Source organism: Lycium ferocissimum, chromosome 4 (assembly GCF_029784015.1).
Source record: "Lycium ferocissimum isolate CSIRO_LF1 chromosome 4, AGI_CSIRO_Lferr_CH_V1, whole genome shotgun sequence".
NCBI lineage: Eukaryota > Viridiplantae > Streptophyta > Magnoliopsida > Solanales > Solanaceae > Lycium > Lycium ferocissimum.
In genome coordinates, this window is record NC_081345.1 from 59824717 (window position 1) to 59896805 (window position 72089).

At 37.5% G+C, this 72089-nt stretch overlaps 1 protein-coding gene across 1 annotated transcript; it reads left to right on the forward strand.

Annotated features, from left to right (window-relative positions):
* The first annotated feature begins 25964 nt into the window (after positions 1–25964).
* LOC132053579 (probable protein S-acyltransferase 14) lies at positions 25965–38933 on the forward strand. Its single transcript, XM_059445665.1, has 7 exons — positions 25965–26368; positions 29780–29999; positions 30084–30175; positions 36027–36150; positions 36249–36334; positions 37350–37415; positions 38267–38933. The coding sequence occupies exons 1-7, from the start codon at positions 26153–26155 to the stop codon at positions 38387–38389; spliced, it is 927 nt and encodes a 308-aa protein (XP_059301648.1). The 5' UTR covers positions 25965–26152; the 3' UTR covers positions 38390–38933.
* Positions 38934–72089: the final 33156 nt, after the last annotated feature.

Here is a 72089-nt window from a genome sequence, read left to right on the forward strand (position 1 = left end):
GCTTCCACCAAAAAGTCTTCTTTTTTCTTTCTGAAATGTGATTCCACTAAAGTCTTTGTTCCCTATATCATCTCCTTTTTAATTTTGTCTTCTTGCTACTATAATTGTTTCAACTAATGTCTTCAACCGCCTCTTTTGACTTTGTTCTATCATTATTTTTCTCCATTAATTGATCTAAGTGGTCTCATTATTGGTTGTATATTTGATAATCTTATTTCTTCATTTTCACTATCTACTTCTTTTTGTTTTCCTTTTTCTAGTTTACATAATCTAGTTTCTAATTCATTTATTCTTGTTTCTAATGTTATCATTCTTAGATTAATAGTAGGGTCTTCAATTTTCTTATGAGTTTCCTCTTTATTTATTTTTGTTTTAAATTCTTTTTCTATGCACATTGTACATCCTTCTATATAACAATTTTTACATTTAGACTATATTTTATGAGAAGACCATTCTCTGTGCGACAGAGAAGACAAACTGCTATACTTGTTCATAGACAATATTATATGAGACAACATAGTTTTACTAAATATATAAGTTATAATTATCGTATGATATATTTTACTCGAAAAAGACTTATAAATCTTAGAAAAACAAGAAAATCTTTAATTGAATATAGTAAATACATAGACAGAGTCCATCGCCGAGACTTACATAATAATATAACAATATTAAATTTAAGAAATAATCTTAACTGGGAAATATATTTTACTAACGACGAGATAGTTAGAGCTGAAGATCGTATTAGACATCTAGAACAGAAAGTAAAATTTATCCCATACAAACGGTATTTAGACTATTTGTAGAAAATGGAATAATAATTAGTAAGAAAAAGATGGAATTATGTAAAAATTATATAAACTTTTTAGGAGTAGTACTAGGAGAAGGTAAAATAAAGTTACAACCTCATATAGCCAAGAAAGCTTTGGAAATGCCAGATAAGTTAGACAATGTTAAAGAATTACAATTTTTTTTTAGAAATAGTCAATTATGCTAGAAATTTTATAAAAGATTTAGGAAAAATAGCAGGACCATTGTATTCAAAGACTGGATCTAATGGTCAAAATATAACCCCCCCCCCCTATACTTTAATAGACATAGAAACAGAGTTATATAATTTTAAAACAGGAATAGAAAGAATAGGAGTAATAAAAAATCAAAAAGACCTAGATAATATAATAAAAATACTAGATGAAATAGAGATTATAGGAGAAAAACCTTTAAAACATTGGAAAAATAATAGGATTGTATGTAAATTAGATATAATAAACCCAGACTATGTAATTAAGACAGCTTCTATTGAAGCAACAAATCAAGATGTAGAAGATTTCAAAATACAAATAAAAGAACTATTAGATTTAGGAGTAATAAGAAGATCTACTTCTAAACATAGATCTGCAACTTATGGTAAGAAACCATAGTGAAATAGTAAGAGGAAAAGCGAGAATGGTAATAAACTATAAAAGACTTAATGATAATACTAGGACAGATGGATATAAGTTACCAGACAAAACAGAATTAATAAATAGAATCCAAGGAAAGAAGATATTTAGTAAATTTGATTGTAAATCAGGATACTGGCAGGTACGAATGCATGAAGAAAGCATAGAATGGACTGCATTCACCTGTCCTGAAGGACATTTCGAATGGTTAGTAATGCCATTTGGATTAAAGACAGCTCCGCCGATTTTTCAAAGCAAAATGGATAGTATATTTGAAGAATACAAAAGGTTTGTATTAGTATATGTAGATGATATACTAGTATTTAGTAGAGATATTAAAGAACACTTAGGACACCTACAAACGGTATTTAGACTATTTGTAGAAAATGGAATAATAATTAGTAAGAAAAAGATAGAATTATGTAAAAATTATATAAACTTTTTAGGAGTAGTACTAGGAGAAGGTAAAATAAAGTTACAACCTCATATAGCCAAGAAAGCTTTGAAAATGCCAGATAAGTTAGACAATGTTAAAGAATTACAAAAAAATTTAGGAATAGTCAATTATGCTAGAAATTTTATAAAAGATTTAGGAAAAATAGCAGGACCATTGTATTCAAAGACTTCCTTTGATTAGTTTTAGAAACTTCTATGACTTCTAATATTCTAGTAATATCTTTATTATTTTCTTGAGTTTTTCACTAAAATTTATGACTAAATCAACTAGTGTATTAAATTGTTTGTCTTCACTATGTAATATATGTTCTCCGTTACTAAAATTACACTTTATAATACTATGATCTTTTAATGCTCTATATTTCTTTTCTGGGTATATTCTTAAGTCTAAATATTCTAGATTCTTTAATGTATCTATTTTATCAAAATTTGTTTATTATCCTAAAGGAATTCTTATTTTACAAATTTTCTTTTGATTCTCTATATTATCTGTAAGTCCTTTTATAAATATATTATAGTATTTATTAGTATATTGTAGGTATATTTATATATGTTATATAAGTTTATAAGTAAAGTTTATATATTAACTAACTAACAAGATATATGTATATATATATATATATATATATTAAGTTATATGCTTAAGTTATACTACATATACCTAAAATATACTAAGAATATACTTATAATATCAATATACTTAGGTTATATAACTTAAACATATATATTTAAGTTATATGTATACTATATATAGTTATAAACTTATATATATATATATGTTTACTATTATATGTATATATTATAATAATTATAATAATAATAATAATAACTATATATATATATATATTATTATTATATATATATATTATTATCATATATATATATATATTATTATCTTATATATATATAATATTATTATTAATAATAATAACACGAGATTATATATTTTAAATTAAACCTATATATATATATATATTAGAAAATATATATATATATAAAAGTTTAACTATATATATATATATATAATAGTTATCTTATATATATATATAGAGGATGATAAATATATATATATATATATATAAGGCTTATATATATATATATATTAATAAAATCTATATATATATATATATGCAGTTATAACTTATATATATATAGATGTATTATTATCCTCGTCATATATTCATAAGATGTTTTATAATAGGAATTATTGAACATGTTATTTTATTATTATTATAGTGGTAAGGAAATATATGAATGGAATATTGACGGTTATAGTGAACGTCGTATTTACGTACCATCCATAGGATGTTAATGTACAACACTATCCGCAAAGTTCATAAAAATTAAGAGTTATTGCGTATATGATTATAGCTGGTTTCATTGGCCAATTAAAGGGTTGGTGGGATAATTATTTAACCCAAACACAACGTCATTCAATTTTAACGTTAAACGAATAGCGGAACAATGAAGCACCCGTAATGCTAATGATAACTTTATACACTAGTTCTTAATATTGTTGAACATTTTGAGGGAAGATGGACGGATAATAGTGAATCTATCCATACCATAATAATCAAAATAATTAGATGTAAGACCCTAACCTCATTTAGGTGGTATAAAGACTTTTTTCTTTGCGGGGTATGAGTTACCAGAAGTAATGACTAAAATTGGAAGTCCAAATTTATAAATGGACTCCGGGGTTTTTTGCAAAGAGTTAGAAAGGCTCTTAGGAAAGGGGAAAGAAGTATTGATTATAATTCTTATACTTATGGAAAACTAATTGGTACTTGTATGCAGGAGGGATTAGCCTTGCGTAATGAAATTAGGCTAAATCAGCAAATCAAGCGTCATGGTCTTAATGAAAGACAACAATTAGAAGAATTTTGTGGACAGTTTGGAATGGACGTTCCACAATCTTCTAAGAAGCCTCATAGGCATAAGAAGAAGCATAGAGACTTCCAACAATGGAAGGAGAAGCGCTCGCAGAAAAAAGCCAGGCGCAAAAAGACTTTCAAAGAAAGAAAGGATTTTATTAAATTCAAAAACCCAAAAGCCTGTTATAAGTGTGGTAGAGTAGGTCATTATTACAAGAATTGTAAGGTTAAGGAGAAGATTAAAGCCTTTAACATAGATAAATGACCTTAGAGAATCTTTATATAAGATTTTGTTAAATTCGGCCTGTGACTGTAAGATGATTGAGAAGAAAGTGATAGTTCTTCCAACCCCTCTTCAAATGAAGATATTAAGGTATTAGACGAAGAGAGTTATATCTCAACCAGCTCGTATGATGAGTGTCAACCATACAATAAGCAACTTCAGTGTCAAACCAAGGAAGATGATGAATTTTATAAACTTGTTTCTCAATTTAGAAGCCAGAAATCTTCATGTTCTGATGGTAATAACCTTGTTGAACCCTTAAATATATTAAGGATCCAAATCTTAGGTCCCAAATCATAGATCAAATAGTTCCAAACAAGCCAAGAAGAACCAACTGTTGTAGAAATTAGAGAACCTACAGGACCTTATACTGTGGCTGAAGTTAGGAAACTTCTCCAAGAACGCCGGAATATCATATGGGAATATCAAATGGGATGAAATAGATTTTCCCAAAGAGTGGGTCATTGAAGGAGCAACACCTCCTCAAAATATTTTTACTGAAATTTCTGAAATTGAACAGATCCAAGATGGGACAGTAAAATTAAGATTTCATGAACCAGCGCCTTTTTTAGAAGATACTGAACATAATAGTGTTCGATCTAGTTTACCTAGATCTGTGTCTTCTTGGAGATCTTATATATCTCCTGTTGATTATATTGTGCAGTCTCTATCAAGAGCATCTACTTCTCAAATTAGAGATATTGATTCTAATAGGATCAGCAATTTAAAAATTAACCAGGTAGTTGCCGGTGTAGTTATGATATTCCGGCGTTTTTGGAGAAGTTTCCTAACTTCAGCCATAGTATAAGGTCCTGTAGGTTCTCTAATTTCTACAGCAGTTGGTTCTTCTTGGGGCTGCTGTTTGGAACCTATTTGATCTATGATTTGGGACCTAAGATTTGGATCCTTAATATATTTAAGGAGTTCAACAAGGTTATTACCATCTAGAACATGAAGACTGGCTTCACTAAATTGAGAAACAAGTTTATAAAATTCATCATCTTCCTTGGTTTTGACACAAGGTTGCCCTATTTGGCATGGTTGACACTCATCATCTGAACTGGTTGAGATATAACTCTCTTCGTCTAATACCCTAATATCTTCATTTGAAGAGGGGTTGGAAGAACTATCACTTTCTTCTCCAGAATCATCTTCTGGTCCTGGGTCTGAATTTAACAAAATCTTATATAAAGATTCTCTAAGGTCATTATCTATGTTAAGGGCTTTAATCTTCTCCTTAACCTTACAATTCTTGTAATAATGACCTACTCTACCACACTTATAACAGGCTTTTGGGTTTTTGGATTTAATAAAATCCTTTCTTTCTTTGAAAGTCTTTTTGCGCCTGGCTTTTTTCTGCGAGCGCTTCTCCTTCCATTGTTGGAAGTCTCTATGCTTCTTCATGCTCTGCGAGGCTTCTTAGAAGATTGTGGAACGTCCATTCCAAACTGTCCACAAAATTCTCCTAATTGTTGTCTTTCATTAAGACCATGACGCTTGATTTGCTGATTTAGCCTAATTTCATTACGCAAGGCTAATCCCTCCTGCATACAAGTACCAATTAATTTTCCATAAGTATAAGAATTATAATCAATACTTCTTTCCCCTTTCCTAAGAGCCTTTCTAACTCTTTCTGCAAAAAGAGGAGGGAGTCCATTTATAAATTTGGACTTCCAATGGGAGTCATTACTTTCTGGTAACTCCATGACCCTGCAAAGAAAAAAGTCTTTATACCACCTAAATGAGGTTAGGGTCTTACATCTAAGGTTTTGAAGCATGGTATGGATAGATTCACTATTATCCGTCCATCTTCCTGAAAAATGTTCAACAATATTAAGAACTAGTGTATAAACTGCATTAGCAACGGGTGCTTCATTGTTCCCTTCTCGTTTAACAGCGGTTAAAATTGAATGACGTTGTGTTTGGGTTAAATAATTATCCCACCAACCTTTTAATTGGCCAATGAAACCAGCTATAATCATATCTGCAATAACTCTTTCAGAATTTTTATGAACTTTGCAGATAGTGTTGTACATTAACATCCTATGGATGGTGCAGTAAATCTGACGTTCACTATAACCGTCAATATTCCATTCATATATTTCCTTACCACTATAACTGTTGGAAATAACATGTTCATGCTCCTCTAATAAAACATCTTGAGGAGTTGGACGAGGATAATAATACATCCTTCCGGGTAGGCTTTACAAAGATAATATTCATCGATTTTATTAATATCTGATGCTATACGAGCCTTATAATCAATATCAGACAAATATTTATCATCCTCTACTATTAAAGGACTGATTTTTAAACCTTTAAACTTTTCATCTAAAAGTTTTTCTAATTTTGATAAAGATTTTAATTTAAAATCATGAATCTCAGGAGGAGGCTGTATGCTTGGAGTAGCAACAACTTCCTTCTGTTTTTCACTATCAGAAGTAGAAGTCTTATTAAGACAAGTTAAAAGTTTATCAACTTTTTCATGAAGTGAAAATATTTGTTCACCCAAAATATTCATATAAATATTAGAATAGTTTTGCTGTCTAACTATATTATTAATATATTTAGTTATGACAGGCAAACTATCACTTTCAATTAATTTTGAAAAAGCTGCAGAATGCAAAGTTTTATCATCTTTGCCTATTTGAAAAGATTGTTGTGGAGGAAATACAGTATGAACGACTTCTCCATTAGACAATTTATAATCTCTTTCGAGAACATAAATATAATTAGCAATATATTTTGCCATAAACCAAGGCACAAAAGATATAATCTTATTTTCTTTGGAAAGATCTTTATAAAATTCATCTTGGAAAATTATTGTTTCCTCAGATTTAAAACTTTCAAAAAACCATTTTCTAAGTGGTTCCCATTTGGGAGTATAAAATTTTTATCGATTTGTAATCTTCATGGGTGATCCGACTAAAATTAATTTTTTGGACTTGATCCATTAAATACTTGGAAAATCCATGTCCGACTCAGTTAATTCGGGTCTTTAATACCGCCATTAATATTATCCACGGTTAATTTTTAAATTACTGATCCTATTAGAATCAATATCTCTAATTTGAGAAGTAGGTGCTCTTGATGGAGACTGCACAATATAATCAACAGGAGATATATAAGATCTCTAAGAAGACACAGATCTAGGTAAACTAGATCGAACACTATTATGTTCAGTATTTTCTAAAAAAGGTGCTGGTTCATGAAATCTTAATTTTACTGTCCCATCTGGGATCTGTTCAATTTCAGAAATTTCAGTAAAAATATTTTGAGGAGGTGTTGCTCCTTCAATGACCCACTCTTTGGGAAAATCTATTTCATCCCATTTGATAGGTCTTCGAGTCATAATTTTGAATTTACCAAAATTAGTTTCGATTAAAATAGTTTCATTTTTGAAATCCATGATTTTACACATAGGATTCATAGTATATAATGGTTTATAATATATTCTATAACAGATGCATATGACTTCTGTACCTGGCATGTAATCATAACCATGCAATTTGATACTCAATATTAAAGCATCTAAAGAATTGTCATCTTGCAAAGATACCTGCAAGTTAGGATAAGCATTAAAATAGACTGGACCATAAGCCAAACTTGTTTGAACTGTCCCTATGAGGGATTTCTTCCAGTTTCTATTTCTATCATCTCTTAAAGCTGCTATAAAGCTTTCCGGTAAACTTCTTAAGTTAAAGGTTTGAATGCAACCTGTACAAACCCAATATGCATAAATCTATGGGTTACCCTATAAGGGGCAAGATCACTGTCAGATAATAATTTAAAGGTAGCATGATCACTATCTACAGTTATCGTTTCTTCAGTGGTTTTTACCACTTGTTTGAGACCTAATTTCTCAAAAGTACCCATTTGATATATTACTCTGGGTTCTATTTTAGGAATTGTCCACTTATTAAGCAGATCAAGTTCTTGAGGAGTATCATATTCCTCTTTCTTACTATTGTTAATAGTCTTTTTTCGATTTATCTACCATGGCTCTGATACCACAAGACTGCAGGATCGCGCCGCCGCATGATGCCATCTAGGTAACAACAGTTTTACTAGGTTACCGACCCTGGCGTTGGGGTTGTTCCTACCAGAACAAGTCCAATAAACGCCCTAAAACCCCATCTTCGGCTAAGCGGGCTAACAACAGGACCACCGCTTGATTATGAACAGTCTGCCTGGGTCAGTCTCCACCTAACCTTGAACATCATGTTTTGGCCTTGATCATGATGCCTTAAAGCATTATTACCATGATCTCAGTAGTCTAGTGTGACGTAATTCAACGGAGTATTTAGCCTATAAGGCTAAACATGAATAATATAATAATTAAATTTTAAATAAAGAAAATAAAATAAAATTTATACCTTAAGGATGATAAATATTTGTCTGATATTGATTATAAGGCTCGTATCATATATGTATTATAACTTAAGTATATTTATATTATAAGTATATTCTTAGTATATTTTAGTTATTTTTCAAGTATATAACTTTCTAGTTTTTAATTTAAGTAGATGTATATTATAAGTATATTCTTAGTATATTTTAGGTATATTCCTAACTTAATATAAGTAAAAATATGAACACAAGTAAATAGAAGAAAGCTCAATGAGCCATATATTTTATTCATTCATGGATAACATTTATTTGCAAGTTGTAATTTTTTTTAACCTGCAAATAATACATGAGTTGCAAAGAAATAGTAGAATAATAAAATCAAAAAGTGCCAATCATTTGGCTAATATCCACCATATCATATTCGGTCATGGAGATATCTTCAAAGTCTTCCATTTGGTCCACTCCGCTTGCTATCGAATCTTCAATCTCTTCCTCTTCGCCTTCCACCGCTTCTAAGTTTTGGTTGCATCACTCCGATCTAATCCAATCGCGAATGCACACTAGTACTTGCACGCTAAATCCGGATAATGAGTGTCTATGGTCTCCAATTTGTTGTCTTCCTTGGCTAAATGCTTTCTCCAAAGCCACGGTTGATATTTGAATCGTAAGGATATCTCGAGCCACCAGATGACTTGCCTTGTATCTCTTCCACCATACTAAGACGTCCAAATCATCTAGTTCCTTGATATCCATATTTGGCTGCATCAAATAAAGGTGATATTCATCAAAGTTTGCATTATGAGAAGGAGTTGGATGTGAATGTAAAACTAATAAATTCGACAAACCCGACAAGTCCTTTTTGCTACTTTGAGAAGTAGTAGGGCGTGGAGCAACGGGTGTAGCACTTTCTTCCAAATTAGAATAATGCATAAAAACTTTTTTAAACTCGTCATCAATCGCGAGCTTGGCTTGTTCTAAAGATGGTTCAACTTCCGCGTCAATTTCTAAATAGCGATAAATTTGACCAACCAATGCTCTAGTATAAGACACTTTTAAACAAGGATTTAAAAGAGAACCTAATATAAATAAAGTTGGGATGGGAAAAAAATACTTCTTAAATTTTGTTGTCATATTAAAGATAGCCGCTTGATAACCGGATTTATCTTTATACTCATGTAAAACTCTAGCTATTTCCGTTAAGTAGGCTAAAATTCCGGTTATCGTGGGATAGAATTGTCTAGAAAAAGCAAGAGTTGCATTATAAAATTTTTGTAACAGTTCAATACATTCTTTAACATCTTCCCAATCGGTAATATTTAACCAATCATCACTATCCGTATTAAAATGGTTGTGAACCTGTTGTATGAGAGTCCTATAATCATATGCTTATTGTAACATAATGTAAGTGTAGTTCCACCTAGTGTCAACTTCTACTTGAATTTTCCTAGGTCTAAGGCCATTTTGCACACAAGAATTCTTAAAATCTCTCATTTTTGCCTTATTAGCATTACAAAAAAGAAAAGCAACCGCATTTCTAACTTTTTGAATAGAATCTTCAAAATACTCAAGACTATCTCTAACAATCAAGTTTAAAATGTGACAACTACATCTCACATGAAAAATATTTTTTAGCGGAGGGTTTAATTCCCTTTTTAAAAGACCAACCGCCTTTGTATTATTAGAAGCATTATCTAAAGCAATACATAGTGTTTTTCTATAAATGTTAAAAAATCTCATAATAGTAGACATTGAATCCGTTAAAATTTTTCCATCATGACGACCTTTCCCTTCATCATATAAAAAAGCTATAATTCCTTTTTGCATCACCCAATTATCATCAACCCAATGACATGTAATAGCAAAAAAATCTAACTTGTTAAGACTAAGACCCAAATCGGTGGTAAGAGAAACACTGCAATTTAAAGAATTAAATACATGGCGCAAATAAAATCTATATTTTTTATACAAATCTGTAACATCCGCTCTACAATTACTTCTAGGAATACCCTCAAATAACGGATTATAATAACGTTGAATATAAGTAACAAGCCCCAAACCCGAAGGAAAGGAAAATGGTAGAGCATCAAAAGCAATCATTTTAGCTATTTTTACACGCTCTTTTTTCTTGTCATACTTAAAATTTTTACCGGTTCGTGGGTCTATTGTCATTTGAATACCCCCCAGATTTGAACCCGTTTGCTCTCCCCAAACATCCTTATGTTTACCTTTCATATGATTCGTTAATGTACCCGTTCCACCATCCTTACTAGTTTGTTGCTTAAAAACAAATTCTTGTCTACATATATTGCATGTAGCTTGTTACGCCCTATTTTGAATGGGTCCAATATAGTTTGCAACTTCACGGTTCTTTTAACTGGTTTTAAAAGGGTTAGAGTCGCCACCTTATTTTTTTGGAAAAATCAGGAAACCTATATATATTTGTGTGTCTGCTCCATTTTAGTCCACGAAACTTATGAGATTCTAGATAAGGGTTTTATTTACCACGAGGGGAAGGTATTAAGCATCCCTCAGAGCCTACAACAAAGACAGTCCGTAGACTTAGTTTAACTGAACACTAGCGGAGGATTATCTATCTGTTTATCATTATTATTACCTGTTTTCAAAATGTTATGATTTCATGAAAAGCTACACTAGGTGATAATATCCTAAGTATATACAGTGTATAAAAATGTATTTATATCAAGTATTCATAAATAATGTATAGTAAAAAAGAATATATAAAAGAGTATAAAGAGAATGTACCTCGTAAGTATAAAAGTATATCTGTTAGTACAAAGTGTGTATATATATATATATGTTAGTGTAAAGAATGTGTAACTATATTAAGAATATATAAAAAAAATGTAAGACTATGTAAAAAGAAATATATCAAGGATATAAAGAATGTGCGTCTATGTATATTAAAAGAATGTATGTATATTAAACATATAAAGAACATATTTCAAGTGTAAAAGAGTGTACGTCAAACCTAAAATGTATAAAGAATTGTATAACTAGGTATATTAGTGCATAAAGAATGTAAAAATAATTTACGAATATTCATTGGTGTAAAGATTTTATATAACGAAATTATTCAGAAAAATGAAGTTTATTTGACTTGTTTCTACCGTTTAGTTAAAAAGAGTTTTTGTTTAATGAATATCCAATCAAAAGAATAAGAAACAAAATAATTGTAAAAAGTATTGGTAAAAAATAAGTATAAGGAATTGTGGATAAAAAATGAGTGAAAATATGTAATACCTCTAAAGAATAAAAGATTTGTAAATGAACGACTTAATATTTGCCTAGCGTCAAAAGGTGGATTTAACTTAATTAAAATATGTATTAGTGTACACGAAATAATATAAAATGTAGGTTGTATTAAGTGTGTATAAAGAATATAAAATAAATGATGGACTAGTATGTTTGCCTAATCGTCAAAAGTGTGAATTTATTTAACAAAGAATTTATACCAAATCAATTTAATCTAGTTATGAAAGTATTGACGGCCTAAGTCTTGCCTAAAGCGAATGACAATTTAAAGTTTAACAAACAAGGCGACAAGTAAATAAATATATCAACCCGTCATTCCAAAAATAAAGTTTCCGCTATACTATGAGTTTATGTTTTATACAGTTATAAAAAATGCGGAAAATAAATACAAACAGTGATTCGACGAAGTGTTCGGGTTCCTTCCGAGTGTTGTCTTCGGGATGTATCTCCGGGTACCTGTATAAAAACTTAGTAAAAGTGTTAGTGTTATATCCCGTATTTTCTACATTGGGACAATCCGATTTAACTATGATAAGTTAGGGACAAAACCATTCCGGGATACAAGTCGGGACTTTTTACCTTCGATTTTATTTTAAGACATAAGTTGTACATGAATTTGTTGGCATGGAACATTTAGGAAAATTTGAGACCAAAAAGTGATATAATTGAAAGTTGGCAAATCATGCGATTTTGGCCCTTTGGCCGTGTAGCCTTGGATTGGTCCCCAAAATGTGGGGTGGCAAATTTAGTTGGTCCAACCCATGTGTGTGGCAAGGACACTTGTGCAACTCATATAATAGCACAAAAGATGACTAATAAGTCATCTTGTCATTTTACACTTAGAAAAAAATCGAAGTTGAAGAACAACAATAGCAACCATTCGGCCAAACCCTCAAATTTCAAGACCAAGATTGAGCCATCACAAAAATATTTCCTTCAAGCAAATCCACTAATTGGAGGTCCCTAGTTAACGTGGAGTTGTTGTTTGGGCCAATAGATCACTCGTTTTCATCATTCACCACCCTAGCCAAGTTGTAAAGTTGAAGGGAAAAGGTAAGATTTAATCTTGTTTTATGTGTTATGAATGGTGTATGCATGTTGTAGTATGCTAAAGTGGGTGAAATTCATGAAATATGGTATGTTGGAGTTGAGCCGTGCATGGTGTGTATGGCCGTGTAGGTGTATGTGTTATGTTGAGATGATGAATTGATTCTATGTAGCATGTTTAGTTGTGTAGTGTGAAGAAAAGAATGAGAATCATCAACATATGTATATGTATAGTGTTGGCCGAATATAGGTCATATTATATGACAAGAATGGATTAATTCTATTTAGTATGTCGATTGTTGTTGTTATGAATTCTATGTTGGAAATGAGAGTTTAATGACTCAAGATTGATGTCGTAATTGTATGGGCTGATTTGGAGGATTGTGTGCATTTAATGTAATTTTTATAATTATGGGAATGACATTGTTAGAGTGTGGATTGTGGGTGCAAATCATGATTTGGAAGTTAGGAATGTGTCATGGAAGTGTTCTCGGGTTTGGGGCAGAATTCGGGTAAAGTGGGGTGTTGTTTGGGATGTTTGAAACATTGTATGAATTGTTTAAAATGTTCTTGAATATTATTGGTATGGGTTCGGGTTAGTATTGGAATGTATAAGCGTTGATGTTGGCTTGAAGGTAAGCCGTTGAATTGAATATTATGAATGTTGTCGAATAATGTAAAAGAGGGTTACTAATGTTATATTGCTTTTCGGATTGATTATTGATGTTGCTAGTTTGGTTGTTGGTGTTGTTGTTGTTGATTTGGCCGAGTTAAATTCTCGGGGTTGGTCTATTTACAGGGGAAGTGCTGCCCAAATTTCTGTAGAATTAAGTGTTAGTTTGGAATTAAATGCCTAAATGCCTATAGCTAATATTTGATATCCGTTGGCGTTGTGTAGACCTTGGGGAGCCCGAGACGTAGGTTGGCATTAGCTTGAGTTGGATTAGCTTTGAGAGCGGACGAGGTATGTAAAGCTCAACCCTTCCTTCTTTTGGCATGCCTTAGTCATAAATAGGCTATGACACGAGCCTCGAGAAAATTCTATTCTCGCAATCCGAGCATGTCTATGATTCTTATTTGTTTCTTGGCATTCGTATGTTTGATGTGATGAAATATTGGCCCTTATGTCTTTGGAATATTTGATTTTCAAATGTTGCATAAAAAGTTACGTTTTTTAAAGAGTTCAGTAACTACGAAGCAGTAACTTTCACGAAAGGCTCGGATTGCCTCGATATGTTCATAGGAGATCTTATGGCGTGTGATGAGTATGTTTTCCATAGGCGGGCCGGCTCGGGTCAACACCGTCCGTGGGTCTGCGACTCTCCTTTTTGTAATCCGACGACTTTTGAAAGAATTTGGTTTGGCTATTATTCCGATTTCAAGTACGGTCATTTTACTTACCTTTTTTGAGTCTATAATAATGATTTTATACATATGGTTACTCACGACTCTGCTCGTGCATTCGTTGCATCTTTCGCCGAGTCCGGGTAGGTTATGTTGTCATGCGCACTATGTTATACTCGGTGTTATCTTTGTGTTATGGTTCGCCGAGCCCTCGCTAGAGGGCCGGGGTTCCGCTTATATTTGGTGTTATCTTGTGTATGGCGTTATCCGTGTATGATGTGTGACGGGGATATGGAGATTTGAACCTTTTACGGTGTTATCTTGTGTTATGGCGCCGACGACGGGCGGGCGACCATATTTTCTGAGCCCTATGCATGATTTATATTTTGAAAATAAACTTTTTGGTATTTTTGGATATGCACTTACTTTCTGTACCTTTGTTTCGATTATGACTGCATTTGGTTACTATATCTTTCTCTTCCGCACATACTCGGTACATATTAAATCGTACCCCCTTCGGGGAAATTTGCGTTTCATGCCGCAGTCTGGATGCACGGTTCGGTGATCGCCGCCTAGGACACCCTTTTCCAACATTTGGAGTGCTCCCTTATTCGGGGCCACGTTTTGGTATATATTCGTTCGCTGCATATGTATATGTTTGTTTAGGGGTACGGCGGGGCCGTCCCGTCATATGATTGTTGGTACGTTTAGAGGTCCGTAGACGTATATGTGGGTCGGAGCCTATTTTGTACAGTGTGTTGGTATATTATATGTTCGGGCGATCCCATTCGCCGTGGCGCCTTGTCGGCTTGCATTTGTATATATTTTAGTAGTTGCGCCATTTGATAGCCTTCTTGGACTTCGATATATGTATATGTTTGTGTTTGAAATGTGTTTGAGATAGTTTGAGATAATTTGAGACAGCGTCTGATATTTGTATACGCATAAGCTATCTGTTTGTGATTCGGATTTATGAATGTGTTTGGGTGCCCGGCCGGGCACTAGTCACGGCCTACGGGGTTGGGTCGTGACGAAGTGTCTGCGAGCTTGATTCGTCCTTGGAATGTCTACGGACCATGTCTAGTAGAGTCTTGTTTATCGGTGTGTTGTGCACCATCTATAAACGGAGAGGCTGGGACATTTAGGATGTTATCTTTCTTCGATCTTAGATCGTGCGATAGATTTGTGTTATCGGGATGACTCTTCTCGACGAAATGTTATGTTTTCGGTGATGCCTCCAGGGAAGGCAACGCTGCCCGAAGGCAAGTCTACAAGCGGTTGCAGAGATCGGCCCGGAGAGTTACGAGGGCCGTCCGAGGCTGTAGCCCAGATTGTGCCCCCCGACGGCTAGTTCGGCTACACCACCGTATCGAGGGGCTTGGAGAGCGGCGACATCCGCAGTCGGGGGGTGGCTTCCCCCAGCTCTCGAGGTTCGGTGCCGGGAGCCTCGGCCCCCGCCCCCCGGGGGCGGAGGATGGGGCCATGCGAGAGGCGGTCTAGTTATTGACCCGATTGTAGGCAGTGCAGGCCCAATCGGCACGGAGTAGGGGGATCGGCGGACCGACGTACGATTCGAGGGCCCGTGATTTTCGACGTGTAATCCACCGAGTTTTTCGGTCAAAGCCCGCGGAGGACCCTCAGGGAGTTTATCGAACGGATCTTTGCGTACGTTACGGTTGATTAAGGTGGCCGATATCGAGTCGGTGAGTTGGCATCCGTACCGATTGCGGGATGTGGCCGCAGTTGGTATGAGTCTGGGTATTGTCGAGTGAGGGTGCCACTCCCGGCCGTATGGGGGCGGCGAGTTTGCGAGGCTTTTCTTGCCCATTTCCGCCTCGAGCTACGACGAGCCGGGGTAGGACGATTTCTGTTGTTGAAGCGACGGGGCGAGCGTCCGGGATGCAGGTTTGGGTTTGACTCGCCCGGCCGGATATGCGTCGCTTATGTGGGTTGATATGAGCCAGGATGCTGCCGTGTGTGATGAAGTGCCGGACCGGTACATGGTTGACGGTTATTTGGTGATGGCGGCCCGGCCTGGTGTCTATTGCCGTGTACGGCACACGCCCGGTGTGGACGGCCGACGCGAGGCGCCGGCCGAACGGGGCTTATGGCCGGGGCGGCCGGATCCGGCCCCGGGTATTCGGAGAGTTTCGAGCGGCGGCCTCGGCGGCCAGCCCGAGCGAATATCCTCCCCGGCCCGATGCAGGCACACACCCCGCGGTTCGCGGCGGGGGAGATCGGAGGGTGCGGGATATTCGGGGGCGAGACGAGCTCCGGGGTTTCGAGGCTCACGGGGGACGGAGGTTCCGGCCGAGTTCGGACTACCCGGACCTCTGTGTTCCCGCTGTGGGAGACAGCACCCGGAGTGTTTCGTGCCCGCGGTGCTTGTTTACTTGTGGCCGTCGGGCCGTCGATGAGAGGTGCCGGTTAGGGGTGGTGCGAGGTAGCGCGGCTCGGCCTCTCGGGTCGGTCGGTGGTTCGTCTTCATCCTCGGTGGCTATGCGCCGGGGGCGAGGTATGCCGGCACCAGCGGTGCGGCGGAGAGGTCGTGGCGGAGTTCCGGTTCTAGCGGTCCTTCGGAGCATATATGCCGCGCGGCCAGAAGCGGGACCGGAGCGTCGCACAATGTTGTTACGGGTATATTCGGTCTTCTCTCGAGATGTATATGCAACCGATTGATCCCGCTCTACTTTATCATATATTTCTCCCCGTATGTTGCTAATAAAATTGGGATAGAATGCGAACCGATAGAGCCTTTTGAGGTAGCTACACCGGTAGAGGATGCACGGTATAGCGAGCGAGGTTTATAGAGAGCGTTCGGTAATTGTTTGTGACATTGCACTAAAGGCGGATCGGTAGAGTTAGATATGGAGAGTTCGATGTTATTATGGGTATGGATTGGCTAGCTTTTTGTCATGCTAATGTTGTTTGTCAAAAGAAGATAGTCCGTTTCAATTTCCGGGGAACCGGTTATAGAGTGGGCGAGTGTAATGACACGGCATCGAGGGTAAGTTTATTTCATACCTCAAGGCAAGAAAATGATCGAAAGGGCTATATTTATCATCGGTTCGTGTACATGATTTAGAAGCGAGAGCACCGACTCTCGATCGGTCCGGTCGTTAATGAGTTTCTAGATGTATTCCCAGATGAGCTTCCAGGTCTTCCCCTCAAGCGGGAGATAGAGTTCGCCATTGATGCGCCGGATACTCGGCCCTATATCCGTTTCCTCCGTACGAGAATGGCACTGGAGGGTGAAGGAATTGAAGGAGCGGTGAGGATTTATTAGAGAAGGGCTTTATTAGGCCCGGCACATCACCACGGGGAGCGCGGTATTGTTTGTGAGAAAAGAAGGATGGGTCGGCTGCGGATGTGCATTGATTATAGGCGGTGAATAAGGTAACCATCAAGAATAAATACCCCCCAGGATTGATGATTTGTTTGATCGGTTGCGGGGTGCAGTGTTTCTTGAAGATGAACTGCGGTCGAGCTATCATCGAGTGGGTCGAGAATTTGATATTCCTAAGACGACATTCGGGACCTAGATATGGGCATTATGAATTTAGAGTGATGTCTTTTGGGGTGACTAATGCTCGGTAGTATTTATGGACGATGAATCGGGTATTCGGACCGTTCTTGGATATGTTCGTGATTGTATTTATCGATGACATCACGGTTTATTCACGATCAAGCGAACATGCGGATCGTTTGAGGACGGTACTTGGCGTACTTCGGCACCGAAATTGTATGCAAAATTTTCTAAATGTGGTCCCAGTGACTTCGGTGGCATTCTGGGCATATTATTGGAGTGATGGCATCGGGTGGATACCGGAAAGATTGAGGCGTAAGAATTGGCCTAGACTACGACACCCTGCGAGGTGCGTAGCTTTGCAGGATTGGCCGGTTATTACGGGAGATTTGTAGAAAAGTTTGCTTCGATTTCGGCGCCTTTGACAAGGGCGACTCGAAGGAGCCAAGTTCCGATGGACGATGCTTGCGAGCGTAGCTTCCGATTCTTTGAAAAGAAGTTGACTACGGCTCGATCGACACTTCCCGAGGGTCCGTATGGGTATGTTATTTATTGTGATGCTTCTTGGTATTGGTTTGGGGTGTGTGCGTGCGGCATGGCAGAAAGTCATAGCTTATCTTCCGGCGGCTCGGAAAGCACGAGAGAAATTATCCCTACTCGCGATGCGAAGGAGGCGGAACTTGCGGCCAGAGGAGGTGGTTAGAGTTCTTTGAAAGATTATGATGTTGATGTTCTATACCATCGGGAAAGCGAATGTTGTGGCGGATGCACTCGGTAGTAAGTCTATGGGCGATCTAGCGGACGTGCCATCGAGAGAGGAAGGAAATGGTTCACGAGATCCATCGGTTGGCTAGTCTTGGAGTCCGACTTGGCGATTACCGGGAGATATTGGGGTTTACGTTCGAGGAATTGCGAATCTCTCTATTACGGAAGAGATAAAGCGGCGTCGGTATGAAGATCCGTTCGGCACGGTACGGAGACACGACCATGAGAAGGAAAAGACCCCGTTCGAGATTACGCCGATGGGTGCTATTACACGGGGGCGATTAGGTGTACACGATGTTGCGGCGCGGCGACGGGTTATGGGCGAGGCACATTATGCCGTTATTACGTTCACCCGGGGGTCGACGAAGATGTATCATGATCTCGGATGTTTATACTTGGTGGGATGGTATGAAAAGAGATATAGCGAGTTCGTCGCTCGGTGCAAATTGCCGGCGAGGTTAAGATCGAGCATCGAAGCTTGGGTGGGTTATTACGGGAGATGGAGATACCGTCGTGGAAGCGGGAAATCATTAATATGGACTTTATTACGGGCTTACCTCGCACTCCACGGAGGTATGATTCCATATGGGTCATTGTTGATAAGTCGACAAAATCGGCCCGTTTCCTCCCACGATCAGGACTACGTACTCGGCGAGAGGATTATGCCGGGTTATATATTAAGGAGATTGTGAGGCTTCACGGAATTCCCATATCTATCATCTCCGATAGAGGTGCCCGGTTACGAACATTTCTGGAGATCATTTCGGGAAGGATTGGGGACACGGGCGAGTCTCGGACAACATTCCATCCTCGGTCGACGGACGGGCCGAGCGCACTATTCGGTACGGCGGAAGATATGTTGCGGGCTGTGTTATTGATTTCGGGGGTAGCTAGGATGATCATTTGCCGCTTGTTGAATTTGCTTACAATAATGCTACCACTCCGGTATTCGGATGGCACCATATGAGGCTTTGTATGGCAGAAATGCAAGTCACCGATCGTCGGTTTGATATTGGCGAGACTAAGTTGATTGGCCCGGATGTGATCAAAGCGAGTTGATAAGGTGAAACTCGTTCGGGAAAGGTTATTAGCGGCGAGTCGAAAAGAAATCATATGTAGATAATCGCGTCGACATTTAGAGTTTCGTTTGGTGATTAGGTGTTCTGAAAGTGTCACCTATAAAGGGTGTTATGAGATTCGGCAAGAAAGGGAAACTCGGTCGAGATATATTGGGCCCCATCGTATTATTCGTAAAATAGGCAAGGTTGCACTATGAATTAGATCTGCCAGTGATTTGGGAGCAAAGTGCACCGGTATTCCATGTTTCTATGCTTCGTAAATGCATTGGTGACCCTTCGAGAATATTTCTGTAGATGATATCCGGGTCACGGAAGAGGAGCTATCTTATGAAGAGCGACTATAGCCATATTGGATCGTCGGGTAAGAAAGTTGCGGAATAAAGATGTGGCTTCTGTTAGAGTCTTTGTGGCGGAACAACAATCGGGAAGAGATGACCTGGGAGGCTGAGGAGAAGATGAAGAAGAAATATCCTCACTTATTTCCAGTGCCTACAGGTAATTTAAATTCCTTACTTGACTGTGTGGTAAATGGCTGAATTGTGTGTGTGATAGCTATAAAAGCACTCCCCCAAAATTGCTTATAAGATCCCGTAAGGTTAATCTAACATTCGAGGACGAATGTTCTAAAGGGGAGGAGGATGTTATATCCCGTATTTTCTACATTGGGACAATCCGATTTAACTATGATAAGTTAGGGACAAAACCATTCCGGGATACAAGTCGGGACTTTTGACCTTCGATTTTATTTTAAGACATAAGTTGTACATGAATTTGTTGGCATGGAACATTTAGGAAAATTTGAGACCAAAAGTGGTATAATTGAAAGTTGGCAAATCATGCAATTTTGGCCCTTTGGCCGTGTAGCCTTGGATTGGTCCCCACACATGGGGTGGCCAAATTTAGTTGGTCCGACCGTGTGTGGGCCAAGGACATTCTTGTGCAACTTCATATAATAGCACAAAGGATGACTAATAAGTCATCTTCTTGTCATTTTACACTTAGAAAAAAAATCAAGAAGTTGAAGAACAACAATAAGCAACCATTCGGCCAAACCCTCAAATTTCAAGACCAAGATTGAGCCATCACAAAATATTTCCTTCAAGCAAATCCACTAATTGGAGGTCCCTAGTTAACGTGGAGTTGTTGTTTGGGCCAATAGATCACTCGTTTTCATCATTCACCACCCTAGCCAAGTTGTAAAGTTGAAGGGAAAAGGTAAGGTTTAATCTTGTTTTATGTGTTATGAATGGTGTATGCATGTTGTAGTATGCTAAAGTGGGTGAAATTCATGAAATATGGTATGTTGGAGTTGCAGTAGCGTGCATGGTGTGTATGGCCGTGTAGGTGTATGTGTTGTGTTGAGATGATGAATTGATTCTATGTAGCATGTTTAGTTGTGTAGTGTGAAGAAAAGAATGAGAATCATCAACATATGTATATGTGTAGTGTTGGCCGAATATAGGTCATATTATATGACAAGAATGGATTAATTCTATTTAGTATGTCGATTGTTGTCGTTATGAATTCTATGTTGGAAATGAGAGTTTAATGACTCAAGATTGATGTCGTAATTGTATGGGTGATTTGGAGGATTGTGTGCATTTAATGTAATTTTTATAATTATGGGAATGACATTGTTAGAGTGTGGATTGTGGGTGCAAATCATGATTTGGAAGTTAGGAATGTGTCATGGAAGTGTTCTCGGGTTTGGGGCAGAATTCGGGTAAAGTGGGGTGTTGTTTGGGATGTTTGAAACATTATATGAATTGTTTAAAATGTTCTTGAATATTGTTGGTATGGGTTCGGGTTAGTATTGGAATGTATAAGTGTTGATGTTGGCTTGAAGGTAAGCAGTTGAATTGAATATTAAGAATGTTGTCGAATAATGTAAAAGAGGGTTACTAATGTTATATTGCTTTTCGGATTGATTATTGATGTTGCTAGTTTGGTTGTTGGTGTTGTTGTTGTTGATTTGGCCGAGTTAAATTCTCGGGGTTGGTCTATTTACAGGGGAAGTCTTTCCCAATTTACGTAGAATTAAGTGTTAGTTTGGAATTAAATGCCTAAATGCCTATAGCTAATATTTGATATCGTTGGCGTTGTGTAGACCTTGGGGAGCCCGAGACGTAGGTTGGCATTAGCTTGAGTTGGATTAGCTTTGAGAGCGGACGAGGTATGTAAAGCTCAACCCTTCTTTCTTTTGGCATGCCTTAGTCATAAATAGGCTATGACACGAGCCTCGAGGAAATTCTATTCTCGCAATCCGAGCATGTCTATGATTTTTATTTGTTTCTTGGCATTCGTATGTTTGATGTGATGAAATATTGGCCCTTATGTCTTTGGAATATTTGATTTTCAAATGTTGCATAAAAAGTTCTGTTTTTAAAGAGTTCCGTAACTACGAACGACTGTAACTTTCACAGAAAGGCTCGGATTGCCTCGATATGTTCATAGGAGATCTTATGGCGTGTGATGAGTATGTTTTCCATAGGCGGGCCCGGCTCGGGTCAACACCCGTCCGTGGGTCCTGCGACTCTCCTTTTTGTAATCCTGACGACTTTTGAAAGAATTTGGTTTGGCTATTATTCCGATTTCCAAGTACGGTCATTTTACTTACCTTTTGAGTCTATAATAATGATTTTATACATATGGTTACTCACGACTCTGCTCGTGCATTCTGTTGCATCTTTCGCCGAGTCCCGGGCCGGTTATGTTGTCATGCGCACTATGTTATACTCCGGTGTTATGCTGTGTTATGGTTCGCGAACCCTCGCTGAAGTAGGTCGGTTCACTTATATTTGGTGTTATGCTGTGTATGGCGTTATGCTGTGTATGATGTGTGACGGGGATATGGAGATTTGAACCTTTCTGGTGTTATGCTGTGTTATGGCGCCGACGACGGGCGGGCGACCATATTTTCTGAGCCCTATGCATGATTTATATTTTGAAAATAAACTTTTTGGTATTTTTGGATATGCACTTACTTTCTGTACCTTTGTTTCGATTATGACTCAGATTTGGTTACTATATCTTCTGCTTTGCATACTCAGTACATATTTCGCACGACCCCCGGGGGAAATTCAAGCGTTTCATGCCGCAGTACGGATGCACGGTTCGGTGATCACTTGATCTAGGACACCCTTTTCTGCCGTTTGGAGTGCTCACTATTCTGTGAGCCCACATTTTGGTATATATTCGTTCGCTGCATATGTATATGTTTGTTTAGGGGTACGGCGGGGCCCTGTCCCGTCATATGATTCTGTTGGTCTGTTTAGAGGTCTGTAGACGTATATGTGGGTCAGGCCTATTTTGTACAGGTGTGTTGGTATATTATATGTTCTGGGCGATCCCATTCGCCGTGGCAGCCTTGTCGGCTTGCATTTGTATATATTTTGGGCCGTTGCGCCATTTGATAGCCTTGCCGGCTTCTGATATATGTATATGTTTGTGTTTGAAATGTGTTTGAGATAGTTTGAGATAATTTGAGACAGCGTCTGATATTTGTATATGCATAAGCTATCTGTTTGTGATTCGGATTTATGAATGTGTTTGGGTGCCCAGCCCGGGCACTAGTCACGGCCTACGGGGTTGGGTCGTGACAGTTAGTCAGAGAATAAATAACTATCGAATGAATTAAAGAAATAATGAATAAACTTAGAATAAAAAACTCGTCTTTTGTACATAGGAGGCCTTGGAAATCGACGGAAATTTCTTCATCGGCCAAAAGTGTAGTATTTGTAATAAATTGCAAGATGAAAGAAAAAGTATTAGTTAAAATAATTTGAAAAAAGTCAAAAAGTAAGATATGCGACATAAAGTCTTTAAAAAGTGATTTGATAAAGATTCTTTGAAAAAGTAATGTGACCAAAGTCGTTGAAAAAATAGTTTGACAAAAAGTTATTGAAAAGATGATTTGACATAAAGTTTTTGAAAAAAGTGATTTGACAAAAGAATGATGAAACTTGATTTACCCCTAGGATTAGTATAGTGTATGTAATGTAACAAATGTATAGGTGAATGATGTATGTAAAATGAACATAGGAATACAAATGAAAATATAGGTAAATATAAATATGATGTATAGCCAATGTAGAGTAAATGTAAATAGCAAAATATATAGAAAAAAATAGGCATGTAGTGTGATGGTATTGACAAAAGTGTAAAGAAAATACTTGACAATGTATACATGTATTGAAAATAAGTAAAGTTGTAGAGACAATATAGCAAAATATAAAGATAATGCAAAAAAAATGTAAGAGACAATAAGTGCATTCCTTTTAATGAAAAGTTTCTCTTTTTTTTTTCTTAGTAGTTAAGTAATGTAAATATGTACATGTATATATATATATATAACGTATTTGTATAAAAAATATATAAAAGAATAGATAAGCTAATATAAAGGAAAAGTGTGGAGAGTGTAAAGAAAATGTATGTAAAATGTAAAGAAAAATGTATAGAGAATACAAAAATATAGAAACAATATATGAAGAAATTTAAAGACACAATCTATATAAATAAATGTAAAAATAATATAGATAAATAAATATAAAGGCAATGTATATATAAAAAAAAATATAAAGACAATGCAAGTAAATAAATGTAAAGACAATATATATGAATAAGTAAATAAGCAATGTATGAATGAAATATAAAGACAATTTAAAAAAAATATAAAAAGAGGAAGAAAGTGCTAGCCTTGCTAGTCTTCTTATAGAAAGAAAATCTAGAGAGTGTAGAGAGAAGAAAAATGTGTGTGAGATAGTGTGCAAGTGATGAGAAAAATGAGAGGGGAAGTCCTCCTTTATATAGGCAAAGGTAAACCACTTTTTATCCAAACCCATGTGCCAAAACTATGGGCTTCACAAAACCATGGGCTTCACAAAATCATGGCTTCTTAAAATCATGTGCTAAATCTTATCTGTGTTTAAAAAATTAATTGCTCCAATTTTTCTCTGCACCGACGGACTGTACTAAAATATAGTTAAATAATAATGTAAGTATAAAATATAAATATTAATGTATAAGATATAAAAATGTCTTGCGTTATAAAATTAAGAAACAATTATTAATTGCACAAAAAATGGTAGTATTCGTTGTACATGTGCAAAAATAATGATTCTTGAAAAATGACAATAAATTGATAAAACTCCTAAAATGAGGACAATTATCAATAAATCATTGAAAAATGTAAAAATGTGTAAAAAATGTATTTCGCGCTCTTTAACGAATCAGGGCCCCCCAAAACGTTAATTTTAAGCACGTCGAGCCAAAATTAGGTGTCAACATAGCTGTTTGTCTTTCCTTATTCTTAGTCATAAATTTTCAAATTTTAGTGGTTGGCTTACGAGTTCTTGGCAGTTTGTCTTGTGTATGTGATTGTGCAGGACCTGTATCTCCTATGGGATTTTCGGGGGCTTGTGTTTCATCATCATCATCAATTTCATTAAAAGTGTCGGTATAATGTTGTTGCATTACCTCATGATCTAAAAGTGGATCATTTCCACCAACATCAATACCTAAATTAGGTGTTTCGTTCACAAATGTTTCCTCATTAAACCCACCCCTAACAATACCACTACTACCGGCATCACGTCTAAATCTCTTCGCCATTATTAAAGAGAATTAATTTAAATCACACTCAAATAAATCACAAGAAAATAAATTGCAACAAACTAATTGCTAGATTTAAATTGCGTAAATTAAATAGCGGAAAAATAAAGATAGAGTTGGAACGAAGGTACCAAATTGCCGGACTAATTTCCAACAAAGTGAAGGCGGTTAGAATTGCAAATCCACCAAAGCTTTGGAGCTACTTCGGATTGTTGCAAAATCACTAATTCCACTAACAATTTTTTTTTATAATTACAAAATTAATAATTGAAACTAGAATAAAACTTTATAATTTTTAGTTGAGAGAAATTTAAAGTGGCTAATTGTTGCAAAGTAACTATAATTGAGAGAAATTGAGAGAAAGAGAAGAGTGAATTAGTGTGGATTAAAATGGAAATGGAGAGGGGTTTATATAGGGGTGGGGGATGGGTTAAAGTGTTAAAAAAAAGTTTGGGGGGGTTGGGGGGCCAAAAGGGGAGTTTGGAACCGTTGCCAACGATCATTTTTGCAAATGGACCGTTGGCCAACGGTCCAGCCCATTTCTGCAACAGCTACTTTTTTTTTAATTTTTTTTTCGTTTTTGACCGGTTTAACCGGTTAACCGGTCCCTAAAATACAAATCCGGATCAGTAAAAAATAAACGGTTGACAGAAACGCAAAACCGGTTTCGCGGATTCGATTTAACGGTGCAGTTACGGTTTGAACCGGTAAAACCGGACCGGTTGCCAGGCTTATCATCCATGGCCAATGAAAAATTGGAAAGGTGTACTTCCTTCTATACAATAAAAATTGCCTTAATAGACCTATATCTTCAAAAAACGAGAAAAGAAAATTCCCAGCTTGACCGCTACAGCCTACAAGTCATCTTAAAAAAGGAAAAGAAAATGGTACTACCAATATAACAAGACCTTCTAAACTCGTTTTCTATAATCTCAATTTTATCCCTCTAATTAGGAGCACCAAATTTCCTTCTTCCTCAGTATTTCACTCCATCACCCACCCATGGATTCCACTTTACATACCTCCAATCCATAAACCCTATTAGTTATTAAAAAAAAATCCCATTTTTATCTGTTTATTTTTGTTAAGAGATATTTATTATTATGTATAGATCGGGAGCTATAATGGCATGGAACGTGTTCAGATTTTGTACTGCCTTACGAGGTCTTGGTTCGATAATGATCCTTTTAGTACTTGGTGTTGTTGGAGTTACTTATTACGCTGTCGTTTTAACCAATTATGGTCCTTCCCTTGCTAGTAGTGCTGGTTTCCTTGATGCCCTCATCGCTCTTTCAGTACTTGTTATATTCCATTGTCTGGTAAATTGCAATTCTCTCCCTAATTCTGGTATTTTAAGAATGTTTTTTGAGGGTTTTGTAATTAAATTTGATGATTTATGGGTGTTAGACGTATTTCCATTTTTTATTTTCTTGTCGGGGTTTATGGGAAGACAGTGGTCAACAACACACCTTAAGTATCATTTTTTTGTGAGTTTTACACCCCAACTATTAGTTGTTCCCTCTTTCTACCTGAAATATCACCATTTATGTATTAAAACACATCTAGTAGGTAGATGGTGAAAGCTTAGGTAGGAAATATGGAGAGATGTGTTTTAATATATATCTAAACTCGAGGTGTGTTTTAATATATAGATAATGATAGTTCAGGTAGGAAAAAGGAATATCTGATAGTGGGGGTGTGAAACTTGCGGAAAAGTGATAGTTCAGGTGTGTTTTTGACTATTAACTCTTTTATGGGCGGGAAAAACATACATTCATAGGAAATCTAACTCAACTTTTTCTTAGTCATCTCTAACTCGAATCCTGTGGATAATGTGCTTGTATAAGATGTATTTAAGTTTTGGTGTTGTTGGAGTTACCTATTACGCTGTCGTTTTAACCAATTATGGTCCTTCCCTTGCTAGTAGTGCTGGTCTTCTTGATGCCGTCATTGCTCTTTCGGTACTTGCTATATTCCATTGTCTCTTAAATTACAAATTTCTCCCTAATTCTGGATTTGTTAAAGTTTGATGATTTATGGGTGTTTTGACGTAAGAATTGTGAAATTTGGAAAAAAGTAGTATCTGTTTTCAAGTTGAAAATGGTATTTGAAAATTGGAGTTGTGTTTGGACATGCATATAAGTAGGAGTTGTTATTGAATTTTTGTGAGTGATTTGGATTGAAAATTATGAAAACGGCTTTTTGGAGTTTTTTCCGGAATTCAGTTTCAAGTTTGAATTCTGGAAAATTGTAACAATTGTATGTCCAAACAGTTTTCGGGAATAATATTCTGGAAAAACTGAATACTACCCATGGCCAAACGGGCACTAATCATTTTATTCTCGGGTTTTTATGGGCAGTGCAAACATACAGTTATAGGGGAATTTGTTATTCCATTGTCTTGTAAATTTCTCCCTAATTCTGGTATATCAAGAATGTTTGAGGACTTTGTTAGTAAAATTTGATGATTTATGGGTCTTTGAGGGCCTTGTTAATAAAATTTGATGCTAGCAGTAGCTTATGCTTCGATTCTATTACTCCCTTCATCCCAATTTATGTGAGGGTGTTTGTGGGCACGGTGTTTAAGAAAGAAAGGAAGACCTATTACGTTGTCGTTTTAACCAACTATGGTCCTTCCCTTGCCACTAGTGGTGTTTTTCTTGATGCCCTTATTGCTCTTTCAGTACTTGTCATATTTCATTGTGTGGTGAATTTCTCCTTAATTCTGGTATATCAAGAATGTTTTGAGGGCTTTGTTAATGAACTTTGATGATTTATGGGTGTTTAAAGCATTGTTAATAAAATTTGAGGGCCTTGTTAGTAAAATTTGATGCTAGCATTATCTTATGCTTTGATTCTATTATTATTGTTGTTTCTTTTTTACTTTGGTTATCTTTAATATTGTACTGTTAAGGCTTTGTTAATTAAATTTGATGATTTATGGGTGTTTGATGTATTTCCATTGTACTATTACTTGTTGCTTCATATGCTTTGTTTATCTTGCTATTCTGATGTCGTTATGTTCCTTTCTATCCTGCTTTGATTACACTTCTGTTGTGCTGAGGGTGTATTGGAAATAACCTCTCTACCCCACAAAGAGGTAGGGATATCCTACCCTCCCAGACCCAGCTTGTAAGATTACACTGGGTATGTTAGTAAACTTGGATGATTTATGAGTGTTTGATGTATGCCCATTTTACTATTACTTGTTGCTTCATTTGCTTTGTTTATCTTGTTATTTTTGCTGTGCTATTTTCCTTTCAATCTTTTTTTTTTTCTTTTTTTTTTTTTCATTCTTTTGAGCCGAAGGGCTATCATCTCTACCCCACAAAGGTAGGGTAAGGTCTGCAGACATCCTACCGTCCTAAGATGGGATTACCTTTGGGTGTGGTGTTGTTGTTGTTAACGACGTATTTCCATTTTTTTATTTTGTTTCTTGGGTTTTTATGGGCGGTACAAACATCCAGTACTTGTCTTATTCCATTGTCTGGTAAATTTCTCCGTAATTATTGTATATCAAGAATGTTTGAGGGCTTTGTTAATAAAATTTGATGATTTATGTGTGTGTGATGTATTCCCATTTTTTTTTTTTTTTAATTTCTTCTTGGGTTTATATGGTATTTGAACGTTGTCTAGTTTCCCTTACCAATATTTTTATTATTATTACTCTCCTACTATCTTATTCTTCGATTTTATTACTACCTATTGTTTCCTTTATTTCGGTTATCGTTTTATTATTATTGTTAGTACTTTTTTTTTTCTCCAGTATTTTCTACACGGGTTCTTCACTATGTATTTCCTTTTTATACTGTTTTGATATGCGTTACTTGAGCTGAGAGTCTGTCGGAAACAACCTTTCTACCCTCACAAGGTAGGGGTAAGGCTGCGTATACACCACCCTCCCATGGCTCCCTTTGGGTATGTTGTTCTTGGGTTTTTATGGGCGGTACAAAGATACAATCATAGGGTATTTATTAGAGTTGGAACATGGGAAATCTAAAGTCAACTATATCTTAGTCATCTCTAATTCGAATCCTGTGGATAATGTGCTTGTATAGGATGTAATTAAATTGTGGTGGTTATTGTATAACATGGCACATCTTCAGCTCACCGAGGAGATGAACCTAGATAGGAGAGCATGGAGGTCGAAGATTCAGGTAGATGGGTACTAGTAGTCGAGCGATTTCTCTCTTTCCAATGGTAGAGCATGGTTCTAGCCTGGAGCACGTATCCGCTTCCTTACCAGTAGTATCACTATTATGCTAGCACTAGCATTATCTTATTCTTCATTTATTACTACTGTTGTTTTTTATACTTTGGTTATCTTTACTTTTTTGATGTTAGTACTTTTCTGTCTTCAGTATTTTCATCATAGCATTTTTGTTACTCTTGCACTCTTCTGAAAATCGTTTTTTCTTGAGCCGTGCGTACACCCCACCCTCCCCGGACCCCACTTTTTGGACCACACTGGGTATGTTGCTGTTGTATTGTCTTATTGGCATTGACAAGGGTTAAGAAATGGGCTAATGTTTGTGCCAACTGATGATGTTTTTCAATATTAAGCAGACAAATCACTTGATTAAAAAAAAAAAATAAAAAAAAAATATGCAGATTATAGAAAGAAAAAAACTAAGTAGAAAAAGCTAAGCAATGGACATTGTAGAAAAAAACTTCTGGATGGATTAGATTTATGCTAAGTAGCTAAAAGTACATATTTGTGATGGTTGCAGTTGGTGATGCTTCTGTGGTGTTACTTTTCTGTTGTTTTTACTGATCCTGGTAGTGTGCCTCCAAATTGGAGGCCAGAGTTGGATGAAGAAAGAGGGGAAGCTGATCCGTTAACCACATCAGAGTTCGGGGCTTCGCCAGCTGACTCAGGGAATCCCAGAATACGTTTTTGTAGAAAGTGCAGCCAGTTAAAACCTCCTCGGTGCCATCACTGTTCTGTTTGTGAGTTCTTGTTTTTCACCTTAATGATGATTTTTGTTTTTATTTTTCGTTTGAGATTGAGTTGTGTCTGTTTCCCTGTTTTAGGTGGAAGGTGTGTGCTCAAGATGGACCATCATTGTGTGTGGGTTGTCAATTGCGTCGGAGCATTAAACTACAAATATTTCCTTCTCTTCCTGGTAACTTATCATAACTCTTGAATTTTGAGAAGTATTGGCTGCTAGATTCTGAACATACTTGTAGCCTCAAGAAATGACGACAATTGTGGATGAAGATGAATTTTGTTCTTGACTTTTATGCTTTGATAGCTGGCTGCCGTGGTTGTTGGATTTCTATCCTATAGCTACATCAGCAGGCTATTAACAGCAACAACAAATGCCTCAATCCCAAGCAAGTTAGGATCGGCTATCTATTTCTCAAGGTTGATATTGCTTCATTTATGCTCATCCCAGTTCAACATTATATAAAATAAATATAAAAATCAAAATAAAATGTACTAGACGTTATCTGCATTTAGTGCTAGCTTATAAATCTCTGACATGAATAAAAGACTCTAGAAAAAAAAAATTGGACCTAAAGTAAACTAACACTACTAAAACTTTATCGTAACTAATTGGTGTAGTCTATATAGATCTTTTTCTTCATTGTGCCATATTTTTCCTAGGTCTGCATGGATGTCAAAAGATTATAGGTCTTTGGTGATAACTTTTTATGTGATTTTAAGTCTACCTTGTCCCGTTAAGCACCTTCACTCACCAAAGTGTCATACCTAGTAGTGCATCTGGAGGTGGAGGTAGACGCAGGACATGAAAAAATTGTTTCACGCGACCTTTTCTCATTTTATCGTAATGTGGGCTACTTGCACCTTCTGTGAATGTGGTCACTTTTAATGTTGTCTAATTTTCTATGATCATGCATCCATTACGCATCTATACGACACTCATTTTGGGGATACTTCTACTTATTCTAAAGAGTCCCTGATTTCCGAAAAGACACTTAGGGCCATTTGGCCATGATTTGAAATCAGGTTGATTTGAAGTTGAAATTTTGTTTGGACATGCAATTTGGATATCTAAAGTAGTACTTTCTTTTCTTTCATAAACATGAAAATTTCACAATTTGTGAAAACTATCTAACTTTCCCCAATTGTTACAATTTTACCAATGAGCAAAGCATAGTTCAAACAAGGTACCAGGGTATACTGAGGCTCCACATTAACAAATCACATATCTCTGTGTTCGTTTTATAAATAAATGCTTGCGATTACATGCTATTACAAACATTCAAATATACACAATTTTACAAAAATTCCTTTGGTCCAATAAATCAACAATAGTAGTAACTAGCTATTCTTTAATATAATCCTCCACATGGTACAAACAATCTCTTCACGTCGAGCATGAGTTGTTTTTTTTTTTTTTTTTTTTTCTTTTTCAAAATTTAAAACGGGATAAGGCATCATTACCCCCCTCACCTAGTAGCGTTTTTGCTACGACACACCTTACCTAATTTTTGGTCCTATCACCCCCCTAAACTATTTAAAACCGTAATATTTTGCCCCCTTAAGGCTGACGTGGACACTCGGACCAGATAAATTATATGCGGTGTGTGCACGCGCTGTGGGTCCCACGAAGCCGCTACCTTTTATCTTTTTAATTTATTTATATTTATTACTCTACCCGACCCATCCCCAATTATTTCCCAAACCAAAACCCACCCAAATATTACCCGACCCAACCATGGATTAAATTATCATACACAGAAATTGGGGAATAAATTAAAAGCCCTAAATTAGAAAAGGAGAAACAATTTCGCTATTTTCGAGCCCTAAAATATCATACACCGTAACTAGTTGAAAAAGGAGAGAATTTGAGACTTGTGTTCTTCTAATTTGGGTCGGGTAATGGGATGAATATAGGAGAATGGAGTTTTGTTTGAGACTTGGGTCATATTTGTTTTGTTTGTAATTTGGGTCGGGTTTATTATTAAAGGAATTAATTTTGGACGGTGGGGGAATAAAATGGAGCTTTGGAATTGACACGTGGAAGATTCCCATTGGTTAGAAACTATTTTTTGGAACTCTTACGTGCCTCAAATATTTGGTCACACGCGAGTGTCCACGTCAACCTTAAGGGGGTAAAATATTACGGTTTTAAATAGTTTAGGGGGGTGATAGGACCAAAAATTAGGTAAGGTGTGTCGTAGCAAAAACGCTACTAGGTGAGGGGGTAATGATGCCTTATCCCAATTTAAAACTATGGATCAAGTTTTAAATTTAACACAGAAAATTAAAATCACATACTTGGAATTGAAATCCCATCGTTTAGTCATATTTGGAATTTGAAATCAAAATTTCAAACTGAAGTTGCAGTTTTATTCAAATGTCATAAACAAACACTGCCTGCAAATCAAAACTTCAAATGTGAGCTCCAAATTGCATGGCCAAACACCTTTTAAAGTTTGCTGGGGTCCTAGTATGCTAGTACCCCAAACAACTTCTAAGTGGTATTAGTATCCCCTTTCTCGACCACCTAGCATGGAAGTGTATATCACTCTCTTACGAAATGTGAGATCAGCAAACAAATTAAATTTTTTATTCCTGCAACATTTTTTAATTGTATTTTATTACTCCCTCTATTTTAATTTATGTGTCTCACTTTCTTTTTTAGTTTGTTTCAAAAAGAATGCCATTTTCTATATGTAGTAACTCTTTAATTTCAATATCCCATATGTTATGTTTAAGACCACAACATTTAAAGGACATTTTGGTATTACACATATTTTTAGTTTAGAACCACAAATTCAAAAGTATCTCTTATTTTCTTAAACTCTGGGCCTCGTCAAACACATAGAATGAAACAGAGGGAATGCTTGTTTTCTTTTTATTTTTCTTCTCTTATCTTCCAAATGGCAGTCACTGCAGCTCTTGTCTTTTCTTCTTTTTCTTTCTTCTATTTCTGTGGTTGTCTTTTTTCTGTCTTCTTCTCTGTTTTTTTGAATTGACTCTAGATGAATGTCTCCCCTCTTCTCTTTTCTTCCATAAAATCTGCTTTTGATGCCTGAGTCGCCGAGACATCCCGCTACATCAATGCTTTGTTCCCGTTATTTTGCCAGCAGCCACCTTCCATTAATGCCACCCGCAAGCTTCTTTCTCCCTTCAGAAATACAATTTCATAATCGCTTCTCCCTTCAACTTTTTGATGAAAAAATTCAAATAAAAGTTAAAAGGGGGAATGTCCATGATCAATCAAAATTGAACATGGTATGAGCTATATGGTTGCTTGATCAAAAAAGAAAAAAAAAAAAAAAAAACAGAAATTTTGTTTTCCCTTGATCTGAAGAGAGTGGTATGGGGTTGTTTGGGATCGTGGTTCTATGTGCTCGCATATTTTTCCTAATTGCCAAAGAGAGGTGGCCAAATGGTTGAAAGGCGGTTGTTGGTTTTCACATGATTGAATGATGACCCTAGAGGGGATTTTTATGGAATCGGTGATGTTTTTGAAGTTGGTTTCTATTAGGTGGTGTAGAAATGGAGAGGGGTGCTGGGTGAAGATGAAAACGGTGACACGGGGAGTTTGTTGAAGATGGAAGAAAGAGAGAAAAAGAAAAGAAGAGAAAAGAAAAAGAAATAAAATAAGGAAAATGTAACTATGAAGGAAAAAAAAAAAATTTAAATGAAATTTTCATGTGGCGAGCTAGGATTTGTTCGTTACAAACACTTCCTTTCTTAAAATTCAGCAATTGGGTTGCCTGAGAAACGGCGTAACAACACCACTTAGAAGTCGTTCGGGTGGGGTAGGGTTACTAGGAACCCTGCAAACTTTAAGTGTCTTTTGGGAAATTAGGGACCAGTTTAGGGTGGTTTTTATCTATTCTACTCTCTAGAGTGCTTCTCCACAATTCAAGCTTTTGATGACACCTTTGCTGGTTCGTCAATTAGCACAATATCGTAAGCAATTAGCATACATCATGGGATGTCACTTTGTATTGTGTTAGTTAGTTCATCTATAACTAGTGTAAATAAGTACATGCTTAATACTGATATCTGGTGTAAACTCATGGTTGTGAAAATTGAAAACTTCCTTATGTCTCCTACTACTGTTCTCACACTAGTGATAACTTCTTTATACATAATTGTTATGGCATTTATATAGTTAATATAAATTCCCTTCTTTCCGCACACCCACCAAATGTCTTTTCGTAGTATTCAATCATACGCTTTCTCTAGGTCAATGAACACCATATGTGAGTTTTTCTTCTCGCGGTTAATTTTTCATCAGTCCTCCTAACAAGAAAATAGCATCTGTTGTAGATTTACTTGGTATAAATCCAAATTGAATTTCTGTTACTCTTGTAGTGTCCCTAAATCTATGCTCTCTCACTCTTTTCAACAGTTTCATCTTATTGTTAATAAGTTTAATGTGACGATACTTCCCAAATTTTTTGAATATCTTTTTTGTTCTTATGTATCGGAATCAAGCTACTCTTCCTAGCATTCGACCACTTTTTAGTGTAACATTAGCCATACTACTACAACCTTTCTAAGATACTTCCAAGCCTCTATGAGGATGCCATTGGATCATAGGCTTTTTAATCCACAAATTTTTCATGGGGACTTTTCCTTCAGACTCGTTAATTCTACGAGTGCAGCTAAAGTTTTTATCGTGCACAAATGTATTGAGAACTATAAGCTATTCCTCGTGATTCGAGTTGAACAATTAATGATAGCCTCTTCTTTTCTCCTTGGATCTCATTATCTCCCATCAAAACTTGTTGAGAATCGTTTTTAATACACTGCACCTGGCTTAACCGTTTAAGTTCTTATTCTTCTTCTCTCATCTGTGCTAGTTTGTACGTTTCTTTCTCCTTTTTTTGGGTCCCTAGCTTATGGTACAAGCCATCTAGGGCTTCCCCTCGAGCTATAGTCTTCTTAACTCCCTCTTAGCTCTCTTATATTCTTCAAAGGCCAAATAAGGAAGCTATGTCCTATTTACTAATGTTTTCTCCGTTTCATTTTATGTGTCATAGTTTAATTGTGTATGAAGTTTAAGAATATGCACAAGACTTTTGAATTTTGTGGTCTTAGACGACTAAAGGTGTATATAACATACCAAATATATCCTTTGAATCTAGTACTCTTTAACATGCCATGTCATTCTTATGAGGAAGTGTTGTTAAGGATAAAATGAGTGTTGAAATGAAAAACTTACTAAATATAGACTGATGACATTAGTAACCTTTTACTCAAAAAAAAAAAAAAAAAAAAAAGAAGACTGAAGACATTCTTTTGAAATATAATAAATAGGAAAGTAAGACACATAAATTTAAATGGAGGGAGTACAATGCTATAGTTATGTTTTTTTGGTCTTAAAAGTCTCCTATATCATTTCTTACATGTCAAGTGGAGTGATTTTGATGTGCATATATCACACATGCTTTGTTTTTATTTAATCGGTTCTTTTGTATGACATGCTCCTCTTGAAGACATGATGCTAGTCGTACAAGTACCAATAATAAGCATTAACTTGGATATTAGTGCTATTCCTGCATACAATATCTGAACGACCATAGTGGATGTGATTATAATAAGTATAAGGTTTTCAAGAGAGAACAAAAGACAAAAACCCATCTGAAATGCAACTCTAGCAAGGCTGTGTTCAGACTTGAGTATATCACATGAATTGTTAGTACAATGCCAATCAACCTATCAGTAGGGGCATAGTTCTCAACATAATACATATTAGTTGTTTGCGAGGAACTCATTCTAATATTGTTTCCTATCACCTTATCATTTGCCAAAATTCTTCTGGATATTTCGTGAGAGTGCATTCCAGTTTTCTTAGCGTATTGCAAGTGACAGTTCATATTGAGAATTTTTCTTTGTCCGTATTCTTCCTCCCTGTTGGTGCCTGTCAATTGATGTTTGTATGCATCAACATGCATGTACGAATATGTTCAGGCACTTGCTTTGCATGGCAATATTTTAATGACCATCCTTTCCTCAACTAATTAGAACCTTTCTTACTGCAGTTTTATACGTTCATTGAGACTACTGTTGTCACTCTATCATTACTGCCACAATTTATTGCATTCTTCAGTGATGGAGAGATACCTGGGACTCCGAGCACTCTTGCAACCACTTTCCTTGCTTTTGGTATTGTTTATCATTTGTCTTGCCGAACTTGCAATCTGTGATTTCTTTTTGAGATGCATCAGTTTTCTTAATTTCTCCACATTTCTTGTGCATCGCAGTCTTGAACCTTGCTTTTGCTTTGAGTGTTTTGGGATTTCTGATTATGCACATATCATTGGTGGCTGCTAATACCACGACCATTGAGGTACTCCATTTTTCTTATTCATCTTTTAACTTGAAAGTAAGGTGTTTTCCTTTCTATGAAGTGCCTAATAATCTGAAACATTATTGATGCTGTGCAAACAGCTTTTTAGTCTTGAGGCAAAACCAGTTTATAGAACTTATCTCTCTTGGTCTTCAGTTTGGAGAAGTATCTGTTGCTAGATAAATTATCCAAGCATGTGTATTGGGGTTCTGTTTGTTTAATCGCCTGCTAAAAACTAAAAGTTTGTTTCTTGAAACTATAAGGTATGAAAATTGCTCTTGCATGTTCCGCTCACCCCCATCCGAGGCCCCCCACTCCCTGAAGAAATAAAAGAAGACTTGGTGTTATCGCTTTTATAGTTTTGTGAACAGGGTTCCTAAAAGTTAACCAAACATCCAACCACCCTAATCACCAGTTTTTGGTTTAATTGGTCACACTAGCTTGTTACCATTCTCAAAAAGAAAAACATAGGTCACACCGGTTTGATGTCCCCACCTATCCCTCCTATTAGAAACCAAACTTTTTTCAATCTAATGGACACTGTTACCAAATGTACTTTCATCAAATATCCCTTGTCTTCCTCTAAATTTTTAGCACTTTTAGCCAATAACTGTTATCCTAAAGCTGATGACGCTTTTATCCTAAGTTGTTGTAAGCTGCTGTTCAATAACCTAGCAAGATGATGTTCGGTCCATTTCTGCGACAAGCACAGAGCCTGCAAATAATAGTTTTTCAACGTAGAAAGTTTGTTCCTTTACTGCAGTATTGCTTGTCATATCCTTCTTTCTAGGATATTTCTTTGAAGATTCAGCATTTTTTTGGGGGAAATTGGTGTATTATCTGGTATAGAATGTTAATCAATGGTCTCCATTTATCTAGAGAGAAGTCATTAGATAAACATTAGAATGTGTTCTATTTTTATTTAATTTCTTGGGTTTATTTTCCCATTTACTCAAGATGTTCTCAGCAGCTTTCTTTTCTGGCCAGATTTAAAGGCTTGTTGTCTTGCTTTCAGGCATATGAGAAGAAGACCAGTCCTAAATGGCGTTATGATCTTGGTCGGAAGAGGAACTTTGAACAGGTTAGATGACTGCACAAGATTGCCTTATTTATTTATTTATTTATTTCCGATGGTAGGTTGCTCTGAATATGATAGAACAGATAGATGCTTCTCTAAGTAACTTAGAATATTCAGCAGTAGAGAAGTTCGGTCTGAACACTTTTTTTTTTTGGCATTTATAACTAGTCTTACATTAGAGTCCTAGGATCTATTAATTGGAAACTTGAGAATTAGCAAGGAAAGAACCAATCAAAAAGAAAAAGAATCAGCAGAGGAAGAACAAGACATTTGTGAAACTAAAAAGAAAGAACAAGACTTATTACATATTTTCTAGATATACATGATATTTTCCCTAGTACTCCCCTGGTTGCATGAGCAGGACATTGGAATGCTTCAACTGCCTCAAATGCTTGTCAAGGGCATGATTTTTCTTGCTATAGAGAAGTGTTTTAACTCAGAAGAAGTCACTTTGCATGAAGGGCCTTGATCCCTTGGTTTTTCAACATTATTGTTCTTACACTTTTTGTGCTGTCTAATTCCACACGATAGGTTCATTTGCTTTAAGATTATCTCCCCAATTTTAATCGATATAATCTACTATTATTTTAATAACCAACATAGATGTTTGATTACTGTTTAAAAATCAGTTTTGACAGCCAATAACTATGACTGCAATAAAATTGATTACTTTTGATCATCTATCTGATAATTAACTTATTCATAATCAAAACTAGTTTTTGTAGTCCAATACAAACGGGGCCCTAATAATCCCCTAAGTTGAGTTTGCTTGTCTTGCCCATGTAATGTTACGAGTTATGTTCGATCTGTTTTATTTTCAATTTACCATTCTAAGATTGTATTATATGAATCAGGTGTTTGGTATGGACAAACGGTATTGGTTCATTCCTGCTTACTCTGAAGAAGATTTAAGACGGATACCTGCTCTTCATGGTCTTGAATACCCATCGAAGCCCGATCTTGATGCCCAAGAATAATAGTGATGTGCATACCAAACCTAAGTTTCATCCTCTGTAACAAAATATTGAGTGCCTCTGGCTTTCGACTGATTAACGGCTTCAACTACATGGGACGGGACCTTTGCATCTACTTGCATTATGCAAAGCAACAACACAAGAATATGATCGACTCTGAGCGGGCAAACATCTTGTGGATTGGAGCAAGGCCGGCATTCCGTGATGCATTGATATGTCCATTCCATGATTTTTAGATGTATATGTGAAATTGAGATTTTGTAACATAAAAATGATGCTGATTTTTCACATCTGATAACAGTGTTTTTGTAATTGATTACTTGATTAGAAATGCAGATTAGATCTCTGAAGATTCTCCACTCGAAAGTATTGATTTCTTGGTCAGGAAAAGGCAGATCAAATATGTGGTGATTGTTATTAGTCGTGAAAACTGGTGCTATGTCTTAGCTTTCTTGTAATGGTGACGTCTTAGCTTTCTTGTAATGGTGACTTTGCCATCTGATTAGTTTATTTGTCTTGTAATGGTGACTTTGCCATCTGGTTCATTTATTCTGTCTCAAATACACTGGAGGGAAGTATACTATCTGAAATTTTGGATTATAGCAATGCTTATAGAAGTTCCAAATATTTCTATAACGTTAGGGTTCTAAATTTAACTGTTATATTTGCACTATATATATATATATATATATATATAAGTAAATTCAGTAGGGCTAGTTTTTTTTTTTATATAATAAAAGCGGAGCTCAAAGGAAAAAAGTATAAACAAGGGGTGCTAGGCATTATCTTACTAATTCTATTGAGGCGTAAAAAATCTCTACTAATTAACATGCATGTGAAAAATAAGAAGGAAGACCAAACTAAATATTCTATGATCATAACTCACTCCCAAAGATGATATTACAAATGATAATAACTATATAGTGAAAAACTAAATTAAGCAAGAATGTAGAGCCAGGACCCTGTAGCCCGATAAAAACTTGTTTCTTCACTTTGTCTTCTTCCTCCAACCGCTTTAAAATATCTTGATACCTCATCAATTCTTCTTCGATCTATTGGACCTTGTTGATGTAGTTAAACCTTGTCTCCTTCTGTTTTGCCACTCTTATTGGTAGTTGCCTTAGAACAATCTCTTCAGACACTTTACCATCCCAACTATGCTTTCTTCCATGAGTCTTCTTTTCTTGAATCTACTCCATTGTTGCCTAGGTGAAAGATCTCCATCCCCAGCCACCTTAGCAAAGCATTCATCCAATACTTCATTCTTATGTTCTTCGTTAAATATGTCAATGCCCAAATCACCACCAAAAGCTTTCAATGGATCTTTCACGAAAGCTCTTGGCTCATACCTCTTGGCCACTATTCCCATAGGCTTCCTTTTAGTAGGATTATAGCACTCAAAGGTGCACTCGTTTGAGCCACAAGTTGCCCCGCGGTTAAAGATGGAAGACCAATGGCACAACTTGGCAAAAATGCCGGGGCTACTAGACACAACTTGCTGCGCGTTGGAGGGGAAGAGACCCGCCCCTCCTCCTCCGCCATGTCGCCCAACTCTTCACACTCATACCACCTTAGGGTTAAAACCAATCGGCCATGGACAAACCCTAATTTGGTGCTCCTTCCCCTTGTGTGTAAGTAGGTGACTGACCTTGTTAGAGCATTTCTTGTTAGAGCATTTACAAAGTCATCATATTGATCAACCCTAATAAGTAATTGTCTAGGGGAAAGTAATCCGATCAAACAATGCCCCATGATGCCAAACACATTCAGTAGCAGAGTTCTCATTGTTGGTAAATCCGACGCACCTGAAGAGAGCTTTACCACTATGGGTTGATGAAGCCCTTCCTCCTTAGCAAGTTCTTACTGTTCATCCATTGTAAACTGAAGTGTGGGAATACCATGGATAACTTCAATAGGTTTTATATTTGTTTTGAAAAAGACGACTCAATTGGTTAAGGATTTAGGCGTATGGCCTAAGAAACTTGAGGGTTAGGGTTTGAATTGTGTTTGTTAAAGTTTTAAGAAGACTCTCCCGTAGCCAAAGGCTGGGGAGAGATGGTGGCAGTGATGGAGATGGTTAAGTCGCCACTTGTCACGTTCCAATTTATAGAGCCATGAAGGCACTGACTCCCCCGAGTCAGTAAGCCATCCACAACTCAAATGAAAGCAAAAGAAGAGAAGAATAGTGCGGAAATAACATACAAGCCTGTTACACCTCGTAGTTTCGTATGTTAAGATTCGTCGTATGTTGGTCGTTCTAGTCTTGGACTGGGATTACCTTTGAGGTTATATGATACTAAACATGTTCATGTTATGTATGTGAGGTTTAAGTTCATGTTTAGTAAGTATGAGAAGGACTAGAGGTTAAACGAATCGAAGAAAACGAGTTTGTCGGAAGAGCGTTTTGATGCCCCATTTGACGGACCGCAGATTGTTTGACGGCCTGTGAAATGGTGGCTCCTCCACCGTAAATAATCACAGAGAGGTCATGTTAGTTGGAACTTTTGGCGCTCCATTTGACGGACCGCAGACCGTTTGACGGTCCGTCAAAGTGGCCATCAAATTATGTCGGCGGGCTTTTAAGTGAGGCTTTATATTTCGTTTTCCCTCATTTGGATTCATTGTCCTCCCATTTCAGACCCTAAGGATCTCCAAAAGCCTCTCCCAAAGTTCATAAACTAATCAAGGCCAAACCCAAGAGAATCAAGAGATTCAAGTGCTAGAAAGCTCATTAGGGTTAGTAAAGTTCAAGTATCTCTTTGGTGTTGAAGTTGGAGGTTTCATCCTAGTGAAGTAATTTGATCCAAGATTGTTCTTGTTTGATTAAGGTAAAGTTTCATCTCTATTACATGTTCTTGAGGTTGTTTAATTGTTATACAACTTGATTGAAGGAAGAAAGTGAAAAAGGAAGTTCAAATATGGATTAGAGACCATGTTGAGTTTATGGACTGTTTTGATCATGTTGTTGTGGTGTTATTGAGATGATTTCCTTGTAGTTGGATAGTAGTTGATGTTGTTGTCATGCTGTTATGATTTTTCTAGAAGGGTATATGGGGAAGAGGTGCATAAATACCGTATATGAAGTGTAAATTGGATCAAGTTTGAGGTGTAACTTGTAATACTTGTTAAAGTAAGTATAAGGGGCTTGTATGGGATTCTTGTTGTTGTTGGATGCTGTGTATGTTGTTGTAGCCAAAGAATAAGGGGAAATTCTACCCCTTTCATTTTAGAATCTAATTATCGTTTGATATACGCGATATACTAGCGCCATCTAACTTCGTATGTGCATTCCTTTGTTATAGGGTTGGGACACTAGTTGTGGGAAGTTCATTGTTGGATTGCTTAGACGACTTGAGGTATGTTAAGGTTAACCTTCCTTCTTTTGGCATGATCCTTATGAACAGAACGTACACGTAACGTTATTTCATAACGATTCTACTCTTAGTAGCTAGGGATGTCCTATGTTGATTCATGTTCTAGAATATTGTTTCCAGTAATATCTTCAGTTTCAGTAAGATTCATAGAGTCACTTATTGATGGAAATGCCTTCTCATAACGATGTTCGGAGGTGTAACGACTTTCCGTCACTCCGACAGATTCAGGATGTACTCTTATCATATTCTTGCATTGCATTTCATATATATATATATATATATATATATATATATATGCACACACACACACACATATGTACAGACCTATGACCCCTCAGGCGTTATATACGCACATATTATGTATTATATATATATATGTATGGGGTATGGGAAAGGTGACGGCGTTATATACGCACTACCACCTGATTAGCTGGTCACATGATGATGATGATAGCGATGCCCACAGAGGCCGATATGATACGATGGGATGCCCACAGAGGCTTGACAGGCGTTATATATATATATATATATATATATATATATATATGTATGTATGACCCTTATGCATGCATGCACAATATTTATGTATATCATTGGCCCACAGAGGCAATTCAGACATACAGGTTGTACTCATTTCATCATATGTTCTCTTATGTCTCTTACATGTTACTTTCATGCCTTAAATTTCATGCCTTAAATACTCAGTACTTTGTCTGTACTGACGTCCCTTTCCTGGGGGCGCTACGTTTCATGCCTGTAGGTTCAGGTAGATAGGTTGACGATCCGCCCTTGTAGGCTGTTGTTCAGCTGATATTGGAGCACTCCTCTTGTTCCGGAGTTGCGGTCTAGTCTTAGTACGATATTCTTTTATGTGCATATGGGTACGGCGAGGCCCTATCCCGACCTTTTTATGTCAGATATTCCTGTAGAGGCTTGTAGACAGTCATGGTATAGTTAGACTTTATGTGGCCCTTTGGCCTATATTTTTGCTGTATAGTATCGCACGTTGGCCTTGTCGGCTTGCATAGTTTTTGTCCGGTTTAGTTGTATAGTGCATTTTCTTGGGCTCATTTCTTTTTCAGCATATCTCTTGTATGATTTGGCAAATTTTCATCTAGTGACTCCTGAGGTCCACTCTTGTTGATGACCATTATAGGAAAGTATACTTAGCGGTGCTCAGCAGGTAGGGCCCGGGTGCCCGTCGTGGCCCACCAGTTTGGGTCGTGACAAAGACAATTTTAAGTCTTAAATAACCTCAATAACATAAATGCAGAAATAAAAGTACCACCATCCCCAAATCAGGTGTCACTAGTAACAGAACAAACTAGAGTATAAGTCTAGGAATACATCCCGAAAATACATAAGCTATCCAGAAATAAAAGACAGAAAGTAAGGATAGCTGAAGAAGATCCGGTTCCATGGATCACACTAATGGCTCACCTCGAATCATCTTAGATGGTCTCCTCAACTGCCAGAAGCGTCCAGAGATCCACTCGTACTAGGAATAGAATCTGCATACAAAAGGGTGCAGCAGGTGTAGTGAGTACGGGAAAACAATGTGTACTTAGCAGCATCGTTGACCAACCCGAATGAAAATCGAGACGAGGGTTGGCCTATGATTACTACTTCCATACTTAACCGCTATTAGTTCACAACATAATAATCACAATAATCTCAACATTATCAGTTTATAAGCCCAGGTGAAAGCTCCTAAACCACAAATCTGTCAAGTTTCCCAGTAGGCATTTATTGTACATCAAGCAAACCATAACCAAGAAATCAATGGGATAGCGTGATATGCAATGCAATGGAAGGCTTTTTTCTATCTCCAGGTACACACACGTTCGAACATAAACGAATCATGACCCATGGGGGACTCGCGAGGTCCATATACCAACCCGACATTCTTAGATTTCCAGATCACATCGGGTCCTAGCCGTATTAGGCTTCCAATCACAATACTCGGCTCCATAGGCTCACATTACTTATCATATAGCCAATCTGGCGCACAATACCATCATCACTCCATCCGGAATCATTTCCCATCGGACCTTTCACAAGTATCTTCAAAATGCACATGAGATATTATAATAAGCATGAATATGACATGCAACACAACAAGCCATCAAACTAAGAAATAAAGACTCAATATTTTGCTCTTTTTCCACTTTTAAACGAGTATTTAGAAGTGATGAGAACACATAATCACAATAAGATATGTAATAAGCATAGAAGCAACAAATAGGGGACCTCATATCCCAATCACAGACACAATCAATCTATGCTATCAGGTAATTCCCAAAGCATGGCATTCAGACCGGACTATACAATGAAAATTACGCGAATACCCTTATCATGACACCGGTATCCGATACAAGTGCTCGTCACCTCACAAGTATCGGAACCCCCTTATGTTACCCCATTGTCCCCTCTTATTAGTTCAATTTTAACCAACCAAGATGCCTTAGTTAAGCTTCATAGTCTCAACATGCCTGTAATAGGAGTCCGAAAATCACAACGATGCCTTGCCCTTTCATGGAGCCTCCAAGTGATCCCAATCTGTTCAAATACGGGTTATACGTAAGAATATGAGTCAATCGATACCCATATTACTCTATGAAATATTTGGGTCTAGAAAGTCAACCCAAAAATTACGTTCTATACCCCGAAAGTCAAATCCATAATTTCATAGAAAAATCGGGTTCAAGAAGGTCAAATTATTATTCTAGGAGGTCTACGAATCCACTAATACCCATACTAGCATACTTAAAATCCGAAACCAAAAAGTTGCCCAAGATAGTATTCCGAGCCATGAAGGGCAAAATGGGAAATTCATTCCATAAATAGTTTACCCATGATTTATAGAGTCTATATCTCAAAAATCATTCAAATCCAACATCAATTTCATGCTCAATTGAAGAAAATCTTAGTTTAAGCCTAGGGTTCATAAATCCCCCCTCCCCCCCCAATCCTAATCACGATTCCTTGCATGAAAACCCATAATAATCTGCGATATAATCGAAATATGAAGATCATGAACTTACCCAATGGATGTAGCTTGCAAAATCTTCCAAAATCCCCTTAGACCGACCTCCCAAATGCCAAATATGTGAATGAGGGGTCAAATCAAGAAATGGGGTTTTAAAATCTGTCCAGGTGGTAATCCTTCTTAGCGAAAGCCATGCTCCCTCAAGAACACGGCCATTGACCCGACTCAAGCCCACGCGAACGCGACCATCCCATTGAGAACGGGATGGGTAAGTCGACCTGCCCAGACCCAATTTCTTCTTCGCGAATGCGATCCCTTACCCGCTAACGCGACCCTCCTGGCCCACTATGTTGGCGCAGAAGGAAACCAGAAAACGCTGAAACCAAAAAAATCAGGTTTTTTTGCTGTTTCGCTCTGAAAACCCGAGACTCATCCAGAACCTCCTGGATACAAACCAAATATGCATCTTAGCTATAAAACACGCTACGAACTCACTCGCGCACTCCGAATTTCCAAAAGAGGTTATCTTGACCCCATCAACCCCAAACGCCTTAAAACTAGGATTCCAACCAAATGACCAAAATGCCTCCGAGTCCCTCAAGAACCGAACCAAATACTCTACCAAGTCATAATCGATATTTCGGATCTAATGGAATCGGCAAAACTTATAGAAAGACTCATTTACCCCCAATGTTGACCTTGGTCAACCATCCACTTATGAATTTCCAAAATTCCATTTTCTCACTCAAATCATATTTGAATTCCTGGGGAGTCGCGCCACCCATCCCCACAAGTCTTATACACTCTAATGATGCTAGGAAAAGGGTTAACAGGGGTAAAATAGTCAAAATGACCTAACGGGTTGTTACACCACCATGTTTCCAAAAGAGAAGAGAGAGCTGTAGGGTTTCAGTGAGAGATAACGACTTATTTTGCTCAAAGATATTGAAAGTGAAGTAGGTGAACTTCTTCATGAGGCTTAGCATCATTAACAGAAATGAACACAAAAGAAAAGGCATACCTCTCTTGAAAGAAGAAGACTTGCTGAAAAAAGAGAGTAAATCATATCGTTTTATGAGGAAGGAAAGGCAAGAAAGATTTGTAATAGATAAAAAGTATACAAGTATTACAATTTTCGTTCGGTCGTTTTGAGTTCTACAACCCTTTTTCCTTATTTGAGACATCACATAGGTTCACTTGGTGATTTATGACTTCCGAGCACGGGTGGAACAGATCCCAAAGGACTCGAGAGTGTTTAAGAGTATTTGAACTGAAATAGTGGCATTAAGTTCATAAAGTTGACCAAAGTCAACAATTTGAGTAAAGAGCTTCGATTAATGATTTAAAGGTTTCAGCAGGCTCGCATGATGCATTTTAACTTTTCTATAAATTTACGTTCGAAACCATTATCGTTTGGTCAGTTTTTTGCAACAGTTTACGATTCGGTAGTTTTCAGGCATCGCTGTCTTATTTTGGGCATATGAAGTCCAAATTAGAATTCGATTGTTGGAAGAAGTCCGCAGGGATGTTTGAATATGATTAAAAATTATTGGTTTAATTGTGATGTGTTTCAGACGGTTTTTGAACGCATTTGGTGCTTTGGCATTATTTTGAGCATAAAAGTGTAACGACCCAAAGATCCATTTTTAGTTCTAGAGATCGTAGTTCGATTTCAAGAATTTTGAGAGTTCAAGAAGGATTTATAGGTCTGGTCTGAAAAGTTTGGTGTAATTCAGATAAATCTCACTCAGGGTTTTAAAGCCATACGTGAAGTTAAATCTCTAACGAGCGAAAATGGTATCACATTATAAGAACGAGCTTAGAATCATGGTTTGAAAGTTCCTATCGGTTCACATGATAATCTAGAACTAACTTGGAGGTTTGACGGTTCCCGAGGGGCTTGGGGGTGATTCACATGTTTAAGTTGAAAACTACTGATTTTGAAGATTAAGAGCTTACCATGGTCAAATATGTGTCTAGACGACCTCAGAATGGTGATTTGAGAGCTTCAACAGGGTCGTAGTGTGATTTTTGAGTGGTTTACATCCCGAGGGGCTCGAATGAGTTTCAGCGCGTTTGGAGAGGGTTTGAAAATTTTAAAGTCTTTGAAATCTATTTTTTGCGCCTGACCTTACTTCGTTAGCAAACTGTTCTTAATCTGTAAGAATTTGGAGATGATGCATAAAAGAAAGTTGTAGCACTTTTAGTCTAGTTTCCAGCGGTTTAAATCGTTTGTCATTTCGACGTTTCTACAAACAGTTATGGCCATTCTACCAGAGATTGCATAGCTAGGTTTTTACAATTTTTTTAGATTATGATAATACCATATTTGTGAATTTTATTTCATTCTTCATCATTTTAGAGACTTTGTGTCACGACCCAAAATTATTAAGCCATATAGGCACTAACTCCCACTAAGTTAGTAAGCCACCCGATACCCGTTAGCCTAATTTAATAAGGAAATTAAAGCGGAAAAGAATCATCAAGTCATTTTAGGTCTTAAATAGTTGATACTCATAAAATGCAGAAATAAAAGTACAACCAATCCCGAATCTGGTACAAGAACAGACTAAATAAGTACAAGTTTGAAATATAGTTTGGAAGTAAAAAATAGAAAATAAAGGAATAGAAGGAAAGTCCGGTGCTACGGATCGTCAAGTAGCTCACCCCGAACTCTCTGGAATAGCCTCCTGAACAAGCAATCGTGAAGTCTTGAGATTCACTTGTATCGGGTACAGAATCTTTACACAAAAGAGTGCAGCAAGTGTAGCGTGAGTGCAAAGATCAACGGGTTCTCAGCAGCATCACCGACCGACCATAACGAAAAAGGAGACGAGGGTTAGTGTAACATCCCGTACTTTCGGGCTAAGGTTTGACCCGTAATGTTGTGAAATAATGGAAACAAGATGGGAGGTGTAGGAAGTATTTTGAAACCTAATCAAGTCATAGGAAAAGTCTTAGGATAAAGCAAAGTCGGAAGCCACTCTACGGAAAATGTTTTCAAGTGAGTTTGCAGAAGTGCTTACTTCAAGCGACTATAACCCCCTTATTAATTCGGAATTTGGGAAAACTTCTTTCATGAAAGTTGTAGTCCTTTGAAATAAATTTCCATCCATATATATTAGAGGTCAAACGTATATTTGTACAAAACGTTATGACCATTTTACTGAAAGGATGCAGAGCAGTCTGCTGGACCAAAATGCCTTGCAGATGGCATTATGCGGACATGTTTTAACCCAAAAGTTGCCAGATGTTCTATTTTGAAATGTGTCTTGAAATGCTCCAGTAATCGGCGAGATGCTCCAGCGTTTGTTGAAATGCTCCAACGTTTGGTGCTATGCGGCTCAGAACGCTAGAGCAGAACAGCTTCACCTATAAAACCCCAGAACGTGAAATTTTCTTAAATCCTTCATTCTACTTCTTTTTTGGCCGAATTTTTGTGAAGAAAAGACCCTAGAGCTTCCCCAAACCTCCTATGATTAGTTCTTCCTAAAACCCCAAGTATTATTCCATCACATTAACAAGGATTAACACTCTTATGTGGATTATTAAAAAGATTCTACTCTCCAATCCTACGGTTTTCAAGAAAACCCTTCTCAAGGTTTCAAGTCAGATTTTTGGATTTATTCTTCCAAGTTAAGACCTTTCTTCAAGTCTTGAAACGATTAAGGTATGTAAGGCTAATTCTTTACGTGTGAAAATATTATTGATCTTCCCCACGCCACGTTCTTTTACGATTACTACAGATTGCTTCAGAAATAGAGTTAAGCCCTAGTTTCATGAAAAGATTCAGAACTTCTATTCTCTAAACGATATAGTTTCTTATTTCGTTCATGAATGCCATTCATAATATCGTGAACTCGGTAAGTAATCAGTATAGACTTGTATTTGATATCACATTGTCATGCCCCAAAACCCACCCTAGACATGACCGGCATCCGACGTCATGAACAACATCGGAAGAACCTAAAAGATGCAATAACAACACTTGAACCCGCCAGGTTCAATATTTACCTCCAACAGTTTATAAAATAAATACAATTAAATCATGATATATGAATTAAATCAGCGGAAGTCTTTAATATCATAAAACTTAATCAAAACGTGACGAACGCCCAAGAGTTAAGAAAACTCAACAACTACCCACAAGAATGTGTACTATGGAGCTTCTAAGATAAAAGAGTAATTTGTCTGACACATCGGGATGCAACCCGAAAAACTAGAATAGTAAATAAATATAACAAAGGGTGTCCCACGAATGAACATGTGGGCTCACCAAGTCAGCAGCAACAACAAGTCCTTCTTAAGCGTTTTGAGTATCAAGAACTTTCTTTCTCTCGTTACCTAACATACCATCAAAAACAATAATGGTATGCCTGAGTACTTCGTACTCAGTGAGTGTCTAAGGGGCAATAGTTAACAAAACAAGATATGATGAATAAAATCAATAAAATGATATCAATGAAAATCACAATTCAAACCCAGAAATATCGTAAGTCAGCAACATTAAAGAGTCATCAAAGAATCCAACAACGAAAGACATATTAACTCAATTCCTTACCATTTACCATGCCAAGTATTTCGCTTAAGAATTCAATATCACCACAAGCAGCTCACAGGCAACAAGATACGAAACAAGCCACTCAAAGGCTAATAAAAGTATGAAACAAGCCACTCACAGGAAAATCCATCAATCGATACTCCGAGTTAGGAAACCGCAGAGGCTAATCGTCCTCTGGACTAGCACAACAATAGATACTCTAATGGAGGCTAATCGTCCTCTGGACTAGCACAATAACAAATGCACCGGGCGACATACCTCGGAGGTCAATCGTCCTCTGGACTGACACAGCAATAGATACTCTGGGCTAGGAAGCAACAGAGGTCAATCATTCTCTGGACTGACACAACAATAGATACTCGGGGCTAGGATGCAACGGAGGTCAATCATCCTCTGGATTGACACAACAATACTCGTATTGATACGTTAGGATCCATAACGGCTAATCGTCCTCTGGACTAGCACAGCTTGCCCATACAGGCCCAAACATAAACAAAATACAGATTATGGCATATTAACCGAATCAACAATCATGGCCTAGAGCCAAATTTCACTTTTTAAGTCAATATCTTAAAATAGAGGCATTTCAAGTCATAACCGATTTAGAATCTTATTCAAATCTCTTATTCAATCTCAAGTTCAAGAAACCCATTCAACAACAAAACAAGTTTAAGGTCCAACCTTTAGAAAAATAAGTTCAATCATCCGATAATAGGAAAAATGAGTTTCACAAAGTAGTATAGTTCGTAGAAGGTTCGATGCGGGCTTGACCCTACACACGCATGACCTTTTCTAAAAGAAATCATATTTAATTCCAAAAGAACTTCCACCAAACAAGAGTTATAACTTATACAACAATCAAGGAAGGATTCTCAAATACAATTCATGCTTTCACAGTATAAGCGTACTTCAAAAGTAGACATACTTCAAGAAAGATTTTTGAGAAAATCTAGACACACTTCAAGGAAGATTTTGGAAATCTAGACATACTTGAGGAGATTTTGGAAATCTAGACATACTTCAAGGAAGATTTTGGAAATCTAGACATACCTCAAATCCCGCTCAAACGCACTTTCCAAGATTCAATAATCACACTACAATGGTTTTAGATGATAAAGATTAGAAATTGAATCGTTTCTTGAAGTTTTCTTGGAATTTCAAAAACTAGAGTTTTTTTTGTAAGCCTTATAAACGGGTTCTTGAACCCTTTCATGAATCACTAATGGATTCCAACCTTATAGAACTTCTACTCTAACCCATTACTTTAATAATACTAGGAAAATTCAGAAACTTTATCTCTTAGATGAATTTCACACGCCCCTATCTTTTTCTTCTTGAGAATTCAAGAACTTAGGGTTTTAGAGAGATGATTTGCTATCAAGAGGGGATGGACATGGTGTGGGAATGATCAATATTGAGTGAGAACTTACCTTAGGGTTAGAGAGACTTTTTTAGGGTTCTTTTCCTCTGAAATATTGATTTGAAACGAAGTGGGAAATAACACAACGAAGTAGGACTTAAAGAAAATTCGGAACTAGAAAATATTCCCTGCTCCATGTTGAGTCCGCGTCGCAGGTTCAGCACCTGATCATGTTTTTTTTTTTGGTCTGCAGCTGAATTTTTCCGTGCTGGGTCCGCGTCGCGCGCCCAGCACATTTTCCCGACAATCAATATTCGCTCAGTAAAATGATCATAACTCCCTGTACGTAGCTCCGTTTGAGCTCCACTTTATATGGTTGGAAAGGTATTTCAGAGGCCTACAATTTTCATTTTATGAGTTTTCTTAAATTACCAAAGAAAATACCCTAAAATGGCCATAAGTGCAGACGGTCCCAAATTTAGATGAATTTAGAAGCCCTTAAGAACTCCACATTTTAGTTTGACTTCAAAACTACTGTTTATCACCCGAATTCATCCCGAATAGATTCATATGGCTAAAATATAAACCTAAATACTAGTTTTTACACATTCACATCTAACTCAAATTTACGGGGTGTTACATTATCCCCCCCTTAGGATCATTCGTCCCCGAATGGAAGTCATGACTTAAGATTTTTCACTAAACCTCAAATTTTAGAATTTCTAGAGTTCTTTAGTAAAGAGGATCATTCTCAGAGATAACATACGACTAACCACATAATTAATATATCATTCAAGCCTAAACACATGCATGAGGAATTCATACCTCTAATCTAAACTTTCACAGGGAATACACAATCGAAAGGTTCAACACATATATGCTTTGACTAGGAAGCGCACAATATTTCAATCTAGACAATATACTTCGGCAAGCAGACTAATTCAATAACACATGGTTCAAGGTTAACTTACCTCATGCCAAAACTGAAAATAACAAATTAAAGCCTAAATCAACTATCATCTTCTTAAATCATTATTCCACAAGCGGTTGTTTTCGAGTTTCAAGCCTAAAATAGAGTTCTTCCACTAAACATCAAAATAGTACAGATCTTTTAACCCAATAAGAAATGTAACCTCAATGTACGATAATTCTTAATTCACTACAATCGACCCTCAATTTTTCCTTTCACCCTAACCTCCAGTACTTGAAACATATCACACCTTAGTTATTCTTTTCAGCCTAACAAGATTTCGGCAGAGTTCTCTCTTTAACAAGGACTACTTTGGTTTCTATACCTGTCTCAATTTATCAACAACCAAACCCTACAACAACCATATGTACCAAACATCTACAATACAATTTCAGCGACTTTGTACCATCCATCAAATTACACACAGAACAATGTGCACTCCATAACACCATTTATCACTTGGTTACATCTGCAACACCAGTTAAAGTTATCTCCATAAATCACGAGTAACAAACACGCCAGAATGATCCTAAAGGAAGTTCAAGATCTATAGCACAATTTAGAATCAAGAAGAATGAGAAACACCTATTAATGTCCTGGTAGTCTTTCGATCATGTAGGTGATCAGGCTGCACAAGGAGTACTCCACTAGACACGGCTCATGTACACGTACAACTCCTAGGACACATTTAAACCTGGCTGTGATACCAAGCTTGTCATGCCCCAAAATCCACCTTAGACGTGACCGGCATCTGGCGTCATGAACAACATCGGAAGAACCTAAAAGATGCAATAACAACACTTGAACCCGCCAGGCTCAATATTCACCTCCAACAGTTTATAAAGTAAATGCAATCAAATCATGATATATGAATTAAATCAGCGGAAGTATTTAATATCATAAAACTTAATCAAAACGTGACGAACGCCCAAGAATTAAGAGAACTCAACAACTACCTACAAGAATGTGTACTATGGAGCTTCTAAGATAAAAGAGTAATTTGTCTGACACATCGGGACGCAATCCGAAAAACTAGAATAGTAAATAAATATGATAAGGGGTGTCCCACGAATGAACATGTGGGCTCACCAAGTCAGCACCAACAACAAGTCCTTCTTAAGCATTTTGAGTATCAAAAACGTGCTCTTCTCTGTTACCTAACATACCATAAAAAACAACAATGGTATGCCTGAGTACTTCGTACTCAGTGAGTGTCTAAGGGGCAATAGTTAACAAAACAAGATATGATGAATAAAATCAATAAAATGATATCAATGAAAATCACAATTCAAACCCAGGAATAACGTAAGTCAGCAACATTAAAGAGTCATCAAAGAATCCAACAACGAAAGACATATTAACTTAATTTCTTAGCATTTACCATGCCAAGTATTTCACTTACGAATTCAATAGCACCACAAGCCACTCACAGGCAACAAGATACGAAACAAGCCACTCAAAGGCTAATCAAAGTATAAAACAAGCCACTCACAGGAAAATCCATCAATCGATACTCCAGGTTAGGAAACCACAGAGGCTGATCGTCTTCTGTACTAGCACAGCAACAAATGCACCGGGCGACATACCTCAGAGGTCAATCGTCCTCTGGACTGATACAACAATAGATACTCCGGGCTAGGAAGCAACGGAGGTCAATCATCCTCTGGACTGACACAACAATAGATACTCCGGGCTAGGAAGCAACAGAGGTCAATCATCCTCTGGACTAACACAGCAAGGATCCATAACGGCTAATCGTCCTCTGGACTTGCACAACTTGCCCATACAGGCCCAAACACAAACAAAATACAGATCATGGCATATTAACCGAATCAACAATCATGGCCTAGAGCCAAATTTCACTTTTTAAGTCAACATCTCAAAATAGAGGCATTTCAAGTCATAACCGATTTAGAATCTTATTCAAATCTCTTATTCAATCTCAAGTTCAAGAAACCCATTCAATAACAAAACAAGTTTAAGGTCAACCCTTTAGAAAAATAAGTTCAATCATCCGATAATAGGAAAAACGAGTTTCACAAAGTAGTATAGTTCGTAGAAGGTTCGATGCGGGCTTGACCCTACACACACATGACCTTTTCTAAAGAAATCATATTTAATTCCAAAAGAACTTCCACCAAACAAGAGTTATAACTTATACAACAATCAAGGAAGGATTCTCAAATACAAATCATGCTTTCGCAGTATAAGCATACTTCAAAAGCAGACATACTTCAAGAAATATTTTTGGAAAAATCTAGACACACTTCAAGGAAGATTTTGGAAATCTAGACATACTTCAAGGAGGATTTTGGAAATCTAGACATACTTCAAGGAAGATTTTGGAAATCTAGACATACCTCAAATCCCGCTCAAACGCACTTTCCAAGATTCAATAATCACACTACAATGGTTTTAGATGATAAAGATTAGAAATTGAATCGTTTCTTGAAGTTTTCTTGGAATTTCGAAAACTAGGATTTTTTTTGTAAGGCTATAAACGGGTTCTTGAACCCTTTCATGAATTACTAACGGATTCCAACCTTGTAGAACTTCTACTCGAACCCATTACTTTATTAATACTAGGAAAATTCAGAAACTTTACCTCTTAGATGAATTCCACACGCCCCTGTTTTCTTCTTTTTGAGAATTCAAGAACTTAGGGTTTTAGAGAGATGATTTGCTATCAAGAGGGGATGGACATGGTGTGGGAATGATCAATATTGAGTGAGAACTCACCTTAGGGTTAGAGAGACATTTCTAGGGTTCTTTTCCTCAGAAATATTGATTTGAAACAAAGTGGGAAATAACACAACGAAGTTGGACTTAAAGAAAATTCGGAACCAGAAAATATTTCCCGCTCCGTGCTGAGTCCACGTCGCGGGTTCGGCGCCTGATCATGTTTTTTTTTTGGTTTGCAGCTGAATTTTTCCGTGCTGGGTCCGCGACGCGCGCCCAGTATATTTTTCTGACAATCAATATTCTCTCAAGAAACGATCATAACTCCCTGTACGTAACTCTGTTTGAGCCCCACTTTATATGGTTGGAAAGGTATTTCAGAGGCCTACAACTCATTTTATAAGTTTTCTCAAATTACCAAAGCAAATACCATAAAATGGCCATAAGTACAGACTGTCCCAGATTTAGACGAATTTAGAAGCCCTTAAGAACTCCACATTTTAGTTTGACTTCAAAAGGACTGTTTATCAACCGAATTCATACCGAATAGATTCACATGGCTAAAATATAAACTTAAATACTAGTTTTTACACATTCACACCTAACTCAGATTTACGGGGTGTTACACCCATGAGTCTCAGTCATGAAAACTCCATATACTTATGAATAGTTAATGCTTTAAACTCCATAATCAGTTCATGAATACATGTCTCAGCATAGTAATGTTCAGTATTCCAGTGTTATGCATTACAATATGATTCTCAGAGCCTTAATATAAATTGTTGGATGTTGAACACCTGTATCTTTGCTCGAGGGCATAGTTTTATGTATACGTATACTTGGCCAAGGCCACCGACTGACGCACTTACTTGGCTGAGGCCACAGATTTGTGCAATTATATTGGGCTCCATGCCACAGGCTATTAATTCAGTTAAACAGGTGATTCCATTTTTAGAACATGAATTACTTATGACTTCACTTCTCTTGTTCTGTTCAGCTATCAATATGTTCAGTTTCAGTTTCAGTACATTGTCTGTTTATTGGGGTTGCCCTATCCCGAGCACCCCATAGCTATTTATTATTTTAGTTAGTTTTACATACCAGTACAATTCAAATATGCTAACGCCCTTCTGCCCGGGGCATGCATCTCGCGATGCAGGTAATGATTTACAAGATGACGGATCTGCTTGCTAGGATTCTCGTATCAGCTGCTTGGTGAGCCCCAGTTCTTTCAGGGCGTTATCTTATTTATAATCCTTTTTTAGTAGTTTAGACAGTTAGGTATGCCGGGAGCCTTTTCCTGATAGACACTTTATCATTCAGATTCATGTTCAGAGGTTTCATAGACTGGTCTAGAATATCACGTCAGATGTTTAGAGTTGTATAGCTAGTGTTTGGTCAGTACTTATTATGTCTTTAGACTATTTTCTGCACTCATGCTTGAGACAGTATTTTTCAGTATTATTATGATATCACATGTTTTACAGTTACTTTCATGTTTTGAAGTCACATTTCGCGACAGAACATGTCCCATGTTGATTCAGCAAGCCATGTGGTTCGCTCAATCACGTGCAGGTCGCGCCCTGGCCATCGTCCGGGGCGGGACAAAGCTTGAAATCAGAGCACTAGGTTCAAGTGTCCAAGGGAGTCTACGAAGTCATATCTAGTAGAGTCCTGATTATGGGTGTGAAGCGCCACACTTATAATTGGGAGACGACAGGGCATTTAGGGAAAGTACCATTCGTTCTACTCTAGATCGTGACATGAAGCTTAGAGCAATAAGTAACCTTCTCTTCCTATTGAATTCTGTAGGTATCGAATGCGCAAGCGATGAGCAGGGTGTTCAAGATCCGTGTGAGGACGATTACCCATTGGAGTATGACTGTGAAGTGTCTGATAGTAGCGAATGAGACATGAGATGATATTGAAATTGGGACAAAAAGCACAGTCACTACAGATTAGAGCATAGCCCTCAACAGAAAGTACAACAACAATTATCATTTTTATGACTATCAATTTATCTCAGTTATCAGTTATGCAACCCTTTTAGTTAGGAGGGTTATGTTTATTCGGTATGCCATTTAGTTATTTAGTTACCAGATCTGCAATTTTCAGTGTATACGGGTTCTTGTGACTTGTGAGTATACAATGATGCCTATGGGTGCTAAAAGAAAGTGCAAGTAATGATGACTGTAGCGAAATCTTTGCATGTTTTAAAGTCCGTGTTAAGACCCAAGACTTTCCAATGGCACATGAAGTAATTTATCTGGTAATAGTATTCTCCGAAGGACAAGTTTGTGCATGGTAGTACATGCGAATGTTCTATAAGTTTGTGCATGGTAGTATATGCGAATGTTCTATACCTTACTGAATAAGTTCATTTTGATTTTTAGGCCATGGAGCCGCAAGTATGAGGATGATAGCTAAGATTTAATACTCTACGGGATAACATGTTATAAAGTTAGCCGCAACGAGCGTAAATTGCTAACGATAGTTTTGGACCGAAAAGAGCCTAAGGGCAAATACCAGAGAGTCAGAAACATTTAATATTACAAAAGATGTGTTTTTTGAACGACTGATGCACATGACTAAGAAGATATGATGCACGAAATGAGAACCAAGAGCAGATGATATTGAATGTTAGGGAATAATTTTAATTTTCTCAAGTTTATTCAGATTAAAACTAGAAAGTACTACGCTAGTAAGTTACTGTAAGAAGCAGATATTATTATAAGATAGGAAGATGCGACTCTCCCTCTTAGGTTATGTTAGTAAGTGTTTACCCCGGATGTGTATAGTCTGCTATGATCTTAAAGTGTATGGAAAGTTTAGGGTTAGATATTCGAATTTTTCATTCAAGACAGACGAAATTGCCCTAAGTGTGATCCATGTCTACAGTTTAGAAAAGATAGTATATGACCGTAGAATAGGGTCGGATGACGAAGGAAGTTAGAAATAACCTTATGCTGCACTTTAGTTATTCAAAGCAGATTAAGAGAACATGATGCTAGCAGGTGTATAGTAGAAGAACAGTAAGTAAGTTTTGAGTAGATAAGTGTAGTAGAAATATCAGCAGAGCTAGTAGAGGGCAATTTTGTTTCCTTAGTCAGGTTAATACTAGTGAGTGGGTAGCAGTTTGAATACACCAAATATGTGTTAGAACCCAAAGAGCTTAAGTTTTAGCCGAAGTAAAGTGACAGTGGAAGAAGAAAATTAGTAAGGCTGTCATGACCCAACCCGCTATAACTGGCTCCCACACTAACTCCTAGTGAGCGAACCAATACGCTAAACCATCTACTCATTCAAAGTCCTCAATAACGTAAATGCGGAAGTCCTAATTGTTACAACCTTAAAATCCGAAAGTCACCGTACAAGGACTCTAATCCAAAACATGTCTAAGGAATTCATACTGTTTGAAATAAATGAACATCAATGTCTAGAATGGAAATAGATATTAGATAAAGGAAGGTCTTCGGGCGGCCTGGCATGGATAGAAGCTCACCCTCAGTCTGTCAGCAAATAGCCTCAAGCTAAATATGAGGTCGAGTAGCAGTCTCTGGATCACAATCTGCACTCAAAAGAATGCAGCGTGGTAGTATCAGTACAAACACTATGTACCGGTAGATATCATAGGCCGACTAAGATTAGTTTCATGCATGAATCACAAAATCAATAGAATAGACAGACCAGACAGCATCACATAATCAGATAGCCCACACCAAGTCAATCAATAATATTAACAAATGAAGTCCACCAATGATATTACAATTAAATCAACGAAAGCAAGCAATGGAATAAACCTCCCAACAACATTCTCACTTACTCAGCCACTGGTCACTCATGTACATACATGCTAATTGGTATCTTTGCCCAATAGCCATGACCTGCAGGGGACCCATGGTGTTCATGTACCACTCGTTCCGGAACAAACCTTGGACCACGAGCCTATAATCTAGGTCACATCCTCACCCCCTGTCAAATGTGCCTTTTCATATCTAGGCCACATCCTCACCCCCGGTCAAATGTGCCTTTTCATATATAAATTTATCTGTCACATCACTTTCAATAATCGGTTATCAAGTAGTATCTCAATTTCATCAAGAAGATCATATTAACTTCTCACCACAGTTGTCATCACAATATAGATCACATCACATCGAACAATGGCATTAAGCCCACATTATCACTCAATCAATAACGCATAGGAATTGCAACCACACATTATGCCCGAAGACTAGACATGCTTTCTCCTATCAATCTCAAAACACATACAATCAACTAATCAAAGTCTAACTCAAGTAGACCGTAACCTACCTCAACTGCAGAGCTGGAACAATGCAAATTACTCTGCTATAGCCTTCCCCTTCCGTAATGCCTCGGAACGCTCAAAGTCTAGCAATTAAGATGCTAAATAAGTCACAATCACTCTAGTCAACAATATCAATTCAATGAACACCCTTCCGCTTTACCCTTTCTAAAGGGTGAATGCTTACTAGGTGTAAATCATCCTAACATTGGCCTTAGCAACCATAAACTATCGATTTATAAGGTTATTCAATCAAATTATCTCTTACAAGCAGTTTCTATGGTCAAGCTACCATCTTTATGAAACCCTAAGCCTCAATTAACTTAGTTCATGCCTTTAACGGTCCAATTCTTGATTAGAAAGTGATAACCCAAGCTTTAGATGATAATCACACAATAATATTCATAACCCACCAACTATTAAAGGTCTATTAAGTTCTAGAGTTATTAGTCTCAATTCACCATTGTAGACCCATTAGGATGATGATAATCTTAGAGATGAATGCATAATGAAGGAAGGAATGGTTGAGACTTACCTCAAGAATATTCTTGCCCTAGCCTTAGAATTTTGCCCTAGGTGCTCCTTGGAAACTGTGTTGGAGTTTTATGAATAAAGAATTCGGATTAAGTGTTTAAAACACGGCTACTGTCCCCGTCGACCGCTACGGCGGTCGTTCTGCCGCTGCGGCAGTCTCGCTATAGCGGGCAATGGCCCGCTGTAGAAGACCTGCACTAAATGCTCACCTCTGCTGTGGCTAGCACGGACCCACTATAGCACAAACGCTACAGCGGTCCAGTGTCCGCTCCCCAATTCCCATCTGACAGCGGTGGCAAGAGATCCGCCGCTACAGCGGCCCCGCCGCAGCGGTACTTCGTCTACCGCAGCGGTGCCACTGAACCAGTGAGCTCGCTATTTTCCCTAGTTTTTCACTCTATTACACAACATATGCATTTAACCTACTTTCACATTTTTGACTTAAGCATACAACATCAGAATAAAGAAAACTACACAAATGGTTCCATAAGTTTCATACTCAGTTTATCATGACACAAAGGCAACTCAAACGGTATTCAGTCTTCATTGCCCTTTGGGCCCATAATCCTATTTGTTTACCATATTTTATGGGATAGTTTTAAGGTGATAAGGATGCCAGCATCTGCTTTAAACTTAAAGACACAGAGTTTAAACCATGATGGATTCCTACATCTTTTTCCAAGTCCACAGCACTATCCTTGACATTAAACCAACCATATAATTCTCATATAGACTCACACACAGACCACAATTATTTTGACAATCATTTTTCTTGCAAATACCACTTATAGTTGACAACAAACAATCCACAAAGGGAACAGGTATAAGGGAAGATCATGTCCATTGTAAGTTGAGAATATTCACACAATCTACATGTTTCATAAAGTATATTGGGTTGGCAATGCCAACACCCTATACATGACACACTTATCCTTCAAAAAAGAAAATTGATCGTAGTACCTAGCAACATACGCCCTAAGTTATATTTTGGTCCTACTTATCATGTGATCTTGTCAATAAGTATGTTCAGTTGAAAACCACAACTCATTTACATCAGGAAAGTTCCTTTGTGCATATAGGCAAGCACAACTTATGATCTCAGTTAAATTAGTAGAGCATTAACCCCATTCTCATTTCAAACATGCATGGCACTTTAAACATATATTAAACAAACCAAATCAATTCTGGACTTCTATCTTTGATCACATATTTTATCATTTCATACTTAGATAGGGCATACTAGAGATGCAAGTTATATTGATCATGTTTTATGCAGACAGGCAGTAGAAGGGAGGGACAAATTCATGGTCTAACTTGTGCAACGGTGAAATGAAATTGCACATCCCATAATGCAATAACAGAGATATACCATACTAATTTCAAATGAAGATCCCTTTTATCCCCTTTAGATAGAAACTAAGTGCACAGAAGCACCTATCAAATGCATCCACAGATATTAGTAACCATTTTAGTATATAAAACGTCTAGGATTATCATTTTTGTGTTACCACTAAGACCTTAGAGGGTCCCATGACCATGTAATTTAATAGGGAGGAACCCCAGCAATATAGGGCAATTAGTACTAAGCTGAGTGGGTACTCAAAGCCTTTCCTGCTCCTTATCCCTAGGACATCACTCCCCATCTCTTCACAAATAAAGTGACAACCCTTTATAGGCCCCTTTCCTAATTAGACTGGCCAGGGATAATTAATCTTTATACCTCTACTATTTTTTTCAGTTTAATCTAGCATGCGAAGGTTAACAAAATACTCTTCAAGTTTCTAGCTTTCTACACATACTTCAATTAATCAACTAAGCAAGAAAGCAAACAACTTTACCACATATGACTTCCTTACAATGCCATGGAGCTTATTTGAAACCAGAGTTTAATTGTCCAACCACTTGAGTAGGCCAACAGTCACACAAGGTACAAAAAGGGCAGCCATGTATCTTTATTTGATCACAAGTAAGGCAAGATACTGCTCACATTTAGCTTGACTAACAACACCACATATATGTTTAAGCTACATTATAAGCACATATCAATTGAACTAAGCAACTAGTCCAATACATGACTGATTACACATATACTGAACACGCTTATAATGATTAAATTAGCATTAAGCATATGAACCTACATTTGCTGCAATTTACTGCTCACACAACATACATGAATACATATGAACTAAATCAGACTGAGCAAAGCAGATGTAAACACTCACTAATACTAACTGTCATTAAGATAGACTAAAAGATAACTAGGGAACATATAAACATACTATCAAAAACAAGAACATTTGAACCAGACTTGATTTAAACCATCATGCATTTGACTGAGAGTGAATACACTCAAACAGGCTTTTTACCATTTAACTAGGACTAGCAGAAACAAATGTGATTATAAACTAAATTGAGCCCCATAAACATAGATTGACACTTATCATAGTTAAGCTAGTTATATTTAACTCAAACCATATATCCAACCTATACTTGTTGTACATTTGGCACTGATCTACTAACATTAAATATTCTTTTTCACTTCTTTCCCTTGCTTTTAGGCTCGACCTTTTTATGGATCAACAAACCTGAAATATTTAGAATTTCATAAGATTAAGCATAAATATCTACTAAAAGAATTACAAAAACGTAAGTAAATGGCGCTGAATAATGGTAAAATCACTGCTTATCAGTCTTACTTTTAGCAGATTAGTAACCTTCTCTTTGGTAAATTTATTGCGGGCAACGAAATTTGATCGCTTCCTTTGCTTCAACGGAGGGTGATTTGGAACCAAGATAAGATGAGTAACTAGCTCCAGGGGAATACCTGTCATATCTAGATGGGACCAAGAAAACAATTTGTATTAGCTTTTAAGAATTCAATAAGTTTTCACATGAGTTCAGGACTAAGGCTCGAACCCAGATATACATTTCTTTATAAGTAGTCGATGAAGAGGATGACTTCCTCAAGTTCTTGGCAGTTGGTGGCGTCTATATCTTTTGGGACTTTGAATGATCTGAGCACTTGAGGTTTCTTCGGTACTTCCCTCGTAACCATGTTTTCTTTTGGCGGATATTTCTCTAACTCGGGGTTGACATAAGGTTTCGATTGTTGTAATTTCTACTTGTTGTTCTCCTTCCTTTGACCAGTTGCAATAGCTATTACGCTAATCTCCCCAGCTGCGGATGGTTTCCCTCGAATTTTCCTTATCCCCCATAGGGTAGGAAGCTTCACTATTTGATCCAAAGTTGAAGGAACTTCTTGCATGTCGTTAGTTCATGGCCTTCCTATGGCAATGTTGTAGGACATATCCCTAGCCAGCACCTTGAACAATGTTGCTTTAACAACCCTTCCGTCATGACTTGCCATGTAAATTTCGATCAACAATTTAGTGGCCCAAATTATCATATCAACTAATTGAATATCATTAAGGACCCAGAGCTGGATGATCTTGTCCAACTACCTGGATTAATTAACTCACATTTAATGTTAGAATTTAAATCACGGAGAGTTATTTCCAGTGCGTTATTATGCGGGAGTGTGAGTCCGTCATAATCTTCGTTATCAAAGGTAATTACATCCTTTGTCGAGGACCTCTCGGTTCCTCTTTCATGTGTAATTGAAACCTTTATCTTTTTGGCTGCTGTGTCAGCCATGCCGCTGACTTTCATTCCTCCAAATATTATGTTGACTGTAAGCTTTAGCGAGGTGAGTTTTTGTGGTTCCTCTCCATTTCGGTTCCTATTAAAATTCTATATGCCTCAGTCTATGAGTCCTTAGTCCTAGGGTCCTCGTAGTCCATTAGGAAGAAGGGGAACCGAAGCTCTATGTCCTTGAGGAGATGATAAAAGAGAGAAATACCGCTTTACGAGATGAAAAAGACCGCTAAATGAGTATGAGAAAGAATAAATTCTCTAAAATGTACCTCAAGTAACTATCCTACCTTAGGTCATAGATGTTTACAATCCCTAGTCAACTGTCCGTGAGTTCCCTGGAAATCACATCATAAGTTCTGATTCTCTTACTAGGGTCAGTCTGAATGTCCTCAGGAAACAGGGTCCTTTAGATACTCCTCATGTCCGTGAAGAGTTCCATAAATCCGATGCTAAAATTGTATTCTAACATCTTCATGACCCCTAAATCCTTTGGGGTTCCAGAAGATCCTACCACATCGATTCCTACAAGACCCAGTTGATTCGAGCCTAACCCAATTTTTTGTGAGTCCCCAGTCGTGGTGGTGCTGGGTAACGTTCAAAATGATTCATGGGGTTTCTCCAGCCGAAGTCCACAATGTTTTTGAATATTTTCTGAAACCAACCCCTTCAATAGGCATCAAGTCTCTTTAGTAATGCTTTGTCCGCATCTTGGACGTATATGATGATATAAGTCTTCCCAAGTTTTAGTTGTGAACTCCTGTAGGATTTCTTTGAGCTACCACGAGGCATCAGAGCTTTATTGGTTAAGACCATCAGTGGATGCCAGCAGTAGGTATCATAGGCAGCATCATAATCTCCTTTTGAAACCTTTCTATGAAACTACGGATTAACTCCGTCGCCTTATTTGATTCTGAAGATATCCTCTTTATAAGTCTCTACCTTCTGGGCTCCAACATGAGATTTCAAGAAAATATCTGCAAGCATAGCAAAAGAGTCAATATAATGTTCAGTTAAATGAGATTACCAAGTTAAAGCACTCTTTGTGAGCGTCTGACCAAACTTTTGGAGTAGAATGAATTTGATCTCTTTTGATGTTAAATCATTTCCCTTGATCCAGGTTGTATAAGTTGTTACGTGTTCCTATGGGTCTGATGTTCTGTCATACTTTGGAATATTCTTAGTTTTGAACCTATTTGGTATAAGCATTGGGGTTGCACTTTGCTCATACGGGAATTTCGAGTAATTCTTAGTGTCTGTTCCTTATATGATTGGTGGAGCCCCCGGGATCTGATCCATTTGGGAATGAATCTCCTCAATATAATTCAAGAATTCATCCCTGACAGATCCATCTATCCTATATTATACTAGATCTGGAGCCCCCAGCTCCCACGTTGCCTGTTAGATCCCCGGTGCCGGAGCTAGTTTGCATATATACAGGGGTTCCCTAAGCCAGAACGACATTTGTCGGCACTGGTGTTTTGGAGTTGACATTGTTGGAAACAATCACCACCACTTGTTGTAGTCGTGCCATAATCTGGTGATGTTAGGTAGATAAGAGTTTTACCACCGCTTCCATGTTGAAGTCACTCTTCCGTCCTCGTGAAGATCCGGAGCAGCCTGGCAGGCCACATCTCCCCCGCTTATTGTTATTCTCCTCATCACTTACATCGACCCTATAATACTCATCAATGCTATCGGGAGACTGAGCTTTTCAATTGCGATTGAATCAACCTTTCGTATAAATGGGGAACCGAGTGGAATCCTCATTCTGGATCCGTTCCTCTATCAAAGTTATTCCTGTGAAGCCGGGTGGTGCCATCAAATTTCTCCGTTCAAGGGCAGTGAGCTGTCATTTCAGTTTGTACCATCATCCTCCTGATTAGCATTTAATAGATAATTTATTTCAACATCAAACATGATAAGATTTTCTTACGAAATAGATTAGAGCAAGTTAGCAAAGAGTTGATAATAGGTCAAAACAATACTAAAATTGTCCTATAACCACGGTAGGCGCCTGTCACGACCCAATTTCATAAGTCGTGAAGGCACTAACTCCCACCAAGTTAATAAGCCATCCACAACCCGCTAGAACAATTTAATAAAGGAATTAAAGTGGAAAAGAAATAGTTCAAGTTATTTCAAGTACTAGTTATCCTTATTGTCATAAAACACGATAATATAGGTACAACCATCCCCAAATCTGGTGTCACTAGTAAAAGAATGACTAAATGAAGTATAAGTCTAGGCATACATCTAGAAATTACATAAGTTGTCCGAAATAAGAGAAAACAATAAAGATAACTAAAGAAGATCCGGTGCCATGGATCAATTGATGGCTCGGCCCGAATCATCCAGATGACCCTCATAACTGTCAGCAGCGTCTCGAACTCCACTTGTACCGGAAATAGAACCTGATCATGAAAAGAGTGCAGCAAGTGTAGCGTGAGTACGGGGAACAACGTGTACTCAGTAGCATCATCGACTGACCCTAATGAAAATGGAGACGAGGGCTGGCCTACGATTACTACTTCCACACTTAACCGCCATTAGTGCACAATAATAGTAATAATATATGAAGCCGTAATAATCTCAGTTTAAGCCTATGTGAAGCTCCTAATCCATAAGCACATCAGGTAACCAAATAAGCTTCTAAGTCCTTGGGCTATCGAGAGATCAAATAAGCACCTAAGTCTTTAATCCGGTTGTCATCCCAAGCCAAAAAGGCAATCCAAACCACAATCAAGCCAAAATAGACCATCAACTTACTCAAACCATAATAATAACAACGAGATTGAATGAATGATATAATATAAAGTACAAATGCATGTAATGCCGTGCAATGCAATGCAAGGCCTTTCCATCACTCGGTATACACACGTTCGAATATGAATGAATTGTGGCCAATGGGGAACTCGCGAGGTCCATATACCAGCGCTCCAAAAAATCATCGGATCACAGACCGCGCTCCCATAAGCATCCTCAGATCACATTTTTCCATATATCATATCTCAGCCCCTTAGGCTGATATATCTGTCAACTAGCCCATTGGCTGATAATCATCATCACTTCATCTAGAATCATTTGCCTTCGAACCTTTCATTAGTGCCATCAATGCATATGAGATGCCATGATATATATGATTATGATATGCTCAACAACAAGAAACCAATGCATATAGTAAAAGACCTTACTTTTAGTCATGATAAGTATGCAGGAGGTATATAATAAGCATGGATATGTCATGAATCACAATAAGAAGTCGGAATACACACAAGATTCCCTTTTTCAAGTTCTCATAATCACAAAGGTCTCAACTTTAGCCTCTTATACACAATAAGGTTCTGTCTCAAGCTAACTTCATCACTCTGTCCGGAAACAATTCCCCACATATGTATTCTCAATATATCTAATGCATGAGATACAAAATAAGGCATGATTATAACATGCGCAAGGACAAAAAGCCAATGGATACAGTAAAAGATCTCATCTTTATTTATTATAAGCTGTAAAGGACCTATCTTTAGCCGATTACGCAATAAAGTCATTATTTTAGCTTTTTTTTCCATTTTTCGATGAGCATTTAAGAGTGATGAGTACCACACATATCACAATCAAAGAGACAGAAAAAACGGGCTTCATACCCCACTCACAGATCGATAGGATCATACTATCTACCAGCTAGTGCCCAAAACATGGCATTCAGACCAACTATACAATTTAAATTGCACAAGTTCCCATAACATGTCACCGGTACCCGATACAAGTGCTCCTCACCTCACGAGTATCGGGACCCACTTGTTAACCCCGTTACACCCTCTTATTTAGTTTAGTTTTATCAACCACAACACTTAAGTTAGAGTTTACAGTCTCAACATGCCTGTTAAGAAGTCCAGCCAAATCACAACAGAGCCTTGTCCTCCCGTAGAGCTTCCGAACAATCCAATCTGCTCAAATACAGATTAAGCGTAAGAATACGAGACAATCAATGTCCATATTACCTTATAAAAGATCTGGGTCCAAAAGGTCAACCTATAAACCCCGTTCTAAACCCCAAAGGTCAATTTCATAATTTTATTGGAAAACGATTTCAATATGGTCTAATTAGTATTCTAGGAAGTCATACGAATCCATTGATACCCATAAAGGCATTCTTTAAATCCAAACCCAAAAAGTTACCCAAAACAGGATTCCGAGCCACGAAGGACAAGATAGGAAATTCACCCCAAAATAAGTTTACCCAAGATTTATAGAGTCCATAACTCAAAAATCAGCAAAAACTATGGACATTTTCATGCTTAATTGAAAGCATCTTAGTCTCTTAAGTTAGGGTTTCAAAACCCACAATTCACCTTCCTAAATCATGATTTCTAGCATGAATTTCCATAGTATTTGATGATATAATCATAAGGGAGGGATTACGAACTTACCCACTTGAAGAACCTTGAAGAATCTCTCAAAAATCACCCTAAGCCGAGCTCCCAAACTCCAAATATGAGAATGAAATGTCTAAGGTTCGAAATAGGATTTTTAGTAGGGTTCTGCACAGCGATTTTCGCTTCAGTGGACTATTCCTCACCCTTGCGAGTCTGCTCCTGTGGACAAACCACCGCAGGGGCGAAAACACTTAAAAATCTCGGAGATGCGTGCCTGCGGACCAATCCACGCAGGGACGACTCCGCTGCTGCAAACAAATCCTCGCAACAGCGAGATCCAACAATTTCCCCTAATCTAGAGCCTGAGGACCTCCTTCGGCAGGAGCGACCCAACAGGGGCGGACAAAGGCTCGCAGGGGCGAGTACACCAGAACCAGCAAAAATTTGATTTTTGACTCTCACACCTCGAAATTCCGAGACTCTCCCAGAACCTCCCCGTTACAAACGAAATATGTAGACACATGTAAAAACGCGCTACTTACTCATTCGCGCAATCGAAATTCCAAAAAGAGGTCTCGTTGACCAAGTCAACCCCAAGTGGCCAAAAACCAACTTTCCAACCAAATGACCAAAGTGGCCCCAAGACCTTCGGGAACTGAACCAAATACATGACTAGCCTATATTCGACGTCTCGGAGCTATTGGAACCGACAAAATTCCCAAAATGACTCCATTACCCCTGATGATGCCTAAAGTCAACCAAACACTCAAGGATACTTTTAACCTAGCAAATTTTCCAACTTAAGAGATTTCAACTACCTCGGGATAATTTCACAAGGGAAAAATAGGTAAAATAAGAAAACAACTAAAATGACCTAACGGGTCGTTACATCATCCACCACTTAAACCCATGTTCGTCCTCGAACATGAAAGAAAAGGGAACATACAAAAAATACCGAATAGGTTAGGGATATCCAATCCACCAGTCCGAAATGCAAAATAGCAACCGACCCTTTATCAAAAGTCAGATTATGATCACGCAACACCGAAACACACTAAATCATACGAGAGCCATCCGAATGGTACTTCTAGAACAGGGAATTATGAAACACAGGGTGAACACCCGACAACATGGAGGCAAAGTCAAATCCATAGGCCACCTCACCGATACGCTGCCCAATCTCAAAAAGACCAAAGCACTTAGGGCTCAACTTGTCCTTCTTCCCAAACCTCATTACCCCTTCCAGAGTGAACCCTTCAACAAAACTAGCTCAATATCCATAAACTCCAAGTCATGAAGTTTTCGATCTGCATAACTCTTTTACCTACTCTGAGCTATGAGAAATTTTCCTTGAACTGTCTTAACTCTATCCAAAGAAAATATTGTAACAAGTCTGTATCACAAGGTCTAATCTTAAATGCATCGAGCCAACCAACCAGAGATCGATATCTCCTACCTTACAGAACCTCGGATGATGATAGCCGTCGTAAGCAAACCCCGCAAAAGGTAAACTGATCCTAATCACCACAAAAATCAATCACGCAGGTCCGTAACATATTCTCAAGGGCTCGAATAGCCCGTTCGGATGGGTCATCAAACTGAGGGTGGAATGCTGTACTAAGCTCTACCCGAGAATTCAACTCTTTCCGTATAGAACGCCAAAAATGAGAAGTAAGTCTGAAGTGATAGAAATGTGCGCCCCAAGCAAACACACTAACTCTCGGATGTAAATCCTAGCCAATTTCTCTGAATTGCAAGTAGTCTGAATCGGTTTGAGATGAGCCAACTTAGTCTAACGGTCCACCACGACCCAGGTGACATAAAATTTACCCAACAACCATGAAAATCTTACCACGAAGTCCATGGCAATTCGCTTGCTCACTTAATCCGTCAAACCTTCCTAACCTAGCTCAAAAGTCTAATCCTTTTACATTTGACCAGCTCAACTCGAGATACCCGATTCGATTATAACCAAAACCCTGAACGCAATCTGTTAATTCCATAATTATCATCGTAGTAGCCGTAATCCTCTATCTAAAGTCGTAACCCATTGTCAAACTGCACCCGCAAAGTTCTCCAATCTCACTTATCTTCCTTCCTCACCTTCCAAAGCCATTTTTAGCACCAAGAACCTGTAGAAATCATGTAGTCGCATGTCTCGAGTCCAAGTCATGACTCCATCTGACCAGAAAAACAATTTGTACTTGTACTGAGCCAACTCTAAGCATCCCCGTCAATAACTGATCTTATACAAAGCCAATTGCGCAATTCTCAATTCCCATAGCCTCGGACCGACGAGCTGAAATCACTGAATCAACACTCACCATACAGATCCTCTTAATCCTTCAAATACCATACTATGCACACTACCCCATTGTCTATCTTGCTGTACCAATTCTGTAAAATTAACTGATCATCCAAAAGTAAGGCCTATGGCCCCAGCTTCACCCGTCATAACTGTAAATCACTGAGTGCAATACTTATCACGCCTTTTACCAAACCTGAGAGTACCAACCTCACAAACCATTAGCCTTACCCCGCATGGATACCCTTTAGTCATTCCTATTAGAAATAATTGACCATACTAATATAACTCTCATACACAAAGTTTCGCTGGCATTTTCCACACACTAAGTCAAAGCATCCATAGAATTCCTCAATCAACCTGTCACTTTACACCCTTTCTGAAAGATCTAATATAAGGACACCACATCTCGACCATGATTTAAATAGTCGCGCTGCTTTAATTTCAAGTCTTATGAACCTTAATCCTCCAAAACTGATAATAAGATGCCTTTTTCTCAGCTCATCTGTTTCCATCAAACTCACTTTTATCGATAACAACCAAGAAGCACCTAAACTCACCCATGGGGTAGATCAAAATACCATAACTCTTTAAAAAAAATAGCTAAGCCAATCAAGGAGGTTGTAGCAAACCACAATCTTGAGTGTCTGAAAGTTTCACTTGCACTACTCAAACCTCAAAACTGAAAGCCCCTCTAATTCTAACACAACACATAAACCACTCCTTAAGAAGTCCTTCAACCGAGAAATACCAACCAGCCCCGGTCATTCACGAAGTTAATCCCTGCTGGTGCAACTCTTAATCACCATCAAAGTAGTCCATAACCTGTAGGGCAATCCTTGACTACTACTACACATGAATTCCTACCAACGTCCTCATATTGCTCATACCGGTTTCCTTGCCAAAATCCCCTTAAAAGACGAAAAGCTCTACCATCCTGGCCCATGAATATACTGACCCAAAATAAGTATCCAAAGTCCTTTGGCGAATCCACTACTCTTTGTTCAAACTGATTTTACTGACCCTCAAATAACCCCCTGAAATATACCCCGCAACTGGATCTAGTTAAAATTCATCGTTAATCGTAGATCCCTCTGAGTCAAAGCCATATTTACACTATCCACAAGTATACCCCAAGTAGTCAAATCTTCACACTCATCCCTCGCTAGATTCCTTCCTATTAACCAATCACTGTCTCTTATAGAAACCTATGATGTAGTCAACCTTATGGATAAACTTACGTCCCTTTAGCAATCACTCCATAGGCAGAGTAGTCTCGCAAAACTGAAAAGCTCGTCACTCAAAATGTTCCCTTACTATCAAACCAACGAGATATCAAACAAAACCACAAACCCAACCTTTAGCAAGGGATTATACCCGATCATTTCCACAAGAGTCAATCATCTATAACCTCTAATTGCTAGGTGAGCACATCCACCACTTAGGCTCATCTTATAACTGAGAATGATCCATTCGAATTCCTTTCATACACCTTTGTTCTATCGAGTAACCGAAGACCAATCACACGTACCTCAAAATAAAGTCCTTATCACGGTGACACACCTCGTACCATACTACGCGACGTCGCATTCCGCCGCTCATGCTCGAACCCAAAAATGTGTCCTCACCATCAGTGAGAGATTGGAACAATGAAGTTTAGACCTTATCAAAATCAGATACGCACGATAAGGAATGAAGTAATGGAATTTTCTAAGTGTCCCATAGCCCCTCGAAGATAAGTACAGACGTCTCCGTACCGATCCTCAAGACTCTACTAGACATTGTTCTTGTACTTGTGAGATCGATTAACCTAAAGCTCTGATACCAATTTATCACGATCCAATTTCATAAGTCGTAAAGGCTAAAGCTCTGATACTAATTTGTCACGATCCAATTTCATAAGTTGTGAAGGAACTAACTCCCACCAAGTTAGTAAGCCATCCACAACCTGCTAGAACAATTTAATAAATGAATTAAAGTGGAAAAGAAATCATTCAAGTTATTTCAAATACTAGTTATCCTTATTTTCATAAAACACGATAATAGAGGTACAACCATCCTCAAATCTGGTGTCACTAGTACAAGAACGACTAAATGAAGTATAAATCTAGGCATACATCCGTGTAAAGTACATAAGTTGTCCGAAATAAGAGACAACAATAATGATAACTGAAGAAGATCCGGTGCCATGGATCAACTGATGGCTCGCCCCGAATCATCAGATAAACATCACAACGGTCAGCAGCGTCTCGAACTCCCATTGTATCAAAAAATAGAACCTGTACACGAAAAGAGTGCAGTAAGTGTAGCATGAGTACGGGGAACAACATGTACGCCGTAGCATCGTCGATCGACCCTAACGAAAACAGAGACGAGGGCTGGCCTACGATTACTACTTCCACACTTAACCGCCATTAGTGCAAAATAATAGTAATAATAAATGAAGCCGTAATAATCTCAGTTTAAGCCTATGTGAAGCTCCTAATCCATAAGCACATCAGGTAACCAAATAAGCTTCTAAGTCCTTGGGCTATCGAGAGATCAAATAAGCACCTAAGTCCTTAATCCAGTTGTCATCCCAAGCCAAAAAGGCAATCC

Excerpts from the sequence above, each read along its gene's own strand:
- LOC132053579 (XM_059445665.1), top strand. The coding sequence starts at position 26,153 with ATGTATAGATCGGGAGCTATAATGGCATGGAACGTGTTCAGATTTTGT. Across the intron at positions 36,151-36,248 it reads AACCACTTTCCTTGCTTTTG|TCTTGAACCTTGCTTTTGCT; the intron begins GTATTGTTTATC and ends TGTGCATCGCAG. Across the intron at positions 36,335-37,349 it reads CTAATACCACGACCATTGAG|GCATATGAGAAGAAGACCAG; the intron begins GTACTCCATTTT and ends TCTTGCTTTCAG.